The sequence below is a fragment of the Macaca mulatta genome, chromosome 10, assembly GCF_049350105.2.
Source record: "Macaca mulatta isolate MMU2019108-1 chromosome 10, T2T-MMU8v2.0, whole genome shotgun sequence".
Taxonomy (NCBI): Eukaryota; Metazoa; Chordata; class Mammalia; order Primates; family Cercopithecidae; genus Macaca; species Macaca mulatta.
This window is the reverse complement of record NC_133415.1, coordinates 110,109,859-110,172,832: the sequence shown is the minus strand read 5'-3', so window position 1 is coordinate 110,172,832 and position 62,974 is coordinate 110,109,859. Positions and strand designations below refer to the sequence as shown.

Genomic DNA, 62,974 nt, shown 5'->3' with positions numbered 1-62,974 from the left:
TCAACATGAAGTACATGCTAACTTACTGCCAAATCATTTCAGAAGTAAAATATGAAATTTTTTTCAAAGAATTTGCCTTTAAAACAATGTGATTTAAAGCAGGATGTGGGTGCATTTTAATATTTGGTGTGGAGTGGTGGGTGACACCTCAGAGGACCTAGTGAAGTGATGTCCCAGAGAAAGATGAATATAACATGAGCCACGAATGTAATCTACAATTTTCCAGTAGCCACATTTTAACATTACAAGCAGGGGAAAGTTAAATTTATTATCCAAAATAGTATCATTTGAATGTGTAATTGGTATGAAAATTAATGGCATTTACATTAATTTCAAGAGCATGTGTTTAGTTCATTTTTTTTTTTTTTGGCACTAAGCCTTTGAAATCTGCTGTTTTAGGTTTACATCTCAATTCCAATGGGCCACAGAGCCTTCAAAGTTACTAACACGCGTCTTAAAGTGACCTGTTTGCCACCACCAGGGATTTGTGTTTCCCAAATCAGGGCAGGGATGATGCTTTGGAGCTCAGCAGTGCTCAGAGGCCCCCGCATCGCGGGCGCCAAGGCTTCAGCGTTCCACGAGGAAACCATCGCGGACATTAAGTTTGAAACAGAAAAATCAGGGTCTCACCTCTGACAAATTACCTCCTTTAGCATTTTCCAAGGAGGCCTTCAATCTTCCTATAAAGTGTTATTTTTAAGACGATTCTTCTAACAGCAAGAGCAATGTTTTGATTCTACTTCCCAAATATCTTAAAAGCTTAGCAGCAACAGGCAGGGCACGGTGGCTCATGCCTGTAATCCCAGCACTTTGGGAAGCTGAGGAGAGCAGATCACGAGGTCAGGAGATCGAGACCATCCTGGTTAACATGGTGAAACCCCGTCTCTACTAAAAATACAAAAAATCAGCCGGGCGAGGTGGCGGGCGCCTGTAGTCCCAGCTACTGGGAGAGCCTGAGGCAGGAGAATGGCGTGAACCCGGGAGGCAGAGCTTGCAGTGAGCTGAGATCGCGCCACTGCACTCCAGCCTGGGTGACAGAGCGAGACTCTGTCTCAAATTAAAAAAAAAAAAAAAAAAAATTTAGCAACAGCAAATGAAGGGGGTGGCCAACACTTCGTTTCTTTTAATGAACTAAAGTCTGTGAAATTGAACACAGAGCAAATGCTCCAATGTTGGCACTGAGGCCATTCGCGCCATCTGCTGGCCAGACCTAAGCACAACACCCGGCTCCCGGGGAAAGAACCTTAAGAGACAAGCAGGATCTCCAGTCAGCTTGGTCTCTGGACCTTTTTGTCCCGCCTGTATACTGACAGCACAGCCCCACTGAGCAGGAGACTTCTCATGGACGTCATCCTCATTGGCACTTACAGTAGCAGCTACATCTAAACTCTACATCACAGGCCAGCCACGGGGGCACTTTTACACTTTAACTTTGACTACTCACACAACCATTCTGATAGCTTTTAATGTCTCCCATTTTACAGATGAGGTCACTGAGGCTCAGAGGTTTAAATCACATGCTTAAACAAAGAGTAAATCACATGTTAGCAAAGTTGGTGACAGAGTTGGAACTGAAGGTGGGCAGTCCAATGCTAAGCACGTTTGTATTTTCAGACAGGCTCTGTCGTGATCTAGGCTCACTGCAACCTCCGCCTCCCAGGCTCAAGCACTCAGGCAATTCTCATGCCTCAGTCTCCCCAGCAGCCGGGATTACAGGCATGTGCCACCATGCCCAGCGAGTTTTTCTATTTTTAGTAGAGCTGGGTTTTGACTTGTTGGCCAGGCTGGTCTGGAACTCCGGGCCTCAAGTGGCCCGCCTGCCTCGGCCTCCCAAAGCGCTGGGATTACAGGCATGAGCCACCGCACCCAGCCCCATGTCAATTGCAATGTTATATGGTTATTTCAAGAGACCTCAAGTGCAGTTACGGCTAGTACTTGAGGTCACCAAAGCTAAGAACTCATCCTAAACCATATAAAAAGTGACAGGAACAGAGAAAAATCACACCCCAGGATATTAAAATAGGTAATACATACATATATTCTGTAATTTTTTGTGGCTTCACTAAAAGAAATGCTCATTGCGACAACTACATTCATTTCACAACCTACGAAGGGGTCACGAGTGAATCTGGAAAAGGCTGGCTTAGGTGCTCCTGCGTGTTCAAGAACGTGTTTAGTTCATGTTTTAGAGTCTCTCCTTCAAAAGAGACTAAAATTTTGGTTGAATGAGAAAAACAAAAATTTCCTACATGACTCAAACAAATTTTTTTGAGACAGGGTCTTGCTTTGTTGCCCAGGCTGGTCTAGAATTCCTGGCCTCGAAGTGATCCTCCCGCCTTGGCCTCCCCAAGTGTTGAGATTCCAGGCGTGAGCCACCGCATCTGGCCCTTGCTGTTTACTTTCTCCTGGTAGTTATTTTCTGGTGAAAGCCAGAGAGCTCACTGCCAGCAGGCCAGGCACTTGCTGCATCCTTTGTTCTCCCTCTACCAGAGGATCCTCTGGCATGAAGCTAACCCGAAAATGGGGTGAGGCAGGTGGGTTCAGTCGGCGCCTTTGACTGAGAGGGTTTTCACAGGCAGGCTTACATGCACGCGTGCACACACGTGAGCACAGGCTTACGGACCAGACCGGTGTCTCACACACATCCATCACAGCTCCATCCTGCTTCCAACCAAACATGACAGGAACCAAGTGCTCCTTCCTGTACCCACCCTAAATCCCTGCCACCTTGTTTCAGCAGCATCTTTATACAAAGTTCTTCCCACCAGGCCCTGTTCCCACAGTGAGGAACCAGGGAAGTGATGTTACACCAAAGAGTGGGAGGAAAGCCAGGCAAAACCAAGCAGAAAATCAAGGGAAAGGTCAGCGTTCACGGTGGCATCCTGGTGGCCGGCAGATGGCAGGTGTATGTTCATTGCCAAAACCCTTTCCACTTTCTTGTATGTTTTAAAATTTTCATGTGTTGGAAAAAACTAAGTGAAAGAACACAATTTGTCTTCTCCATGAGGTTTATATACTTTACTTTCAGTGAAAGCAGCTGTTTCTAACAGGGTGTGCAGTAAATATTTAATGGCAGGATGACTTGACATTTATTAAAACAAAGAGCCACGATTACACTAGTATATCTTTGAACTAGAAGATGCCATCAAACTTATGAATACTTAATGAGCACCTACTGCATGCAACTTACAGGTGACTGTAGAGATGCTGACGTTTAAGATGAAGAGTTCCTCTAAGTCTTCATATGCATTTTAGGAAACATGAAAACAAATATTTTAAGAAGCTTAATGATCTCAGTGAATATTTCCTAGATCCTCATTAGCAAATATGCAGTGTGCTAAAGCTTTGGGTCCTGGGCAGCGAAGAAATGAGTCTTGGCCTCATCTAGGGCTCACATCCTGGTGGCAGCGAATAGCCCCCTGACCCAAGGTTCTGACAGCCCCAAGTCCAATCTTGGACTTATGCAAATATTTTATATTTGCCAATTACAAAAACTGTCCCCTTAGGGAGGTGGCAAGGTCCCATCCTGGGAAAGCATACTCTAAAAGGCCTGCAATTTAGACTCATTTTCCACCCTAGCCTGTCACTAGGGCTGGCAAAAACAATGAAACTCTGGCTAAGCTAAAGCTGACAAGTCTATTCCCCCTCATATGAAAGTTGGCTGCTGAGATAATCAAGCTTCAATCTCCCCTCACAGCAGTCTTCTACTTGCTAGCTACATCTTCCCCATGTTGATAAGACCACAGGTCTGATTCATAAAGTGAAGAGAAAAATGAGCTGGAAACGGTTAACCTGAAAATTCAGATATTTTTCTAGTGCACCTGCCTTTTTATCTCTAAAAAATAAGTTTTTAGGCTAAAAAATAGGGCTGGAGAGCAAGTGGGTCTGAATTCATTTGTGACCTACCAAAGAATTTAAACCAGAGTGCAGACGGTCTCTTCCAGTAGAAAATTTTATTTTCATTGTTTTTTATGAGTAGGCAAACACATCTTACAACATTATCAATACTAGAATTTCACACTCAGCAAGTCAGACTTCACACATTAGTCCAAACAGGAAGGCCTAAGAAGCATTTGAGATCACAGGTGAAAAATACAGTGATAGACCCAAAAATCACACGGTAAGCTGAATTTCACTTTGAATACTTACCAACCAGGAATTTTAAATTACACAATATACAAAAGCAACAGCCAACCAACCACTACCGAGGGTATGAGTTCAGGGCAATTCCCATGCAGGGGACCTGGGTTCTAACTTGAAAGTCACACAAGTGTCACCCACAAATGGCCTGTCACCCAGCACAAGTAACGGTCCCCATTTGAGTCACTCGGAAATCTGAGCAGCAGGGCCAGAAAGCACTGGGGATGTTGAAAATGGGAATGAGGGAAGCTAGGAAAAACACATTCAAACTGTTCCCACCAGGGCTCACAGAGGCTGCCGCTCCGCGTGGCAGAAGTGAGCGCAGCTGGGGAACCCCTTTCCCCTAAGGTTGCTGCGTTTCCCAGAGGTTGTCTGAAATCTCAACTCAAAACCCCACGCTGATGCTGGGCAGGACGCACGTTCCTGAGGTTACAGGGTGGGAAAGGGGAGAAAAGGACAAAGGAAGCTCGGAAAGCAATCTGCAAAAGACTTTATTACAAAATACAGCACGGGGCTCACAGACGCTTGGCCAATATTCTCTAACACGTACACTGAAGCACTGCAAAATCCCTGGCGGTGCCCGCAATCTAACGTCTATAGTAACCTCAACCCCCTTAGAGTTACAGAAAAACTCTGCAACAGGCAGTGGAATGGAGAGACGGCAAGTCGCCGCGGACGCCTGGGCTCTCGGCTGCTCAACAATGACATCGTTTTCTCCAGGGGTTGAAATCCATGTCCATGGCTGACAACCCAACAAGGCTGGGACCCAAATTCGTATAGAGATGAGGCAGAGTGGAGAGAACAACTCTGGCCGGGCCAGAGTCTCCAGCCACTACTTCTTATTCCGGGGCTTTAGCTCTTCGGCTGCATTACGCAGGAAAATGTAATTTTTTTTCTGGGGATTATAAAATTCATGTCCCTAAAGAGAACAAAAAACACCAATGATCTTATTATTCAACAGAAAGCGTTTGTAGGTGCTTTTTCTAGGTGAAGTCCTGTGCTACAATACTGGAAGCATAATCTCTCAGAGAAATAAAACAACAAAGATAAAGTTAAATGTGAAGCAAAACTTCAGTCCTCAGAGAAAGGCCTAAGGACGTGTTGGTACCAGTGTGTCATCCATGTCCTGCTGAGAGAGTCTTCACAGGTTCGTGTTTTCGACACTGAGCCCCCTTTTAACACCCCAGGACTTTAACACCAAGATAACTGCCTTGGGCCCCTTGCTCAGCATTAGCTCTGACCTGAGAATGTTTCACGGAAAGGAGGACATCTGACCTGCGAGTATCATGGGGATGAAGGACATCCCGCCCCACACAGAAGGAGCGACAGACACAGAGCGCAGCAGAGGCATGCATGGTGGCGAGTGATCCAGAGGCGTGTGCGGAGATGTGCATGTCTGCCCAGGTCCACACTGGAGGGGATGCAGGGCTATATAGCATCGAAAGACCCCTGAAATCAGGATGAGGCCATACTACAGGGCTGTGAACGGCAGAGGGAGGCCTTTGAATGTTATTCCCCAGGAAAAAGGAGGCCATAGGCAGGTCAGTGATGTGATCACATTTCAGTTTTAGGAAGAGAGGCGAGTGGGGTGGGCCAGGCAGATGATCTGGAAGAGAGACAGCAGGCAGGAGCCACAGGTGGGCCAAAGACCTGGAAGACGGAGGTGGGGCATGGTGCCGGGTGCACTCTGCCACCTGTACTGTGATGACACGTTTTTATTCTCTTCCCAACAGGCACACCAAGAAAGCTCTAGAAGTTTTGCTCAACAGTGACCACTAATTCTCATAATATACAAAGTGTAGTTTTTCTGAACGGTTACTCAAGCAGCAAGCTAATAACATCAATCATATGTGATCATGACTTTGCACCAGAGATAACTGTCCTTGAACTAAGAGCAATGAAAAATCCCTGAAGCAAATTTCTCTTTTAAACTAAAGAGATTCTAATTTATGTAACCTCCACAATAAGCTGACATTAATTGCTTAAATGAATTAGATTATTTCAATTTTTAAACAGCACTCAAAGCAATTACCTTTCTCACTGCTTTCAATTTATTACTATGTTTTTTAATGCTTATAATGTATAGAGTCCCGCGTGTCATTTAGGTTAAAATACAGAATTTTGATGCAGCTGCTGGGACAAGGACGCAAAGAGAAGATTCAGTAAAGAGCCCAATGTGGGAGTTGAGGCCTCGGGCTCCACGCATGCCACAGCCTGTCCAACCTCAGCCAGGGAGAACCAAAAAAGTACACTCGTCACAAAACTGAGTGCATGGCTTACACAGGTGAATGGATAAACAAATGGCACACCCTACCTGGGAATACTATGCAGCACTGAAAAGTAACAGACGAGTGATTCACTCAACAGCACGGGTGAATTTCAAAATCCTTATGCTGAGGGAAAGGAGCTGGGGCAAGGGGAAAGTGTAGTGTAGGGCTCCACTTATAGAAAATTCTAGAATATTCAGACTAGTCCATAATGCCAGAAAACAGATCCATGGTTTTGTGTGTGCGTATGGGAAGATTACAGGAACACACACAAAAACCTTTCGGGGAGATAACTGTGGTGATAGTTTCATGGGTATTTACAGATGTTGAAACTGATCAAACTGTACACTTTAAACAATGACTGCATTTCAACTGTACCTCAATAAAGTTGCTTTAAAAAAATGCAGCTGCATGGCTCACACAGCAAACCCTCAAACAGGGAAGCACAGAAGCAGCAGCAGGCCTGGAGGGTCAGAGGGATGGAAGGCAATCAGCTGGACTTCTGTATCTATGTTCAGGGCCTCAGGTAAGGTGCAGCCATACTCCTGAGACTGGGAAATACTAAAGGTGGAGTGGCCAGGGCCGGAACCAAGGGACGTCTCCAGTCACTGGCTTGTGTGGCAGCAGGTGTCTTGGGAATGCAAAGCACTGGTTAGAGCCCTGTGGTGGCCCCCCAGGCTGAGACGGCGCGAGGTCAGCAAGGCAAGAGGGGCCAAGAGACAGGAGCTGGCAGGAGGACGGAAACCACAGCCCGAAGCAGAATAAACCAGGACATGGCCAAGCAGTAGCGAGGAAAGCTGTGTGGAAGAGAAGGGACAGGTGAGTGCCTGGCACAGACAGAAAGGAAGCTTCTGGACTGGACAAGGAGAACGTGGCCACGGGGACTCTGCGTACAGCTCTAAGAGGCCAGAAAGTACCTGGCAGTGGACTGAGGAGGAGACCGAGCACAGGGAACCAAGAGGGTAGGCGCTGACACCACTCTCTCTCGATAGCCTTAACATACAGGGAAACCGCTCCTCGAGGCTTCCGTGCTTAGACAGGGGGAGGAGCTGGTGAACAGGGACAGAAGACAGGGGGAGAAGGCCCAGAAAAGAGCCGTGAGGGTGGAAGGAGGTGGGGTCAGCACAGGTGGACATGAGGTGAGTGGGAAAGACACTGCAGGCCACTAGAAGCCCCTCCTATGTGAAGCAGGCGACCTCCCCATCGGAAGCCAGGGCAGGGTAGGTAGGGAAAAGTCTAGAAGGCTGCTGTGGAGCAAAGGGCAGAGTGGGGTGGGAGGAGAATGATGACAACCTCTCCGGAAGAGCTGAGCAGTGGAGAAAGATGCAGGCTGGCTGAAAGCCAGCACACTTCCCACGGGGCTGGGCATGGAGTACCCGAGTCTACACATTTCACCATCACTCCCAAAGCCCTCAAAATTGCAGCCCCGCTCCTGCCAGCTCCTAACTCCCCCTGTGCAAACTACCCAGCTAACCAACCAACCAACACCACCCAGGTGAAAGCTCCACAACCCGCCCTGCCACCCCCTTCATGAAGTGCAGCCCCCGGCTTGCCTGTGCTTCTGTGCCCAGGAACAGAGCAGCCCATAATGGCTCACACTGGCTGAGTGCTTCCTGTGTGCTGGGTTCTGGCCAAAGGCTGTACTGAATTCCCACAACCATTTGAGGAAGTCCTGCAATTTCCCCTTACAGGGAGGGGACGGTGACCTGCCCAAGGACACATGTGAGTCCTGAGAAGAGTCACAACTCAGGCCTAGGCCTTCTGAACCTAGAACCTGGCTCTACTACCTTGGAGCGCCCGGGAGTTCTCACCTTTGACCAGTCGTAGCTGGAAGCGTACGCAAATATGTTTCCATTGTGATTGAAACAGCAAGCTGAAATGGGCTGATCTAACTGTTCTGAAGTTTTTAGTTTTGTTCTGGCATCTTTGTCCCAGAAGCTGAATCTACCATCAGATCCCACAGTGGCAAGGGTGCCATGAACAGGATGGAACGCGATTCCATTTACCTGCAGGGTAAATGCACAATGAGAAGCCAGGCAGAGGGGCGCGGAGAAGGTTCCACCCACGCACACTTCCTGCTTGAGTTAGGAAACAAAGCGCACAGGTACATTTCCTTCGAGCTGCCGCCCGCTGATCGCAAAAGAAACTATCCAGACTTCCTCCATCAAATGCCAGCCCAGAACCCAATCTTGCCTCCTGTAAGGCCTGCACACCAGAGAAAGTGAGCATGTGGACAGCAAGAAACAAGGAGCAGACCTCAGGAAAACGTTTCTTTTGAGCAAAAGATTTCTCAGTGTGAGCTCTGTGTGTGAGCTGTCTACCAGCACTCCTAAGGGAGGGAGAAGACTCCGGCAAAACATCCTAAGCTTGCGTTCAGAAACAAATACACAACGCTGCTAGTCGGGGGCACATTAACACAGAAAACAAGGCCGGGCGCGGTGGCTCACGCCTGTAATTCCAGCACTTAGGGAGGCCGAGGCGGGCGAATCACAAGGTCAGGAGTTCGACACCAGCCTGGCCAATATGGTGAAACCCCGTCTCTACTAAAAATACAAAAATTAGCTGGGCGCCTGTAGTCCCAGCTACTTGGGAGGCTGAGGCAGGAGAATCGCTTGAACCCAGGAGGTGGAGGTTGCAGTGAGTTGATATCATGCCACTGCACTCCAGCCTGGGCGACAGAGTGAGACTCTGTCTCAAAAACAGCAACAACAACAACAACAACAAAAACCCACAGAAACCTGAAGCCTACAGCATAAGCCACTTATCTCCAGATATGAACACACACAAGCTCTTCAATGATGAGTCTTTTCTGATCCCACAACTCCTCAGCCACCTCCAAGTCTGGTTTCCAGATGTATCACCACAGTTAAAGTGTCTAAAAACGTACCGCATAGATGTCTTGAGGAGCTGAAGTGTTGGTTCCATTAGATCGATGACATTTAAAGGTGAAGTTATCTTTGGCACTGAAAAACAAAGGTTCATGTAAGTCTCCCTTTGTTAAAAAAAAAAGTCAGGTGAAATCTGCAAGCTGACAGAGTCACACTTACGGGTTTGGGGGGTTGATATAGTGAATAGCAACTCTCCCCTCGATACTTCCCAGGGCAAAACCAGTAGGCTTGTTCTGTTTGTCTTTAAAAATAGCCACACACCGATGCTACAGTTAAAACAAAACAGAGACATAATCACAGCGTAATATAAGATTTCATGACTAACATGAAGGTAAGTCATTTTTACCCCATGTTTAGGTTTGAGAAGAACCAGAAGAACATCACTCAAATACGATACAGCAGTAAGCACTGCTTTCTAACTCCTTAATAACTCCGTCTAAGCCGTGAGCTTAGGACCAAACTGCACACCCCGTGCCCCTCCCTGCCTCCGCTGCTCGCTCTCCCTCTGCCACCCTACAAGGCTGCGTTCATGCCAGCAGAGCCCCATGGGCTGCGAGGCGGAATGCCCGTGGGGAATGGAGACGTCCCTGGCTAGGCAGACACCCCTCAGGAGGTCACCTGATGCTTCTGCACCTCTGCCTCCCCAGCTGGAGGAGGGATGCAGGCTCTGCTGCACCAGACTCACAGGGAAACAGGGTGAAGGGGACAGTGGGTGCAGTGGCCATGCTACACACAAGCAACATGCTGCACTTCGCCCAGTGTTGAGTTTGAGGGCCCAAGGGCGGGTCTCCACTCTACAGAAGAACCCAGAGGTTCCACTACCCAGCCTTCTGGGCACAGAAGCCGACCACCCTGAGGAGAAGCTAACTTCAGAGATACCACTTCTTCCTTCCAGTCGTGGCAACCTGCCCAAAGCCCGGAGGGCCACCCGCCCTGCCCGAGCTGGCCATCTGAGCTTCTGTGTGAGTTCAGGGGAAGCCCAGCAGGACCCAAGCAGGGGCTAGGCAAGACGAAGGGAGAAGCAGCCTCTGGCGTTGTGACAGCTGCTGGGGATGCATGTTTCCTAAGTACGAAGGAAAACGGCCTGCTCTTTCATTGCTGTACTGTTTGCTCCCCCACCTTTTTAAAAATGGCCAGACCATTACTTTTGTGAGTACAAAGAAAAAAAGTAAAGCAAAGTGACAAACATCTGCAAGTTCTTAGACAACAGAAAAGGCCATGGCTGGTCCTCAGCACAGGGTCTACTGTGTGGCACACACCAGGAACTGCGCAACGCCAGGGGTGCCACTTGCACCAGAAGCCACACGCACTGGCCCTGTGCAAAGGCCGACAACAACCAGTCCTCGACAACGGAGAGGCCAGGGCGCTACCACCAGGTGGCAGGAAGTGAAGCCAGATGGGACCCGGTTTTTTGGGGATTCACCCAAAAAGAAATGGGGAGGCAGGGAAGGGCTTAGGCCGCAGTCCGGCAAGGCCAGTGGTGCCACTTACAAGAGCCGCTGCCTCACCTCGGGAGGATGCTTTGAACAAGAGCCAAGGTCTATGTGCTTATTTTATTGTGGTAAGAACAGTTAACACGAGAGCCACCACTTAATACATTTCTAAGTCTATGTTATTGTTGACTACAGGTACCATGTTGTACGGCATATCTCCAGAGCATTCTCATCTTGCTTAATGAAATTTCATCCCATTGATTAAGTAGCTCCCCATTTCCCTCTCCCCCAATCCCCTGATGACCACCATTCCACCCTTTACTTCCGTGAGTCTATGTCGGATGTCACATTTCAGTGGAATCATGCAGTTTCTTTCTGTGTCTGGCTATTTCACTTTGCATAATCTCCTTCATGGTCACCCACACTGTCATGAGTGGCAGGATTTCCTCCTTCAGGCTGCACAGCATCCTACTGCAGGTATACACCTCATTTTCTTTATCTGTTCACTTGGCTACTGAGAACAGCGCCGCAAGGAACGCTAGGAGTATAGGTCTATTCAGGTCTATTCAAAATACCCATTTTGATTCTTTTGAATCAAGACCCGTAAGTGGAACTGCTAGATCATATGGGGATTCTGTTTTTCATGTTTTGAGGCCTCCAGTTTTCTGTAACGGTTGTGGCATTTTGCATCCCCCAAATAGTGCGCAAGGGTTCCAGGTTCCCCACACCCTCCCCAGCACTTGCTATCTTTGGGCTTTCTGGTAACAGTGGTCCTGTCAGGTAGGAGATGGTATCTCATTGTGGTTTTCGTTTGCCTTTCCCTGATGGTTAGTATGTTAAGCACATTTCCATACACCTGCTGGATATTTGTAGGTCTTCTTTGGAGACATGTCTATTCAAGTCTTTGGTCCGTTTTTCATGTCGCCAGTTTTCTTGCTATTGAGTTGTAGGGGTTCCTTATGTATTCTGGAAATCAATCCCTTGTCAGAAATAGTCTCCAAATATTTTCTCCCATTCCACAGGCTGCCTTTTCACTCTCTTCATGGTTCCCTCTGCTGTGCAGGAGCTGTTAGTTTAACACAGTTCCACTTGGCCATTTTTGCTTTTGTCGCCTGTGCTTTTTGGTGTCATAGCCAATAAATCACTGCCAAGACCAATGTCATAGAGTTCTGATCTAAGTGCTTTCCAATATTTGAATTAGATGTGGCAGGAGGGAGGGAGAAAAATGAACAGATTCCCAAATAATTTCAGGGTGGAGGGGAGGAGACTGAGGATTAGTGAGACAGGAGGGGGAGAGTTCAATCAGGGGTGACCTCAAGATTTCTGGCTCTACCAAAGGAGATGGAGGTCCCATTGAATGGGCCGTGAAGCACATCAGGAGCAACAGGCTGGTGGTGGCTGAGAGGGGCAGGTTCAGATCCAATGTTCACTCTGCAAATATTTACAGAGCATCTTTTACACTTGAGGCCCTGCTCCAAGTGCTGGGAGGTGGCAACAAACACAAACAAAAATCTCTGCTCTCATGGAGTTTACATTCTAGTAGGCAAAAGAAGTGAAATATTTAGTATGTATATGATATCCATACATACGTATAAAATAGATGGTACTGCTGGCAGTGGCAAGGGAGAATCCTGAGGCAAGGGTAACATTTGAATAAAGAGCCACAGAATGTAGTCGTGGGTTTGGCGTGGGATACTGCAGGCTCAGACGCCTGGGAGACACACCAAGGAGCTGTCCGACTGGGTGTCCCTGTCAGGAGCACAGAAATGAGGTCTGAGTCTCCAGTCCACAGGGCGTGGCTGAGCGACAGTGGATGGGAGATCAGTTGTGCTTGGGTGGAGGAGGCAGCAGCTTAGGGAGACATCTGTGGAACCTCCACATTCAGCCAAGAGCCAGCAAAGACGGAGTAGCAGCCACAGAGGTAGCGGGTGAGAGGCTGGCAAGACAGCAGCTGGGGAAATGTGTCTCGTAAGAACAGTGAGTGGTGCTCTGTTCCAGTAAGAGGATGGCTGTCCAGTGTCCCCTGGAATCACCAATGAGGATGCCACCAGTGGTCATGCCAAAAACCGTTCTGATGGAGCAACAGGGGCAAAGGTCTCACGAGTGAGAAATGAGTGGGAGGTAAGGGAACAAAGGACATTTCAGGCAAGATGCCCAACTGCGGAAGGAAAAGGGACACAGGCAGTACTGGAGGAGGATGTGGGGGTCAAGGGAGGTGTGTTTTCTAGGATCAACTAGATTTGAGCAAGTGTCAGTGCTAATGGAGAAGTACTACGTGGCAGGAGAGATGGGGGAATGGGAAAGAGGTGATACTCTGCATACGGTTCCCGAGAAGTCTGGAGGGCATGGGGTCCCACCACAAAACTGGCCTTAGCAGGACGGTTTCCACCTCATGGGGGAAAAGGCAGGGGAGGAGGCAAGCACAGACAAATTTCTAGATCTGGCAGGAGAAAGAGGAGGAAGTTCCCATTAGCTTCTTTTTTCTCTGAGCAAGAGCTGATCTGATTGGCTGAGACAAAGACTAAAGGATGGAGAAGCTGACAAGAATGCAGGCCCAGCAGCCCTGTGGCAAGTGGAGGCCTGAGCGAAGGAGAAAAAGCTAGCAACTGTCTAGGTGTGATGCAAGCTGAGTTGAAGTCGGAAGCTAGGAATTTACAATGGAACCAACCCATCCAGATGTGTAATTTTATTCTCAAGGAAACCAAAATATTTCGCCCCAAAATAGACTTCTCTGACATATTTCAAGATGGCTATTCAGAAGGGCTGGAAATAATAGCTGAAAAGCTATCTTTTGTGGGGAGATTTGCATCTGCAGAGAAAAATGGGCATTGGTGCAGCCAGGCTTTCTCGGAGGCCCTTCCCTTGTACTGATTCAGGGAAGATTAACTGCTGTCTGATGCCGTTATCTCAGTCCTCTCCGAGGGTGCTGCCTGAGGGGCTTCCTCCACATTAACAAGATCACCTTTGCCCCACAGAACTTCTCTTCTCTTCTTCCCAAAACCTGTCTTGTCACGAGAACCCGATTTACCATGAGAACCTGTTTTGGGCCATGCCCTGAGCCCCCTTCTTGCTGTGACTTCGAGATGGTATGAAAGCATCAACCACACTGCCTTTAAGATCTTTGTAAGATGCTGTGCACATCAATAAATTTGTATGCCATTTCTCCTATTAATCTGTCTTTTGCCAGCTGGTTTTCAGTAAACTCCTTCAGAAAGCAAAGGAGAAGTTTTCCCTTGGTCCCTACAATTCAGTTGCACTCAGCCATCCGGGGCATGTTTGGAGAAGACGTAAGTTCAGTTCATCCAGGGATACCTTACTATTTCTTAGTATTCACTCACTAAGTATTTGTGTTTATATCCTTCAATTCACCCTCCTTTGAACATACTCATAGGTTTTTCAAAATACAACTGTATTCCAGATGTGAGCACAATCTTGCATACAGCAGGTGCTAAATACATGCTTCTTGATTTGACTAATGACGCACCTGATGTTTCAGCGGAGATTCTATCCTCCTGAATTCAGAAGGTTGATTCTCTAGTTGATAGACAATCAGGCCCCTCTCTGCAGTTGCCACCACAGCCATGGGGTATATCTAGGGAATAGAGGAAAACAGAGACGCGATTCAGGTGAAGCAGTATGCTGTTTCTATACTAATGTGTTTGATTAAGTTTTGGTTACAAAATTAAGTCTGGATTTTAATAATCCTGTGATTATGTTTCACTAAAACCTAGAGAAACAGTATTTGAAAGTAGAACATTCATATATTTTAAAAAGTCTTGTGCTTTAAAATTAACTATAAAATATATGGATATTTAGAAAATATACTCAGGAACTAAGAATAAATAAAAATCCCCTACACCACCCCTTCAGTTGCTCTCAATAATTGGCTAACGGTATAGTATATTTTATTTCAGTCTTTGTCCTCAGCATGATACTTGGGTATTTCTGTACAATTCATATCCTTTACTCAAAACATGTTTCATAAGGTCCACGTCACATATTTTTTCAAGTACTAGCAACGGCTGTCTAACGTCCCCTCAAATGAACCTACCAAAGGGTTTATTTATCTGTGTCTTGGTGGCCCCTTAGACCACTTCCAATGTTCCACTATATAACATAAAACAAAGACCAGCCAGGCGTGGTGGCTCACGCCTGTAATCACAGCACTTTGGGAGGCCAAGGCAGGTGGATCACGAGGTCAAGAGATTGAGACCATCCTGGCGAACATGTGAAACCCTGTCTCTACTAAAAATACAAAAATTAGCCGGGCCTGGTGGCACACACCTGCAGTCCCAGTTACATGGGAGGCTGAGGCAGGAGAATTGCTTGAACCCAGAAGGCAAGAGGCTGCAGTGAGCTGAGATCGTGCCACTGCACTCCAGCCTGGCAACAGAGCGAGACTCCATCTCAAAAAACAAACAGACAAACAAACAAAAAACACACAAAAACAAAGACCATTTCTATCTTTGATTATTTTCTTGTAATAAATTCCTAAAAGTGGAATTACGGGACTGTTGGTACAAAACTTTTAAGACGTGACTAAACAGATGGAGAAAATTCCATCTCTTTATTTCTTTTCTTTTTTTTTTTTTTTTTTTTTTGAGACGGAATCTCACTCTGGCACCAAGGCTGAAGTGCAATGGTGTGATCTCAGCTCACTTCAACCTCTACCTGCTGGGTTCAAGCAATTCTCATGCCTCAGCCTCCCAAATAGCTGGGATTACACACATGTGCCACCATGCCCGGCTAATTTTTGTATTTTTAGAGGAGTCTGTATTTTTGTTTTTTTTTTTGGTAATTTTTGTATTTTAGATGGGGTTTCACCATGTTGGCCAGGGTGGCCTCAAACTCCTGACCTCAAGCAATCCACCCACCTTGGCCTCCCAAAGTGCTGGGATTATAGGCATGAGCTACGGTGCCTGGCCGAGAAAGTTCAATTCTATCCCACTCAGAGACAGTCCCCAAAGACCTGGTACCACCTCACAAAGTTACTGCAAGTTTTCCTACTGCCATGGAAAGGACATGATAGATGTCACACTAGAGATGGCACGTAGCTAGCTGCATATGTTCAAACAAGTGGCAGGAAAATTTGACATCCAGTATTAAGTACTTCTAAAAGAAACGCAGTACAAAAATCTCCCAATTGAAGACGACTGAGGCAATCTGAACTCTATCCTTTATATCTATTACTAAAGTCGGCAGGATTTTTACATTACCCGCTAACTGCAAGATACCACAAGGTGAGAAATACTTATTTTGTTTTTTTAAAAGTAAATACATGTTAAGTTAAAATCTCTTACCACATCAGCACAGTAACACCTTTCAGGGAGTTGCAAAACCATCATAGGATTTGAGGATCGAGTATCCCAAAACTAAAAGCAAAAAAGAGAAGCCAGTATGTGACCATTCAGAGTAGAAGTCAAAATGGTGCAAGAATAAACGACAATCCTGACGGGGCCAAACAATGCCTCAATTGCACATTATACCTTTAAAGTCTTATCCCAGCTCCCAGTCATCACACAGCTGTAGTTTGGAGCTTTGATCCAATGGATGGTTTTAACAGGAGCATCATGCTTTCAACAAGACAAAAACAAACAGGCCAAGGTAAATGTAAGAATGCTGAATGGCTTTAGTTGTGGCAATTCAAAGGGAAGAAACTAATTTAAATACTGAGGTCATAGCAAATAAAAATCAAAGGTATTTAGCATTTTACCAATCTTTCCTCACTGACGTAGTTTGCATGTCCCCACTAAACCCCATGGTGAGATGTAATCCCCAGTGTTGAAGGTGGGGCCTGGTGGGAGATGTCTGGGTCATGGGGGCGGATCCCTCCTGTCTTAGTGCAGTCCTCACGATAGTGAGTTCTCACAACATCTGGCTGTTGTAAGGTGTGGCATCTCCTCTCGCCCACAGCTGTCTCTCCTACTTTTGCCATGTGATGTTCCTGCTCCTGCTTCACGTTCCGCCATGAATAAAAGCTCCCTTGGGACTCCCCAGAAGCCGAGCAGATGCCGGCGCCATGCTCATACAACCTGCAGAACATGAGCAAACTAAATCTCTTCTCTCTATAAATTACCCAGTCTCAGGAATTTCTTTACAGCAATGCAGGAAGGGACTAATACACTCCTGATCAAAACAGTCAATTTAACACAAGAACATACATCTACCTTCCATTCCAGCAAACTTTAATTTTTTCACTCATAAGACATATGTGCGAGTGAAAGTAAGCTCCTCCTTAGGGAGATATTCAGAAATAACAAGTAGGGGATTCCACCAGTTTTACTCACTAAGGTGACATGAATTAAGAGATCAAGGAGATATTTCTAGTACGCAGCACCGTGACCTGAGTACGCAGCGCCTTCCTGAAAATGTTTCAGCCTTGTGCTCTTCCTGAAGCCCCCTTAGCAGGCTGGACCCTCTGGTTCTAGGTTCTCTTATCTTCATTACTTCTGCCCTTGGCATTCTTCACACAGTACCTGCCAGTGGCCCCTGAGTAATGGTAAAAGTTCCACATGTGTGGGGAAACGCCCCTCTTACTCGCTGCTCTATTACTGGCCCCTAGACAGAGAACACTTGCTGAACGAGTAAGGGAACAAATGCAGTTGGCAGAAGACCAGCCATGCATGAGGTCAAAACGTCCAACCTGTGAATGTCACGGATCACCTATGACCTATCTTTCATAGATTTTAATGTCGCTAACTCCTTATGACTCTATCCATACATATATGAAGACTCATGACAAGACAATCTGTGAACACTAGTTAAGAATGAGAATGGTTATAAAATTGTTATTTCTGTGCTCAAGACGTTTCTGCTATATTGTCTAATTGATTTGACAGAGTCTAACTGCACCTTTTATTATAATTATAATAATTATTTCACTTAAAGAGCCATGAGAGTCCTGGGTACCAGTTGTGCCCAGCCTTTCTGCAGAGGCTTCTGTTACCTGTGCGATCTGTATCGCTTGGTTACTGCTGAGGTCCCACATTTTGGCAGTTTTATCACACGATGCCGTAAACACTTTGCTACCATCCTAAAATAAAAGAAAATTTTGCATTTTAAGGAAAATTAAATCTCTATATACATTTAGATACTAAGTTGAATATATTGAGGCAAACTTTGGCAATCTTTATTTTTCCAATTGTTTGGGGACCAGTGTACTGCAAACTACAGTGTCATACAAAAAACTCATTTTAATCTATTTCATTATTGACTTACTTTTCTAAGCGAGAACATACAAACAGGATTTTAAAAATCAGAAATCACAAACTAGTGAAAACAAACTCTCTTGTCCCTGATCCCAGGTCTCCTGTCAGCAGCAACCATGGGCCACTTTAAACATTTTTTCTTATTTTGATAAATCTTAAGCCTTCAGAAAAGTTGCAAAAATACAAAAAATACCCATAAGCACTTCACACAGATTCACCAATTGTAAACATTTTGTTACATTTGTCTTTCTCTCTCTAGATAAAACACATAACTCTATAATCACTATTACTTTTGTTCAGTCCCTATCTAATAACACTTCGAAGTACATGCAATAAAGCTATGCCAATTTACAACAGTCACTGGTCCTATCTAACCTGTCAAATAGATTTAAAAATTAGTGGTCACTGTCTGATGGTTTCACAATATCCACACAAAGAACTCAAAGTAGGTTTTCTCTGTCACTGCAGCTTGAAAGCAGCCAGACATATTATGTCAATCAACGAGTGTGTGGCTGCATTCTAATAAAACTTTATTTACAAAAATAGTCAGTGGGTCAGGTTTGACTCATGGGCCATAGTTTGCTGAACCTTGGCCTAGTCTATTTATTTCATTTTTGGTTTCAGAGCTCAAAAATTGACCACCATTCTCCTCTAGCAAAAACTTGTTCCACTGAAGTGACTTCATTTGAAAGAAGAGATAAAACTTGCTCCTCATGCTTTTAATGAGGTTGTAATTCTACAAATCCTTGAAAACACAGCAAAGGAAAGGTATGAGTGTATGGAGAGGGCTGCCCTGAATCCAAGTGAACACTGGCCTCTCAATCTCATAACACCAGCCCCACCACATGTCATCAGCATTGTGGAGCAGAGCATGCCAATCTCAGTGGACACGTGCAGACATAAAGGAGAATCCAGCAAAGCACTGGGGAGAGAAAGAGTATGTGTGTATGCTCCACCAGCTGTTCTAAGTCTCCCTGCTTCAGCCACAGAGTTTGAACCATGTCCTTAAAGTACCGAAGATTCAACTTTACCAAGTTTGGCTTGGGAGGAAGGATAGCTTGAGGCCAGGAGTCTGAGACCAGTTTGGGCAATATAAGGAGACCCCATCTCTACAAAAAATAGAAAAATAAGCCGGGTATGGTGGTGCACACCTGTAGTCCCAGCTATTTCAGAGACTGAGGCAGGAGGATCACTTGATCCCAGGAGATCAAGGCTGCAGTGATCCATGATGACACCACCGCATTCCAGCCTGGCAACAACCCTGTCTTTCCAAACAAGAGAACAAATTTAGAAAGATTAAACAACTTGGCAAAGTCAAAAGCCTGGAAGAGACAGAGCTGAAATTTGAACCCAGGCCTCAACTGGATGAGACAATGCTTAAAAAGCTATAGGCATGTAGTTTACTTTTCAAGAATCAGCTCTACCGGCAAGGCGTGGTGGCTCATGTCTGTAATCCCAGAACTTGGGGGAGGCCGAGGCAGGTGGATCACTTTGAGCTCAGCAGTTCGAGACCAGCCTCGGCAACATGGCAAAACCCCGTCTCTACTAAAAATACAAAAATTAGCTGGGTGTGGAGGTGGGCACCTGTAATCCCAGCTACTTGGGAGGCTGAGGCAGGATAATCACTTGAACCCAGGAGGCGAAGGCTGCAGTGAGCTGAGATCGCACCATTGCATTCCTGGGTGACAGAGCAACAGTAAAAAAAAAGAAAAAAAAAAAAAAGCTCTATTCTTGTTTTCTATAAAGCATTCACAGAAGCCTTTCCAAACTTTACAGTTGCCTTCTGTATTCTTTTTCCCACCCGGCACCAGTTCATCTTACCTCCCTCAGAACGTACAACTCTCATTCCCATGTCTGATCCTCCCACTAGATGGTACGAAACTTAGATTCAGTTTTATAAATTCCAATAGCCATTAGATAACATTTGAGCAAAAGGATTCCTGCATCAGTTAGTTCTATTTCTTGCCATACTTTATGAGAAACTTTCTAATTCTGACCCGTTGCCCAATCAGTAAAGACAGGCAAAATACATTAGAAAAGTTTCAAATCTACTCATGCTGCTACTTTTCCATGCGTAAACTAAAAATAAGTTGCATATGAAATGAATGCTTCACTTTTCAAACTTTTCATGTATCTATTAATGTAGTGTCAATATCTTTGATCAGGTATGTCAGGAAGACATTTTACAGATGATAAAAATGCCTTAGAGAAGCCTATCCTTGCTAATGAATGAAATGGGAGCAACTGTGGCCCCTAAACTATGTCAAAATGTTTATACACAGAATTATTTCTTATATACGAGATAAATAAGATCACATTAAAGCAGCAGTCTTCAACCTTTGTGGCACCAGGGACCAGTTTCATGGAAGACAATTTTTCCAGACTGGGGTGGGGTGAGGGTGTGGTTTCAGGATAAAACTGTTCCACCTCAGATCATCAGGCATTAGATTCTCATAAGGAAGACACAACCTAGATCCCTCACATGCGCAGTTCACAACAGGGCTCGAGCTCCTATGACAATCTAATGCCGCCGCTGATCTGACAGGTGGCGGAGCTCAGGGAGTTAAGGCTCACTGGCCCACCATTCACCTCCTGCTGCGCAGCTTAGTTCCTAACAGGCCATGGACCTGTTCTGGTCCACAGCCTGGGGGTTGGGGACCCCTGCATTAACGTATGGCCATAAAATTAAGATGGCCCACACGTTCCCTTTAAATAAGGCATCCTGATGGACTAAAGACCACCCTATTAGCCAGTCACGGAAGCACTATCACGTATTTGGTATTTAACTTTGGGGGTGCTGTGACTCAGCATGGCAAGAGCCTGATTCCTGCCAAACCCATTGTAGTTGAACTTATACTGAATATTCCAGACTGACATCACAACCATAAGGCGTTAATTCTGGTTGAAGGATATAACAATTAATCAACAGACGCTCACGCTTGCACATACGCTCAATTTCAAGAACTATTTCCGATTAAATCTGCAGCCCTCCCCTAATTTGACTTTACTATCAGCCTGGGTAAACACACCTTTGCCAAACCCCAAACACAAGAGACTAAAATGCAACCCAGTCAGAACCCACACATATTTTAACCACAAACACCCCAACAGCTACCCCTCGATTGATGTAATTTTCTAAAAAATCTTAAGACCCCCCTACCAAATAAATCCTCCATTATGTATAATATATTAACTAAACTTCTGCCCTAATACCAATATAATGCCTTGAGCATAGCCCTCTGAAAGTGCTGCCCCAACATACCATAACCCTAAGTCAACCATGCTCTAATTATGAATAACCTTCTTAGCCAAACCTCTGCCAATTCACCTTTAAAGACCCTGAACTTCCAGAACTGTAAACAACTATTTCTTTCTTTCTTTCTCATACTTTAATTTTCCACTTAAGTATTCTATGCGTTAATGTAGCTTAGCCACTCAAAGCCAGACACTGAAAATGTCTAGATGGGTCCACACAACCCCATAAACAGATAGGTTTGGTCCTGCCCTTTTTATTAGTTATTTGTAAGATTACACATGCAAGCATCCCTACCCCAGTGAAAACGCCCTCTAGATCACCCGGATCAAAAGGAGCAGGTATCAAGCACGCACACACAAATGCAGCTCAAAACACTTGGCTCAACCACACCCCCACAGGAAACAGTAGTGTTAAATCTAGTAATAAACAGAAGTTTAACTAAGCTATACTAATATTTAGGGTTGATTAATTTCGTGCCAGCCACTGTGGCCATAGAGTTAACCCAAGCTAATAGAACTTGGCGTAAAGAGTGTTTAAGGTCTGCCCTCAATAAAGCTAAACTCCATCTAAGTTGTAAAAAACTCCAGTTGAAATAAAATATACTACAAAAGTAGCTTTAATACCCTGAAGACACAGCAGCTAAGACAAGAACTGGGATTAGACACCCCACTATGCTTAGCTCTAAACCCTAATAGTTACATTAACAAAACCATTCGCCATAGTAGTACAAGCAACAGCTTAAAACTCAAAGGATTTGGCAGTGCTTTATATCCCTCCAGAGAAGCCTGTTCTATAATTGATAAACCCCGATACACCTCACCATCTCTTGCCCCCGGCCTATATGCTGCCATCTGCAGCACACCCTAAAAAAGGTTATAGAGTAAGCACAAGTACACACATAAAAACGTTGGGTCAAGGTGTAGCCCATGAGGTGGCAAGAAATAGGCAACATTTTCTATGTCCAGAAAATCTCACGACAGCCTTTATGAAATCTAAGGGCTTAAAGAGGATTGAGCAGTAAACCAAGAGCAGTGTTTGATCGAATAAGGCCATGAAGCACGCACACAAAACCCATTATCCTCCTCAAATACTACTCTAGAAATCACTATTACTGTTAATTTTCTACACAGGTATAGAGGAGATAAGTTGTAACATGGTAAGCATACTGGAAAGTGCGCTTGGACAAGCCAAAGTGTAGCTTAACCCAAAGCATCCGGCTTACACCCAGAAGATTTCATCATGACCTGACCACTCTGAGCCAACTCTAGCCCCAAACCTCGCGAAAAATATTATCAAACTCTCTTAATCAAACTATTTACCTTAAACAAAAGTATAGGTGAAATTTCTATCCTGGTGCAACAGACAGTACCGTAAGGGAAAGATGAAAGAACTATATCAAGGAATAAAAAGCAAAGACAAGCCCTTATACCTTCTGCATAATGCATTAACTAGAAATAACTTTACATAGAGAACAATGGCCAAGTCCCCTAAAACCAGACGAGCTACCCAAGAATACCTGAAAGAGCACACTCACCTATGTGGCAAAATAGCGGGAAGATTCATGAGTAGCAGTGACAAGCCTGCCGAGCCTGGTGATAGCTGGCTGTCTCAGTTCAACTTTAAACTTACCCATGGAATTACTTAATCTCCCTGTAAGTTTGTTAGTCTAGAGAGAGACGGCTCTTTAGAATCTTCCTACAGAGAGTAAAAAACATTACCACCACAGTTGGCCCAAAAGCAGCCACTAATTAAGAAAGAATTTAAGCTCAGTATCTAACTATCTTAAATTCTAACCAGTCTACTGAACTCTTAACATCACATCGGACTAAACTATTACTTAATAGAAGCAACAACGTTAATATAAGTAACATGAAGGCATTCTCCATTGCATAAGCTTACATCAGACCGGAGTAACCCACTGACAGTTAACAGCCCAATACTAATAAATGATATAATAAACACCTATTATTTGCACTGTTAACCCAACACAGGCATGCTCTAAGGAAACATTACAAAAAGTAAAAGGAACTTGGCAAATCCTACCCTGCCTGTTTACCAAAAACATCACGTCTAGCATTACCAGTATCAGAGGCACGGTCTGCCCAGTGACATATGTTCAACGGTCGTGGTATCCTGACCATGCAAAGGTAGCATCATCACTTGTTCCCTAAATAGGGACTTGTATGAATGGCCACACGAGAGTTCAGCTGTCTCTTACTTTCAACCAGTGAACTTGACCTATCCGTGAAGAGGCGGATATAAACAAGTAAGACGAGAAGACCTTATGGAGCTTTAACTCATCAATGCAAATAAAAACTCCAACAAGCCTACAGGCCCTAGCCTCCTATCCCTGCATTAAAAATTTTGGTTGGGGTGACCTCGGAACATAATTCAATCTCCTAACAACCTAAACTAAGACCACACTAGTCTAAGTGAGTTATTACACACTGAGCCAATAATTTGATCAACAGAAGAAGTTATCCTAGGGATAACAGTGCAATCCTATTCTAGAGTCCATATCGACAATAGGGTTTACGACCTCGATGTTGGATCAGGACATCCTAATGGTGTAGCCACTATTAAGGGTTCGTTTGTTCAATGATTAAAGTCCTGTGTGATCTGAGTTCAGACTGGAGTAATCCAGGTCTGTTTCTACCTATTTAACATTCCTCCTAGTAAGAAAGGACAAGAGAAATAGGGCCCACTTCATAATGTGCCCTTACTCCACAGATGATGCTATCTCAATCTAATAAATCATCACACACTATACCCAAGAGTAGGGTTTGTTAAGATGGCAGAGCCTGGCAACTGCATAAAACACTTTATAATCAGAGGTTCAATTCCTCTTCTTAACAACATGCCTATAATTAACCTTCTCCTGCTCCTAACATCTCCACTCTTATCGCGATAGCGTTCCTTACACTCATCGAATGAAAAATCTTAGGCTATATCCACTACGTGAAGGACTCAACATTGTAGGACCCTACACACTGCTTCAACCATTCGCTGATGCAATAAAACTTTTCACCAAAGAACCCTGGCGGCCCTTACCATCTACTATCAATACCCTTTATATTACTGCTCCAACCCTAGCCCTCTCCATCGCTCTCCTCTTATGAAACCCCCTCCCTATACCAGATCCTCTAATTTTAATGTAGGCCTCCTATTTATACTAGCCACATCAAGCCTAGCCGTCTATTCTATGATCAGATGAGCATCTAATTCAAGATATGCACTAATCAGCGCACTATGAGCTGTGGCCCAGACGATTTCATATGAAGTCACCCTAGCTATTATCCTGCTACCAGTTCTACTGATAAGCAGCTCACTTAACTTATACATACTCATCACAAGAATTCCTCTGACTCCTACCATCATGGCCCCCAGCCATAATATGATTTATCTCCACACTAGCAGAAACTAACCGAGCCCCTTTTGATCTAACAAAAGTAGAGTCAGAGTTAGCCTCAGGCTTCAACATCGAATATGCCGCAGGCTCATTTGCCATCTTCTTTATAGAATATATGAATATTATCATAATAAATGCTCTAACTACTATTTTCCTAGGAGCACTACACACTGTACATCCACCAGAACTCTGTATCACAAATTTCATTATCAAGACCCTTCTAACCACTCTCTTCTTACGAATTCGAACGGCATACCCCCAATACCACTACGACCAACTTGTACATCTTTTATGAGAAACTCCTACCACTTACATTAGCATTTTGCAGATGATATATCTCAATGACTGTCCTAATTTCCAGCATCCCACCCCAAACATAGGAAATATATCTGACAAAACAATCACCATACGTTAATGCAACATGCTGAGTGCAAAGGTTGCACCCTACAGGATTTCACTGAGATGACATTCCTGTAAAGGCAAAAGTATAGGGACAAAAAACAAAACAAAACAAAACAAAACAGATCAGTGGTTTCTAGGGGCTGGGAGTTGGGAAGAATTTGATGAGAATCTGGAGGCCGATGGATCTTTTCTATATTTTGAACACAACTCTATGCATTTCTTAACACTCACAGAGCTGTACACCAAAAAGGTTCAATTTTACAGCAGGCAAATCAGACTCAATAAACCTGACTAAACGAACAGGTACAAGGCCTCGAAAGGGTCCTCAAGGCTTAGCTTCTTCAGCACTGCAGTGTGTCTGCCTGTCACCAGGCCCCTTAACATTCGCACTACTTTTGGGTTCAGCCACCAGGAGCAATGGCAGGAGAAGAGGAGAGAGGCTGGGGTGTTCAACCCCTGGCTCCCCTCGCCAGGCCAAGGCCCATCTACAGCTGTTCATCCCTTGGCTCCCCTCTGCCAGGTGGAAGACCCTCTACAGCTGCAGCGCATGCTGTGCTCCAGGAGCAACACCCACTGCGGCTCGCCACAGGTGTTTCACCTTCCCTGCTGGCTTCTTTGTAAATACCACTTAATCATTCAGCTCTCCTAAATCACACACACAAAATTTAACACAAGAAAAGCTTTCAAAGAAAGTGGCTAACTAAAGCCAACATTAAGAACATTAACAAACGACTATATTTATGTTCAGAAACTTAGAATTCTTACAATATGAACACGTATGTGCTATTTGTGTTTGGATTATTAAATATTCTCAGTTATTCTGTACTTTAAGTAAAAGAGTACATGAGAAACGGAAGGGAACGTACATCACTCCAGCAGACATCCAGCACAGGCCCAGTGTGCATCTGCTGGGCTTTTGGAATGGTCTGTCCACTGTCTTGAACTTCCCAGCAGCGAACCTGTAGTAACAAAAAAATTCAACGCAAACAAAGCAATTTACAATGTACTGCTTGCATTTAACACCTAAAAACTAATGGGGTACACCTTAACCATACATAGACTTCTCATAGCAACCTAATTATCTAACTTCAAGAACAAAGGAATTAAAATATCTGTGAAAACTGTTTTCTTATGCCTAAGCTATTAAAATAAACAAATTCTATTGCTTACACATAAAATTGCAGATAATTTTCTCACTGCATCTATGAGACATGTCTTCTAAAGTAGAATATCACTTACCCATTACCATTCTCTGAATGGTAAGACCAAAGTAGAAACTTACCTCTTTTCTGAATACTTTTTTATATAATCTCCCCTCCGTTAAAAAAAGTAATACATTTTAGAGATTTTGTAAATATGGCAAAAAAATAAAAATCACCCTAATCACACCACACACAACCACAGCTAATGGTTCTGTGTGCTCTTAGTCTTCTTTCCATGTACACATATTTTCTGGAAGACACTAGATCACACAGTATCTTTGCTTTTGCAGCTACAGCTTTCCTCCTGCATCACCAGCCTGTTCAACTTTAAACATCCTTTTTTTGAAGCAGCAAATCATCTGAAATCTTTCTAGAAATTACATGTAGAATGCAAGCTTGCTCAACCTTGACTACCATCTTTCCTCCTGTTCTCCTAATCCCTGCTGCCCGTGCTGTAGGCTACAGTTTGAAAACTTTTCCAAAAACGTACAATGGTATTCCATCATATAAACACACCATAAAGTGCCATTACTATTGGATATTAACATTTTCAAAATTTTCACTAGCATTATGGTTTTTTGAGAGGCAGTACCAGGCACTGGCTAACTAGAAGCGTGGCCCTGAGCCTTACTGTGCGTCTGCAGCCTCTGGCTTTGCCACTTACTCAGATACGCAACCCGAGGCCAGTTATTCTACTTCCCTAAGCTCAGCATCCTGATCCATAAAATAGAGACCAAGTTCACAGTGCTTTGGCTGTTATAAAGGTTAATTTAGACAACGCAAATGAAGCACATTATCAGGTTTCCTACTCAAGTCCCAGAAGGGTATCAATGAGATAAAGGGTATAAGCTTAAGGATTTTTGGTAACTATTGCCAATTATCCTGTGGAAAAGCTCTGCCAACTTACATACCTACCAGTCGTACATGTAGGGTTTCAGCTTATCCTTGCTGGCATTATTATTCTTTTAAACTTTTAATTTTGTTAACTTAATAGAAAAAAGAGTCTTAAATTTGCATTTTTCTGACTACAAGTATGGATGAATGGTTCAGGTTTATTCTTACTTTTGTGAAGCCCCTCTTTACACCCTTTGCTTATTTTTCTACCAGAGTTTTCTTTCTTTTAGCAAATTGCAATTTTTTGTCTTTCTTTTTGTACACGATAAGTAAGTATTTAGGCAGATCTGTGCTATTATTTAATGTTGAAAAAGTTTAACACATGCCTGAGGAACACTGTCAGGATGCCAAGAAGGGGAATTTGTTGGTGTGTGCCACTGGGTATAATGTTCACTCTGGATAAATAGGACATTTTATTTAGGAATAAACTTCAAGAGATTGAACTACAGTAGAAAATTTCGAGCAATACATTTTTGTGCTTTCCTAATAAAAACCAGTGTAAGAACAAATAATGTCTGCCATTCAGAAGGGTTCACACCCCCAAATTGATTTCTTAAAAAAAGGCCATAAATAAGTCTAACTGATTCATTTACTTGGGAAACAACGGAGCTAAAGCTAACCTTGCCCATACAAAGAGAGATGATTTATAGAACACGTATTTAAGGAGCACTTACATCATTAGCCCATGATCCTGCAATAAGAAAGTTCCCCGGCAACGTTGGTGGGCTAAAAGATAGACAACCAATGCTATCATCAGGAGATGATGTTACTTCAATATCCTAGGGGAAAAAAGTCAATGTTAAAATGTACGCATACTCACAACTTAATTCAAAATGGTTTTCTTTCTCACTAATTACCTCACGGTGGCCTTCCCTTGTGCTCAAGAACTAACTGAATTAGACCTTTCCTTACTATGATCAAAAAGAGGAGTAAAAAATAAGCTGGAGAAAGCACCAGCACCACCAGGACTAGCAGCAGCAGCTGCTGATGAAATGCCCATGGCCTCGTTTTCTAAATGACCAGTTCACTCTGGCCCCACAGTGCTAGATTTCACCTGCCCTCCCTTCTTCCCAACCATGGGAATTCTGAGTCAACAGTCCTGGGCCAGGCCCTGGGAATCTGCACTGGAATCTGCACCTTCGGTGATTCTGGAGACCTGGCAGGCCAGGAAGAACAGGACACTAGTAGAGGGGACACATTTTCTGTGCTCCAGTGTTTGAGAAAGATGAGTTAGACAAACTTTCAAAGCTTTTGGCCCAAAGGAGGCTCCCAAGTCATCTCAGGTTCTGTCCTTGATGGGAGAAACTCTGGCCAAACTCTTCCTACAAGCCCCAGGAAGCTTTTCGTGGTACCTTCATAGGGTTGTGATTATCTGTGGTTGCGCTGCCAAACATGCTGGTCCCACTGGTTCCAAAACCTGAGGTTGTTCCAAACAGGCTCATTTTGACCCTAAAAAATAATGAAAAATGTTAAGGGTGAGTTTTCTCTTAATATCACTGAGAGGCAATGGTAAGATAATTAACTGGTAGAAGAGAAATACTCAAAGTGGCTTGAGGCCAGGGTTCACTTTTCAGACAAGATTTATACATGCAATGAGCAGAGCGCTTTCAAAAAATAAACCTTCTATTTTAGAGTAGTTTTAGGTCTCCAGAAATAGTAAAGATAGAATTCCCATACACTCCATATCCAGTTTCCCCTATTACCTCATATTAGTACGGTTCATTTGTTACCATTAATAAACCAATATGGATACATTGCAGATTATTTTGTAGTCACCAGCTAGAAAATACATTCACTCATTTTTTACATAGAGACACTGAGCTGCGCATCAGGAATACAACAGTAAACAAGATGGCAGGTCCTCGTGCTTTCAGGTTTCCACCTAGTGGGCATTCACTTTCTTACTAATTTCTGAATTCTGGTTTACGTCAGTATCTGCATGAAACTACCTAGAACAACCAGTCCCGGCAGCAAATCAGCAATTTCTTGGTAAAATTTTTAAAAAGGTCTGGCATCGTGTTCTGGACATTTACCCAGCAAGAACCTCTCCCACCCTGGGTTTTTTCCTGGGTATCATAATCTAACAGGCCCACCAGGGTTTGGCCAGGGCCTCTGCCACTCAGGAGTTGGGACTCTGATCTCACCAGTCTTCATCTTCCTGCTCTGCAAACATACAGAACATGAACACCTTCTCCAGGGCTGGTCTGGGGATCAAATCAGATTATGTAGAAAATGCAGTGTCTAGTTCATAGCGGGTACAATAAACGACTTTTCCTTTCTTTCTTCCAACTCCCCGAGAAGTTACATACACTGAAGCCACATTTCAATCCTGCTACCCGTTACACTGAGAAGTCCTCCATACAAGTCACTTCTCCAAAGGGAGACAAATGGCTGAGTGACATCCTTGCTAACAAGACAACATAGAACGGAGAAACTGCAAGGAATCTGGGGAAGGCATTTGAGTTTCCTCAGCTTCATGAAAAATAAGTGCAGAACAAAAGGTGAGAGCAACAGCTACAAGCACATGTATGTTTTAGTGAAAGTGAGGGGATGTGGTGCTTGCCGACCACATTTCTGCCCTCAAACGTAGAGGTACTTGAAACACCAGTTAACTGTATGAACGGACAAAGGCAAAACAAGGCTTCTGCAATCAGTCCAGGTGCTGGCTACATGGCTTTGGACAGGTCGCTTAACCTTGATTTTCTCATCTGTAAAACAGAGACACTAATATCTACTTCAGAGTTATGAGAACTAACTGAAGCCACACACACAGTGCCTAAAACGCTATAGGTTCTTAATAAATGTTACTTTCACTCTATTCCTCTACCTCAACCTTCAAGCTGGGAGAGAACATCTCTGCCATTAGGGATGAACTTAGGGAAAAGAACATGGTAGGTAAGAGTCGTTCGTGTTAGTCAGTGTGGACCACACCTTATGCTGACCACTGGGAAACTTCCAAAGTTCAGAAGGCACAGGCGTCTGTGGGACACACCTAATCATTTCTTCCCGCTCTCTACTGCCTTGCTGCACCCCAGCCCTCCTAGCTCTGCTGGCTTCCTTTCTCTCCTGAACACAGCAAGTTCATCCCTGCCTTGGAGCAAACCTAGTGCTGTTTCTTCAGCCTGGGATGGTTTGTTTCCCCTTCCCCACAGCTACCTTCGTTTTAATCTTCACATCCCAGTGCAAAAGTTGCCTCCTCCGAACTTTTTGGGGTCATGAAAATGTCCCAAATTTGAAGTTGTGATGTTTATGCAACTGCATAAAATTTCCAAACTCACAATGTACACTTTAAATGGCTGAAAGGTATGTAAGTTATACTTCAAAAAAGCTGTCACACGTATTCTTTAATTACCTCCTCAGAGGCTTCTCTGCTAACTTTAACATATCTAAACTTCCATCACATCCCCTTGCTTTCTTCACAGCACCAGTCATAACCTGGAATTTCTTGTTTATACTCAATCTCTTCCCCACCAGAATGCAGGCTCCAAGGGGGCAGCCACTTGCCTGGATTCTTCCCTTAATGCATGCTCGGTCCCACAGTAAGTGCCTGGCCCAGGGCGGCTGGTGTTTAATAATACTTGCGGGGAGACGTACTGCCTGTATAGTTGCACCTATATACGTATACAATAAATAGTTGGAGGGATAAGACAGAAACAGACTTAGTTTCAGAGTGGTAACTGCTACAAAAGAAATGAAGCAGGTTGACGTGGAAGAGGCTAAAAGGGGATGCCCTTCTGCAAATCGGCCAGGGAAAGCTTCTCCGAAGAGCTGACATGTATCCGACGAGAGGTCAGACGTGAAAGGCGGAGGGGCGGAGGCGACAGACACTGCATTAACGCAATGTGACCCTTCCCAGGGCCTCAGCTCCCCCACAAGAAAAACGATGGATTAGACCCTAGGTGACCCCTAAGGCCACTTTCAGCTCTGACCTCGCTTCCAGGATCCAGCAACGAAGCTTAGTCAACAGTCCCGCTCGCGCCCCAGCATCCCGCAGAAGCGCGCTCCCCGGAGGCAACTCGGCCTCTGCGGGCGCCATGGTGGCGGGTAACAACGGGATGCGCGCGGCACGGGGCCTACCTGGGGATCTCGCCGTGGCGGAAAGCGGCGGCCGGGAGCAGGAGGGTCTGAGGAGGTTGCGAACCTGCTCCGGCTCGGAGGACGAGGGCGAGGAGCGTGGACAGAAATCCCAGGGGCCCGAAACCTCCTTAAGCCGGCGGTAGAAACTGCCCTGACTACCGCGGAAACAACGCGCGTACGTCCTGGAGCCACTTCCTGCGTCGCCCGGAAATCGTCGATGAAAAAGGCTCCTTTCCGCAAGGCTACAGCCCATGCGCAAAAACGCTTTACACCAGCAGTTTGCGAATTGGTCCAAGGTTGGTGTAGCCGCTGCAAGTTGGTAAGCGACTGCTTTTATAAATCCGCAACTGGTCGGGCGCGGTGGCTCACGCCTGTAATCCCAGCACTTTGAGAGGCCGAGGCGGACTGATCACCTGGGGTCAGGAGTTCGAGACCAGCCTGGCCAATATCGTGAACCGCCCCTCGCCCCTGTCAGTACTAAAAATACAAAAATTAGCCGGGCATGGTGGCGGGTGCCTGTAATCCCAGCTACTTGGGAGGCTGAGGCAGGAGAATCGCTTGAACCCAGGAGGCGGAGGTTGCAGTGAGCCAAGACCATGCCATTGCACTCCAGCCTGGGCAACAAGAGTGAAACTCCGTCTCAAATCAGTCAATCAGTCTGTAACTAGGGCTAGCGCAAGGTAGCCAGCTGTTTTCTCTTGTGAATTAATTATTGCATTTATCATGTATAAACATCTAAAATATTCTGATTGCTGCCAATTCAAGTCCAAGGCCATCCTCTGAGAGGCTGCTCTAATGCTGCCTCGGAACGAGGCAAGATTGGCTGGGAGTTTCCTGCCCTGGCCTCTGTTTGCCCACTGGGGTACCCTGAGCCCACCTCGGGGCTCTTTGGGCCTCAGTTTCCTGCTGCATGGTGGGGAAAATGATGCCAGGGCTGTTCCTAATTAGGGTCAAGTGAAATCACAAGTGAACTACTCTTACTAATAGAACATTCCGTAGAAATGTTAAGGGATTCTTACTACTCACACACATGCCCACTCCAATGTTTGAGCTGGTTGGTTCCTCCCAACCCCCACTTTTAGGAGTGTCTGAAGAAGAAAGTGAAAGAAAAGACCTCAAGGAAGGGATTTCGTGAGGTTACATAGGTACCATGGATCCTGTCCTTCACTACTTAGTGTGGTCTGCGTGCCTTGGCCTCCTTAGGAAGCTTTAGGATCTGGGGTATCTTCTTATAAAATGCAGATTCAGTAGGTCTAGGATGGGCCTGAGAATCCACATTTCTACCAAGTCCCCAGCTGAGGTTGCTGGGCCACAAACCACAGTTCCGTACCAAGGCTGTAGATCATTTAGAATCCTGGGCAGCTTTTTAAAAACTGTGATGCTTAGACTGCACCCTTAGAGATTCTGATTTAGTAGGTCTGGGCTAGAACAGAGGAAATTAATATTTTTTAAAAGCTCCCCCGGTGATTCTAAGATGCAGTCAAGATTGAGAACCTCTAGTCTAGACGATGATGGTAATAATAGCTCTTTTGAGCATCAGCCTATGCTAAGTGCTTTAGATGCTCCGTCTTCTGTAGTTTCCAGAACAGCCCTAAAAGATAGGTATTGCAATTACCTGCATTTTATAGATATGGAAAGTGAAGTTGACAGAGGTGATGTGACTTACCAGAGCTCACACAGCTGATACACAGTAGGTCCAATGAGATCTGTCCTGTGCCTGACCCTCCAACCAGCAAAGCTTTGGACTCATTTCTGAGAAATGCTTCTTCTTCAACTACCTTTTCTTATCCTTTTTTCAATGGAACTCCTCTTACTATCTTTCCTTTAAACTCTCAAAAGCCCTCTCAAAGTTCTGTCAGGATTTCAAGGCATATTCTGCCTCATTAAATAGTGTATTTGTCTTGTCTAGATTCCCAGATTTAAAACTTGTATCTACTTCCATGGTATTTGCATGGTATATGCTTTGCAGCACCAAGCAGAGTATCTTACACGTGTTCATTATTAATACTAGTTGCATTTTATAGTTCAATGCCCAAGGTATCTTCCAGAAATCTCTATTATGATACAGACTCCTCTGTAATCCTGGTTATTCAGCATACTCTATAAACTCTTCCCGCTGTCTAGGGTTATATAGTTGACAAACTGCTTTTGCATATACCATCAGTGGAACCACTAAGGAGCAGTATGCTCGCCCAAATATTATAGCTAATATTCCAAGACTCTTGTTACATGAATAATCTCATTTAATCCCCACCATGACTCTACCAAGTCATTATTATTGTTGTTACTCCCATTTTATGGTTGATGAAACTGAGATCAGGTTGTAAATTGTCCCAGCCATAGAGGCAATGAGTAGAGGCAGAATTGGAATGCAAGCAGCCTGCCCCAAAACCGAACTCTACACTTCCACAGGTGGCAGATTATGCTGATTTATGTTTTCCCTCCTAGAAACAAAAAGGGAGAGCAGTCTTTTTTTTTTTTTTTTTTTTAGATGGAATCTCGCCCTGTCGCCCAGGCTGGAGTGCAGTGGCACAATCTCGGCTCACTGCAACCTCCACCGCCAGGACTCAAGCAATTCTCCTGACTCAGCCTCCCCAGTAGCTGGGATTACAGGTGCACACCACCACGCCTGGCTAATTTTTGTATCTTTAGTAGAGATGGGGTTTCACTATGTTGGTCAGGCTGGTCTTGAACTCCTGACCTTGTGATCTGCCCACCTTGGCCTCCCAAAGTGCTGGGATTACAGGCGTGAGCCACCATGCCCTGTGAGATCAGTAAAATTTTGTCCATGGGTATGATTGTATGATTATTGATCCATACAATATAGGTGAAAATAATTAAACAATAGAAAAATAATTAAATTTTGGTAGTGACTATTGTTCAAACTGGTAAACTTTTCTGCCATTTTTACACAGGGAATATTTATGAATAAGTACAGTTTCTATTTAATTGCTAGGTGAATGGAAACTGAACATGCCTATATTCTTAGCATGAGTTACTTTTCATTTTGAATTTTTAATAAGAGATGTACTATGTTGGCTTACAGTTTTGTGAACAGCTTGGTTGCAAAGAAGCACACATTAAGTGTGGCTTTACCGGGACTTGGGGCATCCAAGCATCCAAAGTGGATTAACAAAGCAGATTCCTGTTGAGTGTGTCACACAGAAACCCTCTTGGTTTTCCCCAAACTCTTTTGTTGTGACTCAAGACTCTTTCACCCCATTCCTTAAGACAATGACTTGAAAACATTTCAAAGAAATTTCCACCCAAAATAGTGGGAGTTGAGAGCACAGTGAGCATTTGCCAGCAGAGGGCGACCTTGGCTTGTTTCTACAGGATTGTTTACTTGGGATACCTATCTGTGTAACAGTGAACAGAAGTTCTTTTAGCAAACAGAAGTACACGTTTCTCAATATTTCACTACAAAAACATTCCATTGAAAATCTTGTAATGTACATGTATATACAGCTTAGAAAGTCTGTTCTTTTCGGCAGCACTGAACAGATTATCTACATCAAACTAGCGGCTCAACTGAGACACTCAGTAAGGAATTCGTAGATGGAAACCCTGGAGGATTTTCCTTATTTTTGTAAAGTGCACTATGGTTTTTCTTCCCTATGAACTCATAACTTCTGAAATCACTTAGTATCACCAATGATTATAATCTAATTTCTCAGAAAACGGGGGGTATTACAAGCAGCTTTTACTTTGTTAGGGTCATTATGAGCCCTTCAGGGAAAACTAAGAGTTTCTGGGCACCTTTTTATTGTACTGGTTTTTGTTGTTATTGTTGTTTGAAACAAGGTCTCACTCTGTCACCCAGGCCGGAGTGCAGTGGTGCGATCATAGCTCACTGCAGCATTGAACTCTTGGTCTCAAGTGATCCTTCCACCTCAACCTCCCAAGTAGATGAGACTATGGACGTGTGCCACCATGCCCAAGTAATTTTTAAAAATTGAGATGGGAGTCCCATTATTTTGCCCAGGCTGGTCTTGAACTCCTGGGTTCAAGCAATCCTCCTCCTGCCTGGGCCTCCCAAAGCTTTGGGATTACAGGTGTGAGCCACCGTGCCTGACCTTGTTGCATTCGTTTTTAAAAACTTTAATTACAAAGATTCCAATCTAATGTTCTTTCTTGATTAAAATTATGGAAATATCCAAATTAGATATAGTAGATGATGGTAGATGGGATGACTGTTATCAGTTACCATTTTAAATGCTAAGTATTATGGTAATCCTTTTTAGAAAGAAATCTCTAGAATTAGAATTCTAGATGGTTCCCAAATATCTACTAGCATTAATTTTTCATTTTCATCTAATAAAGATAGGTAGTAACGTCAAACTATATATAGTGCTCTCCTTCCATTTTTGTTTCCCAAATAACTGAAAATTATTTTAAGTAAATTTGCAATAATAAACTTAAGATGACTTAATTATCCAAACTGGAGGGATCTGTCTTTTTCAAATTTATTTTTAAATTTGAATGACTATCGTAGATTTGTGACTCCTTCCCATTTTGATAGTATATCCTAAGCCAGATGTGTTGTGGGTTAAACATATTTTTAAATTAGTAATTTCTTCCTTTACAAAGCATACCAAAGTTCAGTGACACTGTTACATGTTAAAGGAGTAAGTATGGTATAAATTCAGAGGAAATTTTTTCTTATTTATAAAAATGTTTTTACAATTTTTGACAGTCTCACGAGTAAGTAAAATTAACAGCATACCAGAATGTTCTCAAAATGAAATGTTTGGTTCCTATGTGACCAGGGAATATAACATATTTGTTAATTGTACATATGGTATCGGGGGATCTTGATTTGACACTAGCCAACAATAAGACTTGCAGACCTTTTCCCGCAGTGTGCACACAGACCACACGTGAAGTACTTTACCTGTACTAGCACCATGGTACCCAGACTTTCTGGGTTTAAGTCCCAGCTCCACTGCTTATTAGTTTTGTGACCTTGGGAAAGTTATTTAACCTTTCTGTACCTTTGTTTTCTCACCTGTAAAATGGGGATTTTTTTTAAAGTACCTAGCTTATAAGGTTTCTGTGAAGATGCAGTGAATTATTGTTTGCAAAGCACCTACAAAAATACCTAGCGCATAGCAAGTGCTATGTATGTATTTTCCTTTATCATTATATTACCTTATTTAGTCCTTACTACATACAACCTCTTGGGCAGGCCCAGCCTCACAGGTGTACACCCTGTGAAGTCACCCAGGACCCCAGGCTAAGAAGGGCCTGTGCTTGGTTTAATTCTCTGCTGCTATCATCTTGAAATTCTTAATAAAAAGGGATCCCACATTTACATTTTGCAGTGAGACCCACATTTTCTTGAGGTAAGTAGTAGTATTGTCCCCTGGTATTATTGTGGCTTTGGACAAATAGCATCCTCAGTGTTCTCACCTGTAAACCATGGTGTAGTGACAGAGTAATTACAAGGTCCTTGGGAGAATTGAATGAGACACTGAATCAGCAGTGATTGGCACATATAAGTTCTCAGAAATGGTATATATTATTACTATTGTTACCATTTCTCTTTACAAGATAACTAACTTAATATTTCTGTGCTTCTATAAATTCTTATTCTTGCTTGCAAGCACAAGAAACTTTCAGTGCAATTAAAGGTTTACTGAAAGCACAGAATAAAATCATAAAACTCATCTCTGGCAAAATTAAGATAGGTTTATGGAGGGAAAAGGTCACATATTTACTGTTGGAGAAGTACCTTATTAAAATCTGAGACTTCTGCAGATCTTAAAACTGAAGAAGTTTTTTGTTCTACAGACCTAGACTAGAGAAGCATTCAAGACCTTGGAGAAACTTTTCAAATAAATAATATTATCAATAAAAAGTAGGCTCAATACAAAATAAAGCAAAACACTGAAGACTATATCAATCCAAATATTTATTCATACCGAATTTTACTAACTTAACAAATGAATTAATGGAGTAAGACCCGTAAGTATAAAGGCAAAGGAAAATGTAAGAAGAAACTACTGGACACCACAGTTCATTTGCAACATCTCAAATTCAGATCATTATGATTTCTGTTACCAGTAAGATACTTTATGCCTTAACATTAGTTATATCGTAGAAGGTAAATATTTTGTAGACTTTGATGACATGTATAAAATATTATTTTTTCAAACATAAAGGTCAAAATAACATATTCTTTTATAATTTACTTTAGAAGATAGGATAGAAATCTGTCTCTACAGAGGATAGAATAAGGCCTTCTAAAGAAAATTGGAGTACAGCATTTGTTTTGACAAAAAAAAAATAATTAAAGGAAAGTTATTTTATTTCACCTTTAAGAATTAAGAATATATGTTCTTTCCACAATAGTATTTGCCAATCAAAACAAAACTAATGAAAAGCCTCTGGCAATCAGAAGTTCTTCTGATTTATTTTTATATCCATCCTCCAAATTTTAATTTGTTGGGTAAGTACACTCTGGAAAGATAATCTGATGATAGGAAAGTCAAAGCTTGAATTTCTGCCTTCATTTTAGAGTCTGCCATTATTTCCATCTGTCAATAAAAGTAAAATATACTCATACCAGAGTTCTTAGCTGCATTTCTGTCAATTCAACAAACTAGTAATGTAGAATTGCGTTATTCTCCAAAACCAGGGACAATAGCCTTAAGGGTCAGCCAGAATATTCTAGAGCTGCTACAGTTAAAAATATCTGGAGTGAGAATACTCTGTATGCTGTCTTCAGTAATTAGGGATAGTCTGAATCTTTATGATTTCTTCTTCCTTTTTTTAATCCCACAAACTATGATACAGCCATCAAGAATATGTATATAACCATGATAAGGATAAAAACAGGCCAGCTGCATTCACTGATCTCATCTATTAGCATTCATATGACTGAATTTCGACAACTATTTACCGCCAAGCAACACTTATGTTAGTCGTGTCATATAAAATTTCAAGAGGGATATTTTCAAAATACGATGTGAATAGCCACTACTAAAGTAAAAACAATTAAACATGCAACACTTGAATTGTAAAAAGAAACATACTTCTTTTCTCCAAAATGGTTGGCAGGTAACATAAGGTCTCCTCAGGATACTGTCAAGTTTCATTTGGTCCCTGTTTGTCAGTGGAATCAAACTATCTTTAGGTACATTTAACCTGGAAAAAAGTAGGTGAAAAAAATCAGTAAAAAAGTGTTTCTGTAACTTGATTGTCATGTATTTTTGCCTGTATTTATTGTACTACTTCAAGAAACTCAGAAATAAGAAAATTAGTACAGATCTACCTCTTACATCCAGGATTGAGGGGATCTGTCATGTCTCAAGACCAGCACGTTTTCAAGTTCATAGTGGAAGTTTGTGTTTCCACAGTAAGATTCTAAAGTTTTTGTTTTCCTTCATGTCACACTCGTGGGATGATGACAGGATGACAGGAAGACTGATATTGGTTATTAAACAAATGCCAATAGCACTACCATCATGTATATAGATACCAGGGCAGCTTAATAATGTACAGTTAGGCCTCTCAGAGCCTCACACTCTTCTGGCAGTGGGCTCCAATATGCATGGCCAATGGCTGAGATTCACTGAGGGACTTTAGGTTCCATTGAGTATTTAATTCTTCATAATTCATTGAAGATTCTGGGCCATGGAAATTAGTCTCTCACTTTTATCACTTTACACATACACACACACACATTCTTACCTATCTAGTTTTAAATTTGAAAAACATGGAATATAACTTTATTATGGTATGTGTTTTAAAAATAGAACATGAGAGGTCCTGGATTTATGGTGTGGTCTACCTTTTGAAGTCACAAATCCTAGATTTCCCAGGAGAGTCTTTTTTAATGTGTCCATAATTATGACCATTTGCCAGGGGCAGCTCTTGGATAGGGGTGACAATTTGATTGAAAGGGAGGCCTAGAGGATTTCCCTTGCAGCCCGCTTCTGTAGCTACCATAGTGTTTTTCCTTTGATCGTATATTCATTTGGAATGGCTTTTTAGTGCACTGATAGAATTTATGAGATGCAGCTAGAGTTTCTTGAAGCCATTCACCTTAATAATTATCAGATCATATGTCTTGAATTTGTGTTAAAATTGTTTTTATACAAACAGATCACCCCCAAGGGATTTTGACCATGACACACATGCACTAAATTGAACATGTTAATTCACTGGAGTGTAAATATTCAAAAATAAAAAATGAAATGTTTCCTTTTGGACCCTCATTTTGTAGAAAGTGGCTGATCACCCAAAACCTGTTCACATTCCATATTTAGGAAACAAGCACCTGTTATCAAGGATTGCTCACCACTTAAAGAAATCCAATAAACATATTTAAATTCATTCTTACTGACCAGTTATAACAATAAGAAAACATTTTTAAATATCACATTAGCAGAGGTGAAAAAAAATGTTAATGCAGTAAGCTGAGGGACAGGTGGACTCTTACTCTTCAGAGAAAGCAAGATACTTAATCTATCCGGACAGCAGTCAAACCCTGATTATGGGGATCCTCTTTGACCCACCAGTTCTTCTGGGAATTCAGCCTGAGGGACTAATTAAGGATGTGCGTAGAGATTTAGTTACAAGAGATTCCATCAAAGCACTACCTATCAGAACAGAGATTTGGAAACCACCTAAATGGCTATGAGGGGATGGCTGAATAAACACTAGCACATCTAGAATTAAAACTCAGCAACAAAAGACGCTAAAATAAGAAATGTACTTTATTGACATGGAAAAGTGATCACATTGTGTTGTGTTTGAAAAAAAGCAGATTACAAAATAACAGAGTATGATCTCAGTTTTGTGAAAAAGTTACGGCTATGCACAGAAAAAAAATTTACAAAGGTAAGGCTGCTGATATGTAGGTGATATTTAACTTGTTACTTAATATTTTTTTCTATAATGAACATATATAGTAAACTTGCCAAACTTGAGGTTCCCAAATTTTAACAATCTTAAAATGATATTTTTCTTTTGAAGTTAAAAATTTAAATCTACGACAAAATTGACTCATATGGTTCGTTTTTTTTTTTTTTTTTTTTTTTTTTGGAGACAGAGTCTCACTCTATCACCCAGGCTGGAGTGGAGTGGTACGATTGTGGCTCACTGCAACTGCTGTCCCCCAGGTTCAAGCAATTCTTGTGCCTCAGCCTTCCCGGTAGCTGGGATTACAGGCATGCACCACCACACCTGGCTAATGTTTGTATTTTTAGTAGAGACAGGGTTTGTCATGTTGCCCTGGCTGGTCTCAAACTCCTGGCCTCAAGCAATCCACCCGCCTTGGCCTCTCAAAGTGCTGGGATTACAGGCATTAGCCACCATGTGCCCGGCCTACAATGTATTGTACTTTTAAGTACAAACAGTGTATAAAATGTCTTCACCATAAGAGTAAAACAAAAACAGTTTTTAGCTAGCTGAAAGTGTAACACATTAACCAAATTCATGTGTTAAGTATTTTAGTTGAAACAGAAACATTAATGAATTTAATTCATAATTATATAATCATAAGTCATTGTGGACAATATAAAGAAAAAACATTAAGAGCTTTTCCTTGTAGTGACTTTTTAGGCTTATTGTTACATATGACAATGAATTGTCATTTTAAATATCCTAGTTCTGCTATACTATCTAACCTTTTCAGATCAGAAGGGAGAAGACCAAGCCATCTAATAGCTGGAACTGTGAGATGATGAGCTTCAAAAGACATAGACTAAAATAAAGAACAAAAGTATATTAGGTGAGGCTAAATTGCAGAAAATTAGCATTCTTGTTTTTCAGTCAAATTTTTCACTTATTAAGAAGGACAAGTACTAAAGCTGGCTTCACATGCCCAGAGCCCACAGAAGTAAGAAAACCATCAGGAGCTATGCTAAGCTGGGCTTTCAGTGAAGGTGTTAAAACTTTCTGGGTTAAGTGCGGTGGCTCATGCCTGTAATCCCAGCACTTTGGGAGACCAAGGCAGGAGGATGGCTTGAGTTCAAAAGTCCAAATTTGCAGTGAGCTGTCACTGTACCACCACACTCCAGCCTGGGTGACAAAGTGAGACCTTGTCTCAAAACAGCAACAAAAGAACAACAACAACAACTTCTATGTAGTGTTTCTGAATTAATTTTCTAAAGCAAACTATAAATGAAGCTCTCTGACCTACATTTCTTATTGTTCATGATTCCCCATCTTACACCCTGCTCCACCATCCTTTTCATCTGCTATAAATTTTGCCATGCATCAGAATCCCTTGGAGGATCCCACCCCTAGAGATTTTGGCTCGGTAGTTCTGGATGGGAACTGAGATTTGCATTTCTAAGAATCTTCCAGATGATGCTGATGCTGCTGGCTTCGGGCCACACTGTGAGGCCACTCGTACATGGTAATTGTAGACACTGGTGGTGACATTTATTGTTTCCATTTCTCCTTATAGTGGGAGAAAAGGGATTAGAAAAGTCAGAATTCAAGGCTCTATATAATATTTAGAGTATATTTGGTGATTAGACAGTGTTGTTATTACCCCAGAGCCCCACAGTTCCTTCAGTATGCCAAGAGAGTGCAGGATAATAATGCCACTTGCCCATAGCTAATCCCACTCTGTCATCTGTGGTTGCACTGGTCATACTGGGAGCTGGAGTCACAGCCGCCGACACACAGATTGCTCCTAGAATAGGATACTAGGTCCTCTGGTACACTTTGGGTACTGTCAGCCTACTTGGGAGTGATTAGTAAATGCAGAAATAACCTCGGTGAATATAAAATATCTAAATAATAAAAAGGGAAAACTGCTTTTCTATACTTACCATAGATCCATACTTATAGATGCACATTATTTCTATGCCTGTTAAAAGAAAGTTTACATATTACAGGTTAATTTGCACTCTCAAATTTTATCTACTATTTACAATTTTAATTTTGTGGACATCGCCAGTGAAAAATTTATCATTCTCAGTTTAATATGACAAAATAACAATAAATTGTCTCAAATAATTATAGACCTAATTTTAATGTAATTATTTTCTTTTAAAATGTTTTATAAAAGTGTCCTGAGAGTAGAAAACACAACTACAGGCTGGGCATGGTGGCTCACACCTGTAATCCCAGCACTTTGGGAGACCGAGGTGGGCAGATTACCTGAGGTCAGGAGTTCGAGACCAGCCTGGCCAACATGGTGAAACCCCATCTCTACTAAAACTACAAAAAATTAGCCAGGCATGGTGGCATGTGCCTGTAGTTCCAGCTACTCAGGAGGCTGAGGCAGGAGAATCACTTGAACCCGGGAGGCAGAGGTTGCAGCGAGCCGAGATCGCGCCTTTGTGCTCCAGCCTGGGTGACAGAGCAGGATTCGATCTCAAAAAAAAAAAAAAAAAAAAAAGAAAAAGAAAACACAACTACAAATATGATTTAGTTATGACTATTGTTGTAAATAGTCCAATGATAAATTACCATGTGGATCAGCATCTACAAGAGTGAAAACAGGAACATGAAACGTATCCCAGAGTTTCTTGACTAAAAGTCTTGTGTTTAGATCAGGAACTCCCTTTCCCTAAAAGCAAGATGAAAATTAAGAATTTTAACTTCAGAAGAATAAAATGGTTACAACTACACTCTTATTAATAATTTAAAAGTTAGGCTGGATGTAGTGGTTCACGCCTGTAATCCCAGCACGTTGGGAGGCCGAGGTGGGGGGATCACCTGAGGTCAAGAGTTTGAGACCAGTCTGGCCAACGTGGTGAAACCCCGTCTCTGCTAAAAATACAAAATTAGCCAGGTGTGGTGGTACATGCCTGTAATCCCGGGTACTCAGGAGGCTGAGACAGGAGAACCACTTGAACCTACAAGGCAGAAGTTGCAATGAGCTGAGATCACGCCATTGCACTCCAGCCTGGGCAAAAAGGGTGAAACTCCATCTCAAAATAATAATAATAATAATAATAATGGAAAAATTACAAGTTATGCTCATACAATGGTTAGTACTCTGCATGTGGCCACAGCAACCCTGGTTCATATCTGAGTCACAGCACCAAAAAAAAAAAAAAAAAAGGTTACATCTTCCTACCTTGGATTTCAGGTGCTGAAAGCCTGGTGTTGACTGTGAAAAAAATTGTACATTATATACAAACAGAGTGAAGGACTGGGAATTATGCCAGTCCTAGGAAATGATCCTAAGGAAATATTTCAGCAAAAACAGAAATAATAAACACCCTACATATTTAAAGATGCTCACTGAAGTGTTATTTAAAAGGGCAAAAACTAATATAAATAGCCAAAATATCTAACAACAGGGATGTGGAGAGGCAGCATAGTGCAGTGGTGATCTGCACCAGTTGCGGGGCCAGGCAGCCTGAGTTCGCATCTCAGCTCTGCTACTTCTTAGCAACATGAACATGAATGAGTAACAAAACCGCTCTGTAGTCTGGGGCTCTGTGACAACATATAAGATTATTATAGGAATTAAATTATTTAATAATCATAAAGCACTTAGAAGAGTACCTGGCTTAAATTTAGGGTTTAATAAAACTTAACTGGTGCGATAGTATTATGAAGTCATTAAAATAATAATTATGTAGAAAAGTAAACTGAAGAGTGTTACAACAATGTTAGAGAAAAGCAGAAAACCAAATGAAACGGAGCAGAGGAAGAGCGCAGAGTAGCCCTAGAGATTCAGAATGGGCTTTGGGTTACCGCTGCGAGTTTGAATTCCTTCTCTGCCCATCATCAGTGGTGTGATGTTGGGCAAGTTTCTTAGTCTCTTTAGGCCATGGCTTTATCTATAAACTCAGCATAAATGTGCCTGTCACACCGAGTGATGGCATTATAGTGACATGGAGTTCAACTATTCAAATCCAGTCCTGGTTTTGAATAGCCATCGAGATGTGGTAAAAATACCTTCCTGCATTCCAGTACCCCATTATTAAGGTGACGATGATGTTAGTACCTACCTCCTAAGGCCGTTGAGAGCCTTTACAAGTTGATATGTGATAAACACCAGTAAATGTGAACTCTCACTATGTCAAGTGCTTAGCAGGGCTCCTAGCTCATCATGGGTACTTAGTGTATTTTCACAATGTTCTTTGGGAAAAATAATAGCACATGAACACAGTAGAGGAGTCAAACAGTATTAAAGGACCTGGTGGAAAATAGCTCTTCCTAATATGGCCCTCGAGTCCCAGCCCCTTCTTGAGAGGCATTTGTGAGGGATGTTTGTGGAGGCAGCGAGGAGCGCTGCCCTGGAGAGGAGGCGGAATGGAGTCTTAGAAGGGCTGACCATTTCCACAGAGGCATCCAGATTTAGAGCAGAAGTATCAGACAAAACCAAAAGTTTTTGAACTGGCGAGGAGGGAAATGACAAGTCTGGTGTGGCAGGGAATCAGTTAGGTAGAGTGAGAAATAATTGAAGTCAGGGGCCTGTCTGGAGGCTACCAGGTGGTTGTCTTGTGTCAGAATGAAAGGGGAAGGATTAAGGGGAAAGGGCTGAAATGAAAGAGATTCCTAAGGCCAATTCAAAAGGACTTGGTGACCATGGGATGTCAGCAGTAAGTCAAACTGACTCTGACGTGTGGACCTCATTGCAGTATCTGCATTGATAGCCACAGGACAAGTGGCAGGAACACTCAGCTCTTCAAGGAAGAAAGCTTTTGAGTGTGGTTTTAGAAACATGAACTTAACAAGGTTACAGCGCTCTATGATAATGCCATGGTACTTTGGCCTGGGCAACAGAGTGAGACCCTGTCTCTATTAAAAAAAAAATGAACTTGAGGTGACAGCCAGCTTTGAGGATGTTTAAATAAATGCCTTGGAAATTTCTGTTCTATGATCCCAAAGGATGCATTATATTGAAAACAGGACATTGTGTAGATAATATTGTAAATCCTCTTACCAATCACCATAACAGTATATATTAGTATTGGAATTATAGTAAAGTTAGATAATATACCGTAATCATGATGCATGGAGACAATTTGTTGCAAAAGTTGTCATCTAGGAGCCGCTGAAATGTTGCATCTTTTTCTACAATTAATACAAACTTTGCATCTGTAACTAAATCTGTGAAGTTAAGGCTGATAATTTGAAAGCAAGAGTATTTCAGTTTAATCACCAACTAAATTAAGGTGCCATAGAGATAACTCAAAAGCAGCTATAGATACAACATTTTAATTTGTACCTTCAAACATATAAACATATCTATTCATATATTCAGATATCTGTCTCTTCCACTAGATGTTGAGCTCCTAAAAGAGTCCTAAAGAAAGGACCATGGTGTGTTCATCTTGACTGCTATAGGGTCTAACTTGTTCCTTACACATTATGAAGGCTTGGCTTACCAAAGGAATGAATGAATGAATGAACATTCCAAAAGTTTAAATAGTTTTCTCACTTAAAGGATACTCCGAATTCCTTGAATATTAGATGGCACAGCAACAGCCTTTTAAAAAAACAAAAACAAACAAACAAAAGAAAAACAGTTTTTATCTCACATAAAAAGCAAAAAACCACACTTTTTAGTTTTATCACAAAGCCCTCTGTTTTTATTTTTCTTTGACCATACCAGTCATCAGAGACTTATTCCTCTGTTAAAAAATACTAGAAAACAGCTTTACCCCTCAGTGAGAAAATTGGCATATGACTCACAGCAATTCTCCCAACAGGGGTACTAAGTTTAGTATTGTGGACTCTCTTTGTATCTAAGCCCAGCAAATAGTTTAGTATTAAAAATATCGCTTTCAGAACCAGAACATTTAATGAAGATTACTAAATAACCATGCTAAAATGATCAAGCTACACTTTATCTGAAAATAATGGTGCATTTTTAAAGAGTTGTATATGTATGCTTATTTCAATCTGACATTTGACAATTAGCATATTTTGAAACTACGTAATGTACAGTACTGTAAAGCATATTCCTATTCATCTTTCAGTTTTATTTTGAAATCTTAAGCTCTAGGTTACATAACAAAGCAAGAAATACAATTAGGCTTCAAAACTGAAGGAGCTAAAAGAGTTAAAGCTGTGAAAACATCGATGATGCTTCTTACCGTTGCACCACAGGTACAATTCACTTTGGTGCCATCTTCCTCGATATATCTTAAGTTGCCAGCAATTAAACCTTTTGATGTAGATAACTGCAAAAAATAGTAGACATATTTGAAACCTGTTTCATGAATATGTTTTACGCTATTAAGTCACTCCTCGTGTTCATCTGCTAAATTACTGGTATTTTCACTTGGATTGAAATTTAAGAGACGAAAGAGAAAATATGTAAAGGTATTTAGGAATTAAAAAATATTTGGTAATTCATCAGTTTGGTCCATTCACCCATAGGAATATATTGAGAATCTATTATTTAAATTTATAGCGAGAAAAATGCAGCATCAAATAATATCAAGGCTATATTATGTTTTAAAATTATGTTTTATGCAAGCATTTTGTTTTAAAATAAAATGCTTTGTATTAGGTACTACTTACTATATGCAGACTCCTCCTTGACACTTTTAACATACAAGAAATGTCATTGATAATATTGTCCACAACAGTCTGGTTGCCAAAGAGTTGGCTGTCAGTGTAATATATGTCTCTGTGAAAATTTAAAATACATATTTTTAATTAACCATATTCTCTTTTTTTTTTTTTTTGAGACGGACTCTCGCTCTGTCGCCCAGGCTGGAGTGCAGTGGCCAGATCTCGGCTCACTGCAAGCTCCGCCTCCCGGGTTCACGCCATTCTCCTGCCTCAGCCTCCCGAGTAGCTGGGACTACAGACGCCCGCCACCTCGCCTGGCTAGTTTTTTTGTATTTTTTAGTAGAGACGGGGTTTCACCGTGTTAGCCAGGATGGTCTCGATCTCCTGACCTCATGATCCGTCCGTCTCGGCCTCCCAAAGTGCTGGGATTACAGGCTTGAGCCACCGCACCCGGCAACCATATTCTCTTTGAATATGACAAGTATTAGAGTGTTAACCGAAGAAAGCTTTAACTGGATGAAAACACAACATGTAAAAAAAGTAAATTATGAGCCATAGTTTAGTCTTATGTAACTTTTCAAAGTATATAATAAAAGTTAATCCAAGTAATTCTCACATTACATTTTAAAGAGTAATTTACTAGAACAATATATTTACCTTTTGGTTGCATAAGTGTTGCTCTGTACTAACTTATAAATCATGGACAATATTTTAAGGATTAGAGCTGGAAAATAAGATTCAACAAATAAGTTGCTCATCATTTCTCTTATTGATTCAAAAGATACTGCTATCAAGGATTTTAACTTAACTTCAGTTAACGTTTAAAAAATTATCTTTCCAAAATGGGAGGGTTAAGTACAGAACAATTACCTGAGGAATCAGTTAAAATTAATTGCTCTATGGACAGCAAAACTAAGAGGATGATTTTGCACTGAACCATATACCTTGAAAAATATGTTTATGTTGATAACCTACTTCCATAGTTATTGACAATGAAAAATTCTAGAAATTTATTTTATGTACAAAAGTGGTCTATTAAAACAAGTAAAATTATTTAACTGGGAACAAATAAAATGAAGAAGATAACAAAATTTATTTATCCTTTATTACCAAAAGCTAAGAACAATTAACTTACCAAATTTTTTAACTGATTTTGGTGAATCACTTTTGATCTTTCTTGTGGTGCAATGGGATACCATCTGAAGACCTACAGAATCTTCAAACCTGTCGTTTTGTTTAAAGCAAAGGAATAAAGTGAAAAAGACAACTTCTAAACACCAAACAATATATACTTATGGTCTTTAAAACCCATACTTCTTCTCAATTTAAGCACTGAAGCTTAGGATCAACTGGTTTGAAAGCATAGATCATTCCAGGTGATAACTAGGAAATTAGATTTGTGACAAACAGAGGCACCAAGATAAACCATTTAACATAAATGAGCTAATACCTTTGATTAGGGGGTGTGGGAGTGTGTTTGTGTGTGTGTGCATACTTTTTTCCTGGGAAGACATTTTTAGTATATGTAAAACGTTTTCAAATATTTCACAATTAGTACTTTACTCATTTTAATAATCTACTCATTTAATAATTTTACTCAATTTAATAAGCTTTGAAATGTTTCATTTCTGGTTTACCTGCAAAATTACACTGCATAAAATAGCAATTGTATTAGGTGGTTAAGCTGAACTGCCAAACTTCCCCTAAAGGTGGCAGAAGGCACCAGGTGGATATGTCAGGTGTAAGCTGCTTCAAAGCTAGGTAAAACCCATCTTTCAAAACATGACTGAAAAGTATACAGCTTATATTACTTATATAGATCATAAAACAATAGTGAGGAAGGAGACTCAAAATTCCTTTCATTTTGTTTCTGTACCTCTTACAAAATATGAGAGGCTGAAAAAAACCTGTATAACCAGGTTCAATAATTCTGATAAAGCTGTTTGCTGATTTTACCCTTTTTGGACACATGACTTAGCAGGGGTAGAAGGTCTGTTAGGAGAAAGGCTAAAATGTGCTGTATGTTCGGATACTTTTATTTTGGTCTGGTATCAGGATTGGTTATACTTCGTGAGCAAGTGGTTTGCTTTTGTGGTATATATGAGAATTGCACCCATGACATCTCCCCCTCTGTCTGCTAGAAAGCATAGCTCCAAGTTTAGTGTCTATTTTTAGCAAAATTATGAGACTTTATCACATGCATTTGGAATTCTAACATCTTCTGGTGCTCCATTCTGTTGGTGCTAGCATTGTTTTCCCTTTGCCTCATCTTTCACACCTACCTCTAGTTTACATCACCTCTCTGTATGGTATGTATTATGTAAACTTCCTAAATCCTTTTTTTTGGCAAGGTAATGGCAATAAAATGAAAAAAAAAATGACCAGAACTCTAACTCAAATAATTCAAATAATGACATAGATACTGCATTTAAAAAATGAAAATGCAAAATGCCCACTTTATGTTTTCCCAGCTTGATCTGTTGTCTATCGTGAATGCAGGTGCTTCGTTTCTTGCCAAGCTTGTGATTATGTCTTGGATAATATTTTCTATAGATACAAGAACCTCAGAACTGAAACAATAAACACAGCATGATTCCATCTTAATCATAAATTTTGACTCTATAATATGTAAGATTTTCCCAGATCAATATTAAAGTAACTTTTTATTTTATTCTTTTTTAAGACTAGGTAATTGGGAAGGGATTTTTTAAAAAAGAGAAAGACTAGGTAATCCATGTCAATAATTATCTCTCCCATTAAACCTTTACTACTGCATTAAAGCAACTGTATTTACAAATAAATTTCATTTGCTTGTAATTTTACTTCTCAAGCAATTACCAATTGAAGGTCTCCCTTTTACATTAATGACTAAATTTACAACTATATTTTTATGTACACTTCATATTAACCTACCATAATCTAGCTGAACTTTAATACAAATTTGACATACTACTGATACATGTTTTAATTAAAAAGTGATACAATATTGGCTTTGAATTTCTTTCCCAAAAATGCAATGCAAAAATTTCAAAAGAAACACCTTTTGTGGTCGCACATTAGCCTAGTTAATCTCAAGCCTTAAAATCGGCTCTTCTGAAATTTAGTGATACAAAAAAGAAAACGCTTAATTACTACCCTGGAAAGAAAAAATCGTGAGGCCGGGCGCGGTGGCTCACGCCTGTAATCCCAGTACACCGGGAGGCCGAGGCGGGCAGATCACGAGGTCAGGAGATTGAGACCATCCTGGCTAACACGGTGAAATCCTGTCTCTACTAAAAATACACACACACACACACACACACACACAAGCTCGGGGTGATGGCGGGCGCCTGTAGTCCCAGCTACTCAGGAGGCTGAGGCAGGAGAATGGCGTGAACCCGGGAGGTGGAGCTTGCAGTGAGCCAAGATCGCGCCACTGCACTCCAGCCTGGGCGACAGAGCGAGACTCCGTCTCAAAAAAAAAAAAAAAAAAAAAAAAGAATAAAGTGTGAGTTCTGCAACAAACGGTGACTTGGCAGCGATTACGCCACTCTACAGCAAAATGCGAAGACTAAGCCCAGTTTTCTGTCAGCTGACTGTTAATTTCACAAGCCATCAGCTTCAAAAAATGTTGTTCTGTTATAAACACCATTAAGCTTATTGTCTAGGAAGAGAAATCAAATGCACTCTAGAAAACAGGCAAAATGTTGAGAGCTTTAATTTCCACAGGAACTTCAGAGTTTTTACTGAAAACTTGTGTATCAGAAAATGGATTTTAAAACTTTTAATCTATTCTAATATTGGGAGGTAACAACTGACCCAAATACTCATTTTTCCTAGTTTGGAGAAAAAAAGTGTTGCAGGATAATACTGTAACCAACTTTAAGATACAATCAGATTTATCTACGTCTGCGCTATTAACAAGGGACTTGCCACTCTCCTTTTCCCTCACTCTCCTAAGTTCTCCCTCAAACTAAATTCTTTTGCAAAAATTGGTTTGCTTGTAGGTTTTTCAGATTTTTTGGTGGTTGGTTTGGGCTTAAAAATAAAAGGCTGAAAAACTTTGCTGAGCAATCAACCAAGAAAGCAGGTCAAGGAAACAAAACAAAGTATTTTTAAGTGAAAGTGGTCAATCACGTAACCATGTTTTCCGTGGTTAATTCCAACATGGGTAGCTGAAGGGTTCCTGTAATTGATTTTAAATACATCATTTAAAATATATACTTTGTCTCCACTTCCAAAACAATAAAACATGTTGTCTTATTATAAACCACTTAAAATGTGTTGATGTCCTTGTTAACTCTGAGAAAACCGTTCGCTTACTGAGAGAAGACATACAACACATTTTCTTTCTCAAACAAAAACAAAACAAAAAAACCTTAAAGTTTAACCTAAAATTTTATCTGAAAAAACGTTTAAAAAATACAAAGCTAACTGTACCCCAAACTCCCCAACCTATAAAGGATCTTTAGGAAATCTTCCAAACCAGCTGCAGAGAGCCTCCTGGAACATTCCAGAAGGGAACATCCTGGAAGCCAAATCCTGCCTTTCTTTTTGAGTTCAAAATAAGGGTTCAAAGCAGGTGGCGGGTACTTAGGAAGGATCTTTTTGGGGGTTCCAGGCTGGCCCTCCAAGGGGTGCCTCCTCAGCCTCAACACTAGGAGGCAGCCCGGCGCCGGGAAGAACGCCCGACTTCTCTACAGAGTGGCTGCCTCGCACCTCGGCACCAGCTCCTGTACCTGGAGGCCACGCGGCTTCCCCCACTGGGGGGCTCCTGGCCACCTCTCCTCAGGGCAGCCAGCAGGGACTCTCTGTGTCGGTCTAAAACCTCGAAGAACGAGGCCTCGGGCCCCATAGGTGCAAAGGCCATGAGGGTGGTGGGCTGCCAGATGCTCCAGAAGCCCCTGTTCCAGGCTGCGCCTTTGGGGCGAGGCTGCGTGCCTTTCCCGCGCGTTCTGAGCGGCCAGCGCGTGCGCACGTACCACACCCAGAGGCGGGGCTGGACAGGCCTGTGCGTAGTGCAGGGCGTGGAGTGCGCAAGCGCAGGGCTCGGAGTGCGCAAGCGCAGGGCTCTCAGGCACAGTCCCACCTACGAGGCCCTGAGGCGGGCGCCTCCCTGAGCTTCGGTCGCGCAGACGTGGGCTCCGCGTGGCTGAACTGAGAGATGTTTGTGTGGCCTGCTGCGGATATTGGATCCAGAGTCCCTTGAGATGATTTAATTATTTTGCGTGTGGGCTGTTTAGGGACAGCAATATCAGCGATTTTTCATTAAAATACATAATGGTGAAGATCCAGCTGTATGGGATTACAGCTCTCGGCACTGGGTTCAGCTGTGATTGAGGCAAGTGCAATCTCTGTCCTTATTAACGTTTCATAGCAGTTGAATGCCTCCAAAGCCCTTTGCACTCAGGTCCCTCTTCTAATTCCCTTAAGAACCCCAGAAAGTTCCTAATGTGTCATCCTAATTTGCGGGAGCCAGGAAAGGTCTGCTCAGAGCAGACAGGCCTGGGTTAAAATCCCAGCCCTCCCACTCTGTAGGGCAGACGAATTTAGCAAATGAAAATACAGGACAACCAGTTAAATTAGAATTTCAGATAAACAACAAATACTTTTTTTTTTTTTTTAGGGTAACTACGTCTCATATAATGTTTGGTATATACTTTCACTAGAAAGTTATTTCATAGCCATGCACAGTGGTGCTCACCTGTAGTCCCAGCTACTAGGGAGGCTGAGGCAGGAGGATGGATTTAGAGGCTCCAGGAGTTGGAGGCTGCCGTGCACTAGGATTATGCCTGTGAATAGCCATTGTACTCCAGGATGGGCAACACAGGGAGCTCCCTTCTCAAAAAAAAAAAAAAAAAAATTAGTTCTTTTTTTTTTTAAATGAAAGGGCTCGCATATTTATTACTGAACCCAGCCAATCAACACGTTCATAACAGGTTCAGAGAGAAAAAAAAATATTCCCAATAAAACATGTCCAACTCTCCAGAGAGTGGCGACATTTTCACCTTGATGTGGTAACATGATTGTGACCTTCAGACAGTATAAATGTGTGTGCCATCTCAAGTGCAATTCCTTATAGACCCAGCTTGGTTCTTCTCCAGTGTCTCCTTTTGGAGTTGTACCTGTTTTTATTACCAGTTTTCATCTGAATCCACTGGGGAATGGGACGATTTTCCTTTTGTTTCTCGGGCAGGAATTGCTTAATCCTGAAAGTCTTGTGAGAAGACATGGCGAGAAGCGGAGTCAAGCACACACCACGATGGCAGAGAAAGGAACGTTATTTCATTGTTTATGTGAAGTTCAAACTTAACTGGCATCTTGTTTTTTATCTAGCTCCTCTCCCTCCTTACCATGTCGTCCCCTCACAGACTTGGTGAGTGGTGCCTTTCCCCCACTTGTTCCAAGCCTTCTAGAGCAGAAGATAGGAATTCTGAAGCCCCAGGAAACGAGTCCTGACTTTGGGGAGGAGAGGACAGAGGAGCGAGACCCTAGAACAAGGCGGCTCCAAGGCCTTTGGGGGCCTGGTCCTGCATGGGTGGGGTGCTGGGGGCTTGGCCCCAGAAGAGCCACTCGGGAGAACTGTTTTGTTCCTTCCATTCCTGGTAATTTGATAGTTTTCCAACTAAAACTGGTTTCCCATCATAAATAATGGACTCCCTCTGTTCACTGGGATGGTTGCCTGTGTTGATGGCTGTTCTGTGTGTACCAAGCACTGTATTGATGGCCTTACGTTGCTGTTATCACAAATACTTCCTCCCTGCCTACCTTGCACCAGGCAAGGTTTATTACTGAGGACAAAACTGTGAACAAAGCAGGTAAACCCCTTCCTTTTAGGGATTTCAGAGCCTAAAAGGAGGGGAGAACTAAGGGCAATCGGGTGAACTCTTTTTTTTTTTTTTTTTTTTGAGACGGAGTTTCGCTCTTGTTTCCCAGGCTGGAGTGCAGTGGCACAATCTCGGCTCACTGCAATCTCCACCTCCTGGGTTCAAGTAATTCTCCTGCCTCAGCCTCCTGAGTAGCTGGGATTACAGGCGAGTGCCATCACACCCGGCTAGGTTTTTGTATTTTTTAGTAGAGAGGGGGTTTCACCATGTTGGCTAGGCTGGTCTTGAACTCTTGACCTTAGGTGATCCATCCACCTCGCCCTCCCAAAGTGCTGGGATTACAGGCGTGAGCCACTGCACCTGGCCAGATGTACTCTTACATAATTAAGTTGGCAGGGTAAGAAATTCACTTAAAATAAACCAATGACTTTAAGAGGTGAAAATAGTACACCCAGTTCACACATGAAGATACTGAGGTTTGGAGAAATTAATCCATTTGTGCAAGATTGGACCTCCAGTAAATGATAGAGCTGAGAGTTAAACCTTGTCTCCAAATTCATGCTCTTAACCACTCGGATATGAGGCACCTGTGGGGATCTGGCTTGGAGTGTGTCATCATTCTGTGGGAGTTTCTTTGGCGGTGATCTTAGTTTTCTCATCTTTGAAATGAGGGTGTTGCGGCAGGTGGGTTCTCATGCATCATCCCCAAAGAGGAACAAACAAATGAAAAGCTCTTGCAGGCCGAGAGGTCAATGACACCGTCAAGGCTTGTCTGCTGGAAGGTGCCTCTCTTCTGGGACTAGAAACATTTCTGTCCACTTTTCCCTGTCCCCTGAGGACAGAGCCTGTGCATGAGACTCAACCAGAAGCCAGCAGCCTTGCTAGATCTGACATAGAGGGAAAGGTCCTGAGCTGGGTGGGGGCACAAGGAGAGGATCAAAACAGTGAAGTGAACAAACCCGTAATAAAACTGGCATTCCTGAGAGGAGAAACCGCAAGGTGCGACTTGAAAGGACTTGGCTGGGGTTCCCACTGCGCTGACAAAAGCAGGAGGGGCAGCTCACCCTCCAGCAGCTATGGCTCTGCCTGTGCCCTGCAGGTATCCTGCTCCACGGCAGGACTTGCAGGCCCTCCCCCAGCAGCTGTGTGCACCACCTTCACATCAAACTCAACAGTCCCAGCCCCAGGCTGTAAGCAGGAACCAGAAAAACATATTCTGCTCCTAGCAACACATTGCAAATGAAACTGGCAAATGCCAACTTGCAGGGCAGTCTCAATACTGAGTTCTCCCTATGGGCCAGGAAGCTTCCCCCCAAACCCTACTAGCCGGTGTTTCCTCCAAACAGTCCCAGAAGGCTGGAAAGGAGTATTGTTTAAATTAGGTGCAAAGATCTGTTCCACCTCTAACACATCCAAAAGGGAAAAAAGGGAGGCAAGGATGGGGAGGCCCTTTTAACAAACCAGACAGGAGAGGATAGCGTACTTCTTACATTTAAACAAGGTGGCTTCTTTAGCAAATATAAGTGAATTTTAACATTTTGTAGATTCATGGCAGGGTGCGGTGGCTCATGCCTGTAATCCCAGCACTTTGGGAGGCCGAGGCGGGCAGATCCCTTGAACTTAGGAGTTTGAGACCAGCTGGGGCAACATGGTGAAACCATGTCTCTACAAAAAAGACAAAAATTAGCCAGGTGTGGTGGCCTGAGGTGGAAGGATTGCTTGAGTCCTGGAGGAGGAGTTTAGAGTGAGCTGAGGTTCATGCCACTGCCACTCCAGACTGGGTCACAGAGCAGACCTTGTCTCAAAAAAAAAAAAAAAAAAAAAAAAAAAAAAATATTGTACGTTCTTGTTAGACAAAAAGTAGAGAAAATGCCATAATATTTTCTTCTTGAGGGTTTACAGCCATTTTTTGCTTTGCATTTTTTAGCTTTAAAAAAATTATAAGATTGCTACATGCTTCTCATAAGATACTGACATAATTCAGAAGCGTGTGAGGTGTGAGTGAAAGAGAAAGAGACCTCCCCGCTCCCCATCACTGCAGCTGCACTGGCTCCACCTTCATGGGTCCTGCTTTTTTTTTTTTGAGATAGGATCTCCCTCTGTCACCCAAGCTGGAGTGCAGTGGCGCCATCATAGCTCACTACAGCCTTGACCTCCTGGGCTCAATCGATCCTCCTGCCTCAGTCTCCCAGTGTGTTAGAATTACAGGTGTGAACCACTGCTTCTGGTCTAGTCTGCTCTGCTCTTTACGCTGTAACCTTTGGATCCTGGAATGGTTCCTTCCTGCTCTAAGGCCTTTGCACTTGCCTTTCCCTTAGCAGCTTGGGACTCCTTGTCCTTTTTCTTCCCCTACTCTCTTCCCTTCCCCTCCCAAATCCAACCTGGCTAACTCTCCTGCAGCCTTCAGATCGCCCTCTGAACATCTCCCTGGGCTACACCCCTGTGTCTTGACTCCTGGTTACCATGTGCCCACAGTTCCACATGGCACATGGAATGATTGAATGAATGATTCCCCATGCAGTTACCTGTGTTACCTATTCCTTGTATTTTATCCCAGGCATTTTTCTATTCATGCCTAAATTAGCAACGTGTCTAGAGTAAGACCTCATTCTGCAGACTGGTATTGCTGCCTCTGATAATAATAGGAACTGAGGTTTGCTGACAGTCAGACACTGGGCCCAGTACTTCATGCACAAAATCTCATTTACCCCCTTCCATTTTACAGCAGAGAAAGTTGGGTACTGAGAAGTATAGAAATTGCTGGGTTTCATAAAGATGCAAGTGATAAGGTGCTGACAGAAAAGGTTTCTTTGATCTAAGCCGCTATACGATATTGCCTCAAAGTCAAGGTAACTTAGTATTGATGAATTAATTTGCTTGTTCTTGTAGCCAGTGATTATGTACCAGGATGTGACATAAAGCAGATCAATAAAATAAAATTAAATATAATGTTACGAAGACACCAAAATATTTGCAAGCCTATGGGTCATCTTATTAACAAAAGCAGGATGTTCACCTATTTTTAGAGAATGCTGTCATGCACCACCGTGGACCCAACACCAGCTTCCATGACTGTCAACTCATGGCCAACATTTTTTCACCCGCATCCACCCCCTTCCCTACCCTCACACCAGATTATTTTGAAACCAATCCCAAGAATCATATTATTTTATTAATAAGTGTTTCAGCATGTTTCTAAAAAATAAGGACTCTTAAACACATTATAATTCTATTATCATACTAAAATGTATGTTAACAATCATTCTTTAACATCACCAAGTATTCTGTCTGTTGAAATTGCCCCAATTTTTCAGCAATTGTTTTCTTCTCATTTAAAAAATTTATCTATTTTTAATTGACACATAAAAATTGTATATATCTATCCTATACAACATGTTGTTTTGAAATCTGTATCCATATTTAGCTTAATTAGCTAAATCAAGCTAATGAACATACACCTTAGCATCACATACTTATCACAGAACACACACAGGTAGTCCTAAAATCTACTCACAGCGATTTTCAAGAATGCAGTACCTTGTCATGAACTGTAGGCACCATGGTGTACAATAGATCTCTTGACCTTATTCAACCTTTCTAACTGGAATTTTATTTTATTTTATTTTTTTTTTTTTTGAGATGGAGTCTCGCTCTGCCGCCCAGGCTGGAGTGCAGTGGCCGGATCTCAGCTTACTGCAAGCTCCGCCTCCTGGGTTCACGCCATTCTCCTGCCTCAGCTTCCCGAGTAGTTGGGACTACAGGCGCCGGCCACCGCGCCCAGCTAGTTTTTTGTATTTTTTTTTTTTTAGTAGAGACGGGGTTTCACCGTGTTAGCCAGGATGGTCTCGATCTCCTGACCTCGTGATCCGTCCGTCTCAGCCTCCCAAAGTGCTGGGATTACAGGCTTGAGCCACCGCGCCCGGCCAACTGCAATTTTATATCTTTTGACCCCATCTCCCCAGTCTCCTAGCCCCCCTCTGTTGCCCACCATGCTACTCTAACTTCTATGAATTTGACTTTTTTAGATTTCACTTGTAAGCGAGACCATGCGGCATTTGTTATGTTTGTTTAGTTTGTTTTCATCGAGATGCGAATAAGGTCCATCCACACATGGCTGTTGGTTGATATGACTCTTAAGCCTCCTTAATTCTGTAGGTTCTTCTCCACTTTTCTTTCCTTGCAATTTACTTGTTGAAGAAACTGAGTCATTCGTCCCAGAGAGTTTTGTGCAATTGGGAGTTTGGGGATTGCATCCCTGTGATATCATTTACTATGTTTTTCTGTTTCAGATATTTCTTATAAATTGAGGGTTGAATTTGGAGGCTTAGCTGTTTCTGGTTTGATTTTTTTTCATAAAAATATGTCATAGGTGGTTTGAAATATTTATTTTTATTTTTAGGCGGAGTCCTGCTCTGTCGCCCAGGCTGGAGTGCAGTGGTGTGATCTCGGCTCACTGCAACCTCCGCCTCCTGGTTCAAGTGATTCTTCTGACTCAGCTTCCTGTGTAGCTGAGATTACAGGTACCCACCACCACGCCTGACTAATTTTTGTATTTTTAGTAGAGATGGGGTTTTGCCATGTTGGCCAGGCTGGTCTTGAACTCTTGACCTCAGGTGATCCGCCCACCTCGGCCTCCCAAAGTGCTGGGACTACAGGCATGAGCTGCCATGCCCGGCCTAGGTTTGAAATATTTAGAACCTCCATTATAACCTTCCAGAACTTCTGTGGCTGGGACTTCCAGATTGAGAACTTCAGAGCTAGCCTCAGTCTCAGCCTCTCATTCACTGAAGTAGCAGCCAAGCCCGGGAGGCTAAGTCACGCTCAGCAAAATCCCTGCAGCCTGCAAAATCCCTTCACAGACTACTGACCTAGACGGAGAAAGCTGAGGAGGGCTTTAGAAAAAGCAGCTTCCCTCTGCTGCCCTGAGTCGCCCTGGGGATTTGCAGGGGAGGTTCCCCGACCTGGTTCGCTTTCTGCTTGCTAGCACGCAGGGTGGCTATGTGCCACAGCCCAGCCTGACTCATCCTCTCTGCTTTTTATTTCTTTCCTCCTCACACCCTCACTGAGCTGCTAATTGCTCTCCTCCACCCTCCCCCTTGGTTGGAATCCTGAGGCCCTGACCTAGAGACACCCCATCACAAGTGTTTTCCAGCCAGCTCCAAAACCTCATCTCTGCTTTATTTGAAAATCAGTCAACATTAAACAGAGACTTGCTCTGATTTAAGGAGACTTTTAAAACTCTAATTTTCCTTTTCTCCCTTCGCTGCTTCTTTTTCTTTTTTATTGTTTGTTTTCCATTTTTTTAAAGACTTCTTGGCAACTGGTTTTGGGAGAAAGAGACCCTTTTGCAAAGGACCAGAAGGCATGTCCAGTGTTCAAACCCAAGGTGACGAAACCCCAAAGGTGTCTTCCTTTCCACATCTCTGTCTCTTCCACTCCCAGGCCCACACCAGAAGGGCTGTCCGATTTACACATTGGCAGGTTTATGATTCATCCAACAAATGGTTTAAGCACCTTCATGGTTCCCAGGGCCCTTCTTAGTACTGGAGATTCAGCCAAGCTCGGCATCACCAAGTTCCTGCACACACATTGCTGGGGAAGGCAGATTAAAAAAAAAAAAATTCCAGGAGTGGTGGCTCATGCCTGTAATCCCATCGTTTTGGGAGGCTGAGGCAGGAAGATCGCTTAAGCCCAGGAGTTTGAGACCAGGCTGGGCAACACATTGAGACCCCATCTCTGCAAAATATATTTTTTAAAAAATTAGCTGGACATCGTGGCTCATGCCAGTAGTCCTAGCTACTTGGGAGGCTGAGGCAGGAGGATCACTGGAGCCCACGAGGTTGAGGCTTCAGTGAGCTATGATCAAGTCACTGCATTCCAGCTTGGGTGACAGAGGGAGACCCCATCTCTAAAGAAAAACAAAGAAAGAAAAAAAATACACAATTTAAATTCAATCACGATGTGTTAGAGGGAAAAACGATCTGGGTGGTAGGAAAGTGGGTGACTGGGCAGGAAAGTGCAGTGAAGGTGGGAGAGAAGAGGGCAGAAGAAACCTGTCTCAGGTGAGGACCTTGGAGCTAAAGCCTTAGCTATGAAGAAGATCTGAGGGGACGAGCTCCAGGCAGAGGGAGCGAGGAGCTATGCAAAGCCCCTGCAGAGAGATTCACTGGGAGAACTTAAAGGTCAGAGAGCAGGCCAATGTTGTTGGAGAGATGGGCGGGGGGTCTATTGGCCACAGTGAGGAAACAGGTCTCTCTTCTAAGGCAGTGATTCCTTAGTGCTGGGGGTGATTTGGCCCCTCAAAGGACATTTGGTAATGTTGGGAGACATTTTTGGTTGCCACCCATTTGGGGGCAGTTACTCCTGGCATCTAGTGGGTAGGGGCCAGGGATACTGCCTAAGTCCTGCAAAGCACAGGACAGCCCCTATCACAGAGAACTCGTCAATCCCGGATATAATAGTGCTGAGGTTGAGAAACCCTGGTCTAAGAGTGGTGGAAGGTCACTGGAGGGTCTGAAGCAAAGGAAGGATGTCGTGTGTGTTAAAAAAGGAGAGTGGAGTGTGGGGAGGGAGGGTGGAGGTGGGGAAATGGGGAGACATTGCACTCGTCTCAGTGAGAGATGCTTCTAGTTCCAGGAGGCGGACCTCAAGGATGGAGAGAAGGCGGATGTTTTGAGATTGTTCCTATTCAAGTAAGCTATGGTCAAACACGTTTTGGAAATGTACACTATACCGAGATAAGCAGTCTAGCATGAATCTCAGAGCAAGACTATTTAAGTTCAGATCTTGGCTCTGCCTCTTGTTAGCTGTGTGATCTTGGGCAGGATTCTCAACCTCTCTGTGCCACAGTTTTTCCATTGTAAAGTGGAATAATAGTGTCCATCTCAGAGGGCTAATGTAAGGAGTAAATTAGTTAATATACATATAAATAAACTAGTAGATGACTAGAACACTGTGAATACTCAATAAGCATTATCTGGTATTAGTACATACTCGTTTTGGGAGTATCACTGGTTATAAACACAAATTGAAGTCTCTGAGAAGACCTGTAACAAAACTGTTGCTGTACTTGCTTAGCTTGCATTCACTAAACTTATATTTTCATGACACGTCCCCCACCCCCACCAATTGTCTGAACACTCCGAAAACCAAAGATCCTCAGAAAACATTTTATTATTTATTTATTTATTTATTTATTGAGATGGAGTGTCGCTCTGTCCCCCAGGCTGGAGTACAGTGGTGTGATCTCGTCTCACTGCAACCTCTACCTCCGGGGTTCAAGCAATTCTCGTACCTCAGCCTCCTGAACAGCTGGGATTACAGACGTGCACAACCACACCTAGCTAATTTTGTATTTTTAGTAGAGACAGGGTTTCACCATGTTGGCCAGGCTGGTCTTAAACTTCTGGCCTCAGGTGATCCACCTGCCTCGCCCTCCCAAAGTGCTGGGATTACAGGCATGAACCACTGTACCCAGACCCTCAGAAAACATTTTAAAATCATCTTTATTGAGATCTAATTCACAGATCATAAAATTCATTCTTTTAAAGTATACAATTCGATGGTTTTTGGTATATTGAAAAAGTTGTGCAGTCGTCCTCACAATCTAATTTTGGAACATTTTGTCTCCTCGGAAAGAAACTCTGTACTTATTAGTAGTCTCACCTCATTCTCCCTTCCCCCAGCCCCTGGAAACCACTCATCTACTTTCTGTCTATGAATGTGTCTGTTCTGGACATGTCACATAAATGGAGTCATACAGTATGTGGCCTTTTGTGATTGACTTCTCTCACTGAGTGTAGTGTTTTCAAGATGCTGCCATGTAGCATGGATCTGTGTTTCATTCCTCGTTCATGGTCAAATGTTATTCCACTGCAGGGAGAGACCACATTTAGTTCATGCGTTCATCAGTTGCTGGACATGGGTTGGTTCCAGTTTTTGGTTATTATAAATAAAGCTGCTATGAACATTCATGTACAAGTTGCAGTGTGGATACATGTTTTTATTTCTCCTGGGTAGACACCTAGGTGTGGAATTGCTGGGTCACATGGTGAGCTCAGTGTTGAGCTTTTTACAGAGGAGAGCACTCTGAGGTTTGTGGATGTTGGCATTTTGTTTGCTCTGCCATTTCCCCCTCTTCTCGTTCCTCTCCCGCCATGTTCCCCCTGTACTCCTAGATGCCAGTGAGAACTTTGCCTCTTCCCAACTGTTCGATCTTGAGGAAGTGATTTATCCTTCTCTGAGCCTCCATTTTCTCACCTGTAAAATGGGAATAAAGATGAAATGGGATTATTTATGTAAAGTGCTTGCTCTAGTCCTAGTAGTCAACTGGTTGAAGCCGTATTGTTGCTAGTGGCATCTGTGAGTGTGCATTGTGAGATCTTCTTCATGTAAGCAGTATATGGATTGGTAGATGCAATTGCCAGCAATGCTGTGATAAAGAATCCTGTGCTTGTCTCCTGGGCAGGACATAGGATACGCACATCTTCACCTCCATTGGAGTTGGCCAACTGAATCTCTAAGGCAGTTGAACCAACGCACACTCCCGGTGGAAGAGTTTTCACCACACCATTTTTGCTGAGCCCTGATAATTTCTTTCTTTTTGCCCATTTGGTGGGTGTGACACAATGCCACCTTATAGTTTTGATTTGGATGCCAGATACTTTATCTGGATTATGTTATTTAGCACTTGCAGACACCTTGTGAGGTTCATACTAATATGATTCTTTTTTTTGAGACAGAGTCTCATTCTATTGCCCAGGCTGGAGTGCAATGGCACGATCTCAGCTCACTGCAACCTCCGCCTCCTGGGTTCAAGCGATTCTCCTGCCTCAGCCTCCTGAGTAGCTGGGACAACAGGTGCTCGCCACCACGCCCAGCTAATTTTTGTATTTTAGTAGAGACAGGGTTTCACCATGTTGACCAGGCTGGTCTCGAACTCCTGACCTTGTGATCCACCCACCTTGGCCTCCCAAAGTGCTGGAATTACAGGCATGAGCCACCGTGCCCGGCCATATGATACCCATTTTGCAGAGGAAGAAACAGACTTCGAGAAGTAAAGGGCTGGCCCATGAAACATGAAGCCAGGCAGTCTGGTTCCAATGCCTAGGCTCTCCACCTGAGCTTTACTCTGCCTCCTTGGGGCCTGGGCTGACGAATAAACATGAAAAAGACCCCAGAGTGACTACTGAGACTGCCAAGAAATTGAAGAACTACATTCACTCTTTCCATCAGCAAATACTTATTTGTGCCAGGCTCTGTGAACAAAATAAAGTCCCTATTCCCAGGACTTCTGGTCCAGTGTGGGGAGACAGCAAATAGATATGCAACATTACATAAGCTCTGGGAGAAAAATCAAGCAGGAAAAGGGGCTGCAGGGTGATGTTTGTCTGAGGAGGTCAAGGGAGGCTTCTCAAGGAAGAGACATTTGGACAGAGAACTGGACATTCATACAGGAAGGGACGTAGCGAGAGTGTGAGCCACGTGGCCAGCTGCAGGAAGAGCTTTTTTGGCAGAGAGAACAGCACACGCAGAGTTTGCATGGT

At 42.8% G+C, this 62,974-nt stretch overlaps 4 protein-coding genes across 4 annotated transcripts; 1 reads left to right on the top strand and 3 right to left on the bottom strand.

Moving 5' to 3' along the window:
• Positions 1 to 3,933: 3,933 nt before the first annotated feature.
• On the bottom strand, positions 3,934 to 31,360 carry RAE1 (ribonucleic acid export 1). Its single transcript, XM_015148732.3, has 12 exons — positions 31,177 to 31,360; positions 28,452 to 28,548; positions 27,774 to 27,878; positions 25,870 to 25,962; positions 17,675 to 17,761; positions 16,215 to 16,301; positions 16,029 to 16,100; positions 14,213 to 14,320; positions 9,455 to 9,561; positions 9,295 to 9,370; positions 8,219 to 8,413; positions 3,934 to 5,059 (listed from the first exon to the last, which is right to left on the bottom strand). Exons 2-12 carry the CDS (start codon positions 28,539 to 28,541, stop codon positions 4,973 to 4,975), a joined length of 1,107 nt encoding a protein of 368 aa, XP_015004218.1. The 5' UTR covers positions 28,542 to 28,548; positions 31,177 to 31,360; the 3' UTR covers positions 3,934 to 4,972.
• Positions 22,494 to 23,664, top strand: MTRNR2L3 (MT-RNR2 like 3). Its single transcript, NM_001195028.2, is given in 1 exon segment — positions 22,494 to 23,664. A coding segment is annotated over 1 exon segment (75 nt). The 5' UTR covers positions 22,494 to 23,379; the 3' UTR covers positions 23,455 to 23,664.
• Positions 31,361 to 37,075: 5,715 nt separating the features above from the next.
• Positions 37,076 to 51,698, bottom strand: SPO11 (SPO11 initiator of meiotic double strand breaks). Its single transcript, XM_001088572.5, has 13 exons — positions 51,342 to 51,698; positions 49,080 to 49,193; positions 47,759 to 47,847; positions 47,281 to 47,347; positions 46,630 to 46,738; positions 46,200 to 46,286; positions 45,553 to 45,589; positions 45,101 to 45,210; positions 42,610 to 42,709; positions 41,967 to 42,004; positions 40,812 to 40,888; positions 38,214 to 38,325; positions 37,076 to 37,715 (listed from the first exon to the last, which is right to left on the bottom strand). The coding sequence occupies exons 1-13, from the start codon at positions 51,470 to 51,472 to the stop codon at positions 37,596 to 37,598; spliced, it is 1,191 nt and encodes a 396-aa protein (XP_001088572.3). The 5' UTR covers positions 51,473 to 51,698; the 3' UTR covers positions 37,076 to 37,595.
• Positions 51,699 to 52,674: 976 nt separating this feature from the next.
• Positions 52,675 to 52,837, bottom strand: LOC144332252 (large ribosomal subunit protein eL39-like). Its single transcript, XM_077952236.1, has one exon. The coding sequence runs from the start codon at positions 52,832 to 52,834 to the stop codon at positions 52,679 to 52,681; it is 156 nt and encodes a 51-aa protein (XP_077808362.1). The 5' UTR covers positions 52,835 to 52,837; the 3' UTR covers positions 52,675 to 52,678.
• Between the last annotated feature and the right edge of the window lie 10,137 nt (positions 52,838 to 62,974).

Excerpts from the sequence above, each read along its gene's own strand:
- SPO11 (XM_001088572.5), bottom strand. The coding sequence starts at position 51,472 with ATGGCCTTTGCACCTATGGGGCCCGAGGCCTCGTTCTTCGAGGTTTTA. Across the intron at positions 45,211-45,552 it reads TAATATTCAAGGAATTCGGA|ATTTAGTTACAGATGCAAAG; the intron begins GTATCCTTTAAG and ends TTAACTTCACAG. Across the intron at positions 40,889-41,966 it reads TCTATAAGTATGGATCTATG|TCTATGTCTTTTGAAGCTCA; the intron begins GTAAGTATAGAA and ends TCTTTATTTTAG.
- RAE1 (XM_015148732.3), bottom strand. The coding sequence starts at position 28,541 with ATGAGCCTGTTTGGAACAACCTCAGGTTTTGGAACCAGTGGGACCAGC. Across the intron at positions 14,321-16,028 it reads GGTGTTACTGTGCTGATGTG|ATATACCCCATGGCTGTGGT; the intron begins GTAAGAGATTTT and ends TCTATTCCCTAG. Across the intron at positions 9,371-9,454 it reads TATATCAACCCCCCAAACCC|TGCCAAAGATAACTTCACCT; the intron begins GTAAGTGTGACT and ends TTTGTTTTTCAG.
- LOC144332252 (XM_077952236.1), bottom strand. The coding sequence starts at position 52,834 with ATGTCTTCTCACAAGACTTTCAGGATTAAGCAATTCCTGCCCGAGAAA.